The sequence below is a fragment of the Sciurus carolinensis genome, chromosome 18 (assembly GCF_902686445.1).
Source record: "Sciurus carolinensis chromosome 18, mSciCar1.2, whole genome shotgun sequence".
NCBI lineage: Eukaryota > Metazoa > Chordata > Mammalia > Rodentia > Sciuridae > Sciurus > Sciurus carolinensis.
In genome coordinates this window covers 21518853-21588172 of record NC_062230.1, presented here as the reverse complement: position 1 = coordinate 21588172, position 69320 = coordinate 21518853, and the positions used below count along the sequence as shown (strand labels likewise).

Sequence of the window (69320 nt, the reverse complement as noted above, 5' to 3'; positions counted from 1 at the left end):
GACACGTCAGGGAGACCTGTCACAGCAGGAACTCGTTTACTGAGGAAATCGCACAGCTTTTATGTAGGGTGGGGGCTAGGCGGGAACCAATCAGCTTAAAGGTCAGCAAGGCAGGAGGGTTCACGCAGGCGAGAGTCCCATTGGACTATATGGCAAGCACGAGCTGATCACGTTCGCGGAACTGTTGTTAACCAATCCCTGATGGTGGTCCAGTTTATCGTCATGAACCTTTGAAACCACCTTTGAGCCTTGATTTTGCTCACTCGCCAGGGAGTAAGGAGTCAACCTGAGTTAGTTAACGTGTCATCAGTCCCAACACTTCCTGCTCCTAGAGACTCCTGGCTGCCGCATGGCCTTCTGGGTGGTTACTCAGAACCAGCGCCTGTCTTCATTGCACACTTAACACTACAAAGATTCGGACAGTAAATGCTTTTGCCCTTGTGGTCTCTGTTGCGGTTGTTTAACTCTGTGTTGTTTGACAACCCAGAGGCAGCAGGGCCATACGTAATGACCACGTGTATATGTTCCAGTGAGACTTTACTAACAAACACAAGTGGCGGGCAGGGTCCAGCTCAGGGGCCACAGTTTCCCCACCCGTCCAGGGTATCAAAGCCTCATGAGGGATCCTCACATGCAGCCAGCAGACAGGATGAGGAGGAGAATCTTGCTTGGTGACTTACAAGAAGTTATGGAATCACTCATGCCCACAATCCACTGGCCAAGTCCAGTAACAAGGCCACACGTAACAGCAGAGGGAGAGGCTGAACCTAGCAGCCATCTCCTGCCCAGTACAGCTCCTAGATCCAGGCGAGTGGGGCTTGCCCCTTAGAGGATGCTGCCCGGTTCCCTCTGCCCACCACGTCCCAGCACGGAAGCCCTGATGCAAACTTGGCCTTCCAGGTCACACAAAGAGAGAGCTCCCAGGTCGGTAGGACAGAACGTGTTTCTTTTAGCAGCATCGCTAGCTTGAATTATGACTTCTCAGTATTGGTATGTTTTAGGCAGCTTTTTCCCTGCTGTGACTAAAGGACCTGACCAGAACACCTGTAGGAGGAAAGGCTTATTTGAGGCTCACAGGTTCAAAGGTCTCAGTCCATAGAAGGCCGGCTCCATTCCTCGGGGCTCGAGGTGAGGCTGACATCATGGCGGGAGAGGGTGGTGGAGGGAAGCAGTTCACACATGGTGATCAGAAAGCCGAGAGACTCCACCCGCCAGATACAAACACAAACCCCAAAGCCACACACCCAACCCCACCTCCTCCAGTCACACCCCACCTGCCTCCAGTCACCACTCACTTAAAGCCATCAGGGATTAATTCACTGATTGGGTTAAGACTCACAACCCAATCACTTCTCCTCTGAACCTTCTAGCACTGTCCCACATGTGAGTTTTTGGGGGACACCTCACCCCCAAACCATATTTATGAACCTCCATTTTTGCTCATCACCCTGAACCAACCAAGAGTGCAGACAGGGGACTGGTGGTCTCCCTAGGCATAGGGCAGTGACCCTAAAGCCAGATCACCTGGATCTGAATCCAGCTCTGCCACACACCAACTGTGGGACCTTGAGTATTTGGTATCACCTACTTGCCTCAGTTTCCCCATCTGTGAATGGACATAAGACTAGGATCAACCTTATAGAGTTGTGGCAGGGATTTAATTGAATTTAAATCTGTAAAACATTTAGAACTGCCTGGCACATAGTAAATGTCCTGCTAAACAAATAGATAACCCCTGGCCCCATCCTGCTGCTGCAAAGCCCAGTCTCCCCCTCCCTCGAGAAACACCACATGAATAACCAAAGTCCTGAGCTTGTATCTTTTCTTCTCTCTCCGTAAGTAATAGCCCGAGGTGGCAGTTACGGTCTCTTGCCGTTCCTGTAAAGCGACCTGTTCAAATGCCAACTGCCATGTGTCACCGTCGCTGGCAGAACGTTGTTCCCCCTGGTAATCACTCAGGAATCACCATGCTTCCCTGTTCTGCATGGAGGTACAGGCCAGGGCTATTTGTCAGCTTTGGCCCCCGCGACTCTTGGCAGAGCAGATGGTGGAGACAAGAGTCCAGGACCCGGCAGGCTGATGAAGAGCTGGCCTCTGTTACACGGGCTGTTCTCTCCGAGACGCACCCGAAATGCAGCGAGCCTTCCCTGCCACTGACCCACGGAGGGCTTGGCTGAGAAGGGGCCTGAAGGAGGGGGCAGTTCTCTCCTCTTGTGTGGCTCAGCTACTGAGGGCTGAAATTGGAGGGAAAGGTGACCTAGGAAGGGGCTCAAGGTCAACCTCAGTCCTAGCCCAACCCTTCAAGCTTCCTCCCACATTAGAGACCCTGGATCCCTTCTGTCAAAATAAAGGAGAAGCTATTCATTGGTCCATTCTTTTTTTTTTTTTTTTGGTACTGGGGATTGAATCCCAGATGCTTGCCCACTCCCCAGCATTTTTTTTTTCCTTTTGAGACAGGGTCTCACTAAGTTGCTTTGGGCCTCATGAGGTTGCTGAGGCTGACTTTGAACTCCCAGTCCTCCTGCCTCAGCCTCCCCATTCTGAGTGGAAGCCGATGTCACAGACAGTGGATCTCAAGCTTGCCAGCATGTTAGAGTGACCTAGCGGTTTGTATAAAGCACCTACCTGTGTCCTGACTTCACCTCAATCAAATGAATCAGCACCTCTGAGGACGGAGACGGGCCACCGATCATTTTTAAAGCTCTGGGTACTTCAATGTGCACTGGGGGGTAAGATCCGGGACTCGGGTGCTAATTCAGACTGAATTTGCACCTACCAAGCACCATATCGGGCGGGCTGGGGTGGAACCTCGTCCCACAACCACCCTGGCAAGACAGATCTCACATCTTGGTATCAGAAGAAACCAAGGCTCCAAGAAAAGGGGCTTCCAGGGGTCGTGCAGCGGAAGTGGACGCCAGGGCCTCAGAACCCCGTCTGGGGGCTGCAGGGCCAGCTGTCCTCTAAAGCAGGCCTGGCTGCGCACCCCGCCGACAGCATCCGCCTTCCTGCTCCTGTCTCCCCGCCGCCTTTCCCGGCGAGGCTGGGAAGCACGGCGCTTCGGGGCCGGGGGGCCGGGCGCCGAGTCCTCCTGGAGCTTCGACCACGTCGCCACACCAGAACAGCCCAAGCAGACGCCGCGTGTGGCCCGCAAACCCCACTTCCGGTTCCCACTGGTACATCTCCCGGCATCCCTTGCGGTGAGCTGTGAGCACGTGACTGAGTCCTGGCCAGTGAACGTGAGCAGAGGTGATGTCGTCACTTCCTGGCCCCGCCCCCTGAAGCCTCCCCATGAGGCAGCTCCTGCTTTCCATCTGGAAGGAATGGTGCCGTTTTTTCCAGCAGTAAAACAGGGCGGTCGTGTGAGGGTGGCACACATCCAGTGAGGACCTAGAACAGTGCCTGCCACCTCGTGGCTGCTAAAACAATCCAGACGTGACCACTGTCGCCCCTGCTCAGACCTGTGAGGTCAAGGATGGGCTCATGGCTGGGCTGGACCTCGCCAGAAAGGCACAGGGAGCGGGCAGCGGTTAGGATCTGGGGTGGACACACCCACGTCCAAACCAGCCCTGCCACTCAGGCACTGCGACCCTGAGCAAGTTCACCCTTTGGCTTTCTTCTTTTTTTTTTTTTTTTTTTTTTTGGCTTTTTTCTTCTAAAAAAAAATTCTGCATAATAAGAGTAGAAAAACTAAGAGGATCCTCTAAAAGAGTGTTTCTCAAAGTGTGGTCCGCAGGTCAGCAGCAGCAGCCTTCTGGAAACTTGTGAGAAATGCAGATTCTTGGGCGCATCCAGGCCTGGGGTTGGGCCTTGCGATCTGCACCCTAGTGAAAGGCCTTCTGGGAGAAGCGCCGTGCAGGCCCTGTGCCAGTTACATGATAAGCCCTCCTGGAAGGGCATGTTTGACTATGAGGTGGGTACACTGACCCTGATGAGTGAGTAATAATTGGCATGGTCAGCTTTTATGCTCCTGTGACTGAAAGACCCGACCAGAACAACTATAGAGGAGGAAGATTTTATTTGGGGGCTCACGGTTTCAGAGGTCTCAATCCATAGACAGCCGGCTCCATTCCTTGTGGCTCGAGGTGAGGCTGAACATCATGGTGGGAGAGGGTGGTGCAGGGAAGCAGCTCACATGGTGATCAGAAAGCAGACAGATCTGCACTTGTCAGACACAAAATATATATCCCAAAGCCACACCCCAGGGGACCCATCTCCTCCAGCCACACCCTACCACTTCATTTACTCGGTTAATCCCTATCAGGGGATTAAATCACCAACTGGGTTAAGACTCTCACAACCCGATCATTTCTCCTCTGAACCTTCTTGCATGGTCTCACACATGAGCTTTTGGAGGACACTTCACCTCCAGACCATAACACACCTCATCCACAAGCTGGAAGTGCTCAGGAAATAAATGACATCTTTAACGCTTCCTGGGGGCTGGGGTGCGGCTCACTGGTACAGCACTTGCACGCCACATGCATGGCCCCGGGTTCAATCCCAGCACTGAAAAGAAAAATTCCGTAACTCACTCTGACTTTACCTTCCCTCCTGCTATGCTGGTATAAAAATAAAGGTCCATCTTTTTTGACCTTTCCACTCCTTGGCCGGCCCAGGCCTTGGTTCTGGGGTTGTGCACAGTACTGAGATGGCATTTGGATTGGGCAGGGTATGGGTCCATTGTGCACCCGAGTGACCACCAAGATCCCGCCCTTCCTGCTCAGGTGGTGCCTTGTGAAAGAGGCCTTCTGCAGCTCACAGAGCACACCGGGGACCCCAAAACCTTTACTGAAGCTCTCTGGCACCAGCGCCCAGATCCCAAGGTTGTTGATGTCCCAAGAGACCAGGTTAACCAAGACAGCAGTGACATGGACTGACTGTGACCCAGCAGCAAGAAGTGGGAGTTGTGGAGACGCGAGTTCATGCCAGGCCCCAGGGGACCCTCAAACAAGCCCAGTGCTATCAAATCTCTTTTTCCAGACAAACTGCACATTTGGATCTGACTTTTCAAGAGCTATTTGAATTATCCAATCTTTTATGGCAACAAATTTTTAAAAATTAAAATATTGCATGGACCAAAGTGAGCCTCCCCTGGGAGGTGGCAGGAAGTAGAGCCCAGGGCCCCTGCCCAGGCCCCTGTCGCGCCCTCTCCTCCCTCACCAGCCAGGGAACGCTCTTTGTGATCTGGGGAAGGGAGTCCTGTCCACCTTGATGTTGCCCCAAGACCTTCCTGGTGCCTCAGATCCCGCTTAGCTTTTCTGGGAAGTCTTCCACTCCTGGAGAAGAAGGGAGGCCCGGAGGGTGCACGGGCACTTTCTTCCACCCCCCACACGTATCCTTCCCCCAAGGCAGCAGCTGCCCACTTTGATGAGGAGGAACAACTAGAACCAGAGGACAACAGGTAAAGGAATTTCTCAAAATATTCTGCAGCTTTGTATACAAAAGCAGAAAGGAGGAGGTGAGGAAGTTCAGGCACAGGACCCAATGGATTCAAGCCATTGTTCCCCAGTCCATCCCTCTCTGTGGAGTTGGGGCTGGAGGGAGAAGTGAGTCACTGGTTTCAATGGACTGGTCAGGGGAGGCTTCTGAGGTGGTCACATTGGATCCAAACCCTGAAGGATAAAGGACTTAGTCTGAACTGTTGACTAAAGGCATTCTAGGAAGAGGGAGCAGCATATGCAAAGGTCCTGGGGTATGCTCAGAGGAAACAAGGAGGCTGCATAGCTGAGCCCAGCAAGTGAGAGGATAGGGCAGTCAGATGAGGTAGGTGTCAGCCGTGCTGAGTTTGGCTTTTTGTATTAAGTGCCATTTGGAGGATGGTGGGCAGGTGAATGGCTTGATCCAATTGATAGTTTGAGATCGCTCTGGCTGCTGTGTGGAGAACAAACTGCAGGGGGTGCCAGAGGGGCACCTGGGAACCCCTCCGGAGCTGCACTAGTCCCCTGGAGGGAGGCGATGGAGGCTCCCTCAGGGTGAGAAGGAACCGCAGACCCGTGGTTGGATGCCAGACGTAGTTTGGGTGCCGCTGGTTGGAACTGCTGGTGTTGGGCATGGGGATTAAAGGATTCAGGGATGACTCCTAGTTTTTAGCCTTGAACACTGACGAGTGTCAACTTGGGTCATTCAGTCATCTCTTTGTTGAACACCTGCTGTGTGCCAGGCACTGGGATAACTCCTGGGGAGCTACAGTGATCAGGAAATGGGGTTGGTTGGTGTCCAGGGAGCTACCCTCAAGGACCAGGGCTTTCTGCAATCCCCAAATTTCAGAGGGGGGAGCAAAAATGGGACAGTGTGTTCCCTCCAAAAAGAAAATCCACGCACTGATTCAGGAAGTCGCGAAGCACCTACTGCGGGCCAAGGAAGGTTCTGCAGTGAACCAAACAGATGAGATCCCCCCACCATGAAGCTTCCGCGGGACATAAAATCAACATGAAAAAACTGTCTATCTTTAGAAAGGCGGCACGTGCACTTGAGCATCGCTTCGAAGGGGGTGAGAGGGTAAGCAGCACGGGGACAGGAAGTGAGGACACAGGAAAGAGACAGGGGTGGCACCAAGGCCCTGAGGGGGGCCTGCCCGGCCTGTCCAGGGAGCCGCGGGCACCATGGCCCGGAACAGAGCGGGCAGGCAGGGCGCAGAGAAGAGCGTGGCCCGGGGCAGGGCCCGTGCGTCACGCTGAGGACTTTGGCTTTCAGCCTGAGTGACGCTGGGACTCATCAGAGGGCCACCTCGCCACGGCCCACTCTCCTGGGCCACCACTCTCCTGCGCTTTGGGGGCAGCCGGCTCCTCTCATCTCTCTGGGCTGGCGGCGCCTGTGGTTTACAAGTCTCTCCCGGGGACCGTGCGTCTGGGGGCATCTGCCCCACGTCCACTGCTGCTGGCCAGGGCTTTGGTGCTCCCTCACCGACCACTTCGCTGCCCGCTTCCCCGCTGAGTCCAACAGCTGGTTCCCGCTCCGACGCCCCGGCTGCAATTGCCAAGGGAAGAATTATAAATAACTGTGTACAAGCAAGCAGATGCTGTCATTTAAAACCTCGATTCATCTAGCAGAAATGCCCCACTCAGGACTGAAGTGGCACGCTGCAGAGCATGTGTCTTGGTGGCATTTTAATGAAATCAGGAAAACAGTGGCAGAGCTGGCTAATGGATTCCACGGGAGCAAAGCAACAAGGACGAAGAGGGCCCCAGAGCTCGGGGCGCCGCTCTCTCCTTCCAGCCCTCCCCGTCCCTTCCACTCTCTGCGACTCCCCGTCGCGTGAGCCCTGGGTGTGCTGTTGCCTCCTTTGTGATTTCTAGACAACTTGGTCCAGGGTACAGTGCAGCTGGGCCTCCCTGCCTCCCAAGCACACAGCTGGACACCTCTTCCTCCTTCCTCATGGTCAGGGACACACTGAGGGGTCAACAGAATGGGAACAGCAGTGTCTCTTACCAGCTGAGTGCCTGGCGCACGCCTGTCATCTCAGAGACTCCGGAGGCTGAGGCAGGAGGATCACAAATTCAAGGCCAGCCTTGGCCATTAAGTGAGACCCTGTCTCAAAAATTTTTTTTATTTTTTTTGGGGGGGGCGGGTAGGGTACTGGAGATTGAAATCAGGGGTTCTCGACCTCTGAGCCACGTCCCCAGCCCTATTTCGTATTTTATTTAGAGACAGGGTCTCACTGAGTGGCTTAGAGCCTCACTTTTGCTGAGGCTGGCTTTGAACTCTCCATCCTCCTGCCTCAGCCTCCTGAGCTCCTGGTGTACTACCACTGTACCCGGTGCAAAAACAAATTTTTTTAAAAAAAAGGGGTAGGGCTGTAGCTCAGTGGTAGATCACCCCTGGGTCCAATCCCTAGTACCACAGAAATCAACTAACTAAATACTAAATAATAAATAAATTGAGCTGAGAAACTAGAAAGTTTGGACTACCTGTTCTTGCAATCCCAGGAAAGAGTCTAATAATAAGCTGATCACATTGCATCTTAAAATACCAGCTCATCTCAAATCAGGCCAGCCTTAGAGAACCCAAAAACTACACACAACACACACACACACACGCACGTACACGCCATAAAGGTTAAAACCATTCCATCAAAATAAAGCATATGGTCACCCACATCTGCATTTATTACATCTAATTGGAAGAGACAGTCAAGTGTATGAATATTTTAGCAGCTTCCAACATGCAAATCACCGAGCCAGGATCCAATTACTCACTAATGGGCACATGCCCAGCTTTGCTGCGTCGGGCTGGAAGGACACCCCGGCCGCTCCCTCCTGGTTGCGGCGTTGGGTGGGCTTTCACCCTGAGTCACTTGTCATTTGCTGCTGCCTTTCAAGAGCACCCCATGATCACAGAGACCTGAAAAGGCCCTTCTCACCAGGTGTGTCCCCTTGCGTGGTGTCTGGGGAACACTCTGGGCACACCAGCAAGTTGTTGGGCAATAAAATCAAAGAGAAAACCTGAATCTTTGAATGGAAACTCTGACCGACCAGCTTTAATAAATGAAGAGATTTCAGCGACTGTCTTTAAGCCACTGAATGTACAGTGACCACATGGGAATGAACAGAGATTTATTTTCTGGTCAATGTCAATGAAGTCCAGAGTTCTTAAACAGAGAGCAAATGAGAACCGGTATTTTCCAAAATAATGGTCACTGGTTTTTTTTTTCCCCCTCAGTATTTTTGAAAGAAGCGCATGAAGCCGCAGTCAAAGCAAATCACCAGAGAAGTTCCGTTTTATTTTAAAAATGCACACACTTATATAGGGCTGGGAAGAGGCTGATTGGTTGGGGCATGAAACGGAGTGAGAGTTGATTGGGAGAGCCTTGTTGCTGGGGGGCGGGGCAATGGTTGATTGGGTGAGCCTTGTTGCTGGGGGGCGGGGTGATGGTTGATTGGGTGAGCTTGTTGCTAGGGGTCTGGGCTGGGTATTGAGTGCTGATTGGGTGCGTGTTTGCGCTGCGGGAAGAAGTTATGAGGAGTAAAATCAGGAAGAGAAGCTCGGCCAGTGCCATGTTGGCACCTAAGGTGGGGAGTGACCTTATAATTTCCATCATGACTGAATATCACCTACCCAAGTATGCACCTTGTATTTTTCTTTGAATCAATTCACTTTTCAATTTTTTGGCCAATTTTGCATCATTACGTAAATGAACATCCAGTACCACTCGCCCTATTTAGAAGATGTGTTAGTCAGGAGAAGCTAAGCAATGCTGCAATAACCATCATGTTCAAGACATGCGTAGCACCAAGCTGAAACTTTCTCCTCAACCCCCACGAAAGGATTTAGGAAAGAATCAAAACGGAGATGACTTTCTCACAGTGTGACTCAGTGTGACTTAATTGTCCCTGAATCAACTGAAAACTATCTTCAAGAAAACCCAAACCATGGAAAGAGTGTCTCTGCAGCAAAACAGAAACCAGACAGGGACGAAAGATGTGTCAAGAGTGGACTCCTTGGGTGGATTTGCTGTGCTGCGGTGGGAAGAGGGCTTCCCTCTCTGTGCTCTTCCTCCCCAAGCCCATCGTTCCAGGCTAATCTTGAGACAAATGTCCACAAATTCCCAACTGAGGCACATTCTACAAAACAAGGGGTGTCTGAGAGATTGTCCCAGCCAAGAGGATGAAGGAGACGGGAGGACTAAATGCAGCAGGAGATCCCGGAACAGAACAGGGACAGCAGGTAAAAAACTAAGAATGAAGCAAGGCCTTTAGTGTAAATGCCTGTCCACGTCGGTGTGTTAGCTGTGATCCTGGGGACAAAGCAGAGGCTGAATGTCCTTCCATGATCCAGCTTCAGAGGTCCCACACATCACCTCTGCCAGGTTCTATTGGCCAAAGCAGCCACAGACCTGCCAAGCTCAGGGAGGAGCAGACGGCTCCTCTCTCGGGGAGGGATCGCAACGGTTCCTGGACATTTTTAAAACTGCCTCACTCCTCCCGGCCTCGGCTCTGATCTGATGACGGGAGCTTGTGGTTCCTGCTACATGAAAATCACAGGAGGCCACCGCTCCCGACTGAGGGCTTCCCCAGGCAGCCGCTGACCAGGCTGGACGTCAAAATGGAGTCGCTCATGCTCAGGTCCCACCTCTCCAGGCCGAAACTAAGCTGCGGATCTGATCTCGTGAGAAATCGAGACTAGAGGGGTGACAGCCAGGTTTCCCAACAGCCCCCGTGTCACGGGCATGAACATGAAGTCCCCTCGGCTTCGATCCCTAGAAGAGGAGTGCCCGGGTCCCCCTGGGCTGCCGCCCCGGTCTCCCCTCCCACCTGGCCAGAGAGCGCCTTTGAGCTGAAAGGACCCTCGCTCTTACTCGTGGCTTCTGCTGTTTCCAGCCGCTCTCTGTAACCAAACTGCTCCTGGGGTCACGTGTTCCGCCTTAAGGAAGCGTGGACGGTTCCAGACGGGCAGGTGAAGCGATGAACATCCCTAAACGACACGTGTCCTGATTTGCCCTCAGGCAGTCCCCGGAGTCGCCCACCGCTCCCAGGAGCTGCTCTGCATTACTCTCACTAAATCTTCCTCACCTGGCTTCTCCTCACTGCGAACTCGCACACCTGAGATGAGGTCACTCTTCTCTCCCAAACCGCCCCCCAGGACTGCGTCTTCGTCATGCGACCCCGGGGCTCTCTCCAACCTTGCTGCTCCCACGCCCTCATCCGGGCCTCTGCTCCAACCTTGGCAGCCTCCCTGCTGTGCCTTCGATGCCCAGTGAATGTCCTTCTGTTCCCTCTGCCTGAATCTCCGTTCCCACAGATGACCACCTTCTTAGCGTCCCCCTGTCTCAGTCTCTGCCCAGGTGTCACCTTATCAGGGAGGTTTTCAGCCTCCTGTGAGCCCCACACACACCTGGCACGATTGGCCCCACTTCATTCACAATACAGCTGCCTCCCTTATCTACCGGGTCTGGGTTTTTTTGTTTTGGTACCGGGGATTAAACTCAGGGGCACTCGACCACTGAGCCACATCCCCAGCCCTTTTTAGTATTTTATTTAGAGACAGGGTCTCACTGAGTTGCTTAGCACCTCGCTTTGGCTGAGGGTGGCTTTGAACTCGCGATCCTCCTGCCTCAGCCTCCCAAACCACTGGAATTACAGGCGTGCGCCACTGCGCCCAGCCCCCTACATACCGGTTCTGCATCCACAGATTCAACCAACCTCCAGTGGAAGATCTGAGGGGGTTTTCCGGGGGAAAAAAACTGCATCTATAACGAACATGTACAAATGTTTTTCTTGTTGTTATTCCCTAAGCAATGCAGAATAATAACTATTTGCATAGCATTTACACTGTCTTGGGTATTTTAAGTAATCTGGAAATGATTTAAAGTATGCTGGAGGGTGTGTATAAGTTGCATGCAAACCCTACACCATTTCATAGAAAGACCTTGGGCAACATGGATTTTGGTATCTGGGGGAAGGGTTCCTGGATCCAATCTCCAGCAGCTACCCAGGGATGACTGTGTAGATAATTATACGTATAATTATAACTTAAAAATCTCTTTTTCTGTTGTGGCTCAGTGGTGGAGCACTTGCCTAGCTTGTGTGAGGCACTGGGTTCCAAGCTCAGCAACACCTGTGAATAAATAAATAAAATAAAGGTCCATCGACAACTAAAAAGTATTTTTTTAATTTTTTTTCCCCATTACCAGAACATGGGCAGGGATGTGTTGCTGGCTTACTGCACTGATCCCAAGATTAGTCACAATGCTTCAACTTCTCCGGAGCTAAGTTTCCTGCACTGTGACTTAGAGTCTCTACTGTTGAGCAGTGAATTCTATTTAATATTGGGCTAGAGTTTGGATCTTGAATATTCCCGAGTGGCCCATGTGTTAAAGGCTTAGTCCCCAGGTTGGGCCACTGAGAGGTGGTGGAACCTTTAAGAGGTGGGGCCTAGAGGGACATCCTTGAGTTACCGGGGGTTCGTCCTCAGAGGGAATGGGGGCTTTCCAGGTCCCACGTGGACGAGGGGCAGAGTCTCTCTCGGAGGACGACGGTGCCAGCAATAGATCAGATAATTACTAATAAACTTATCTAATCCATGAACACAAGAGCCAATCATCTTTTCGATTGGAAGGGGGCGTGGCGGGTTGGGCCATATCAGATCTGTCCTCCAACAACCTGGAGGAACCACCTGACCTTTACTTAGAGTCACACAGGTAAAGGGGCCTGGACCAGGAGGGACAGGGTGGGGTGGAGCTAGGGGAGCCATTTGCTTAGGGAATTAGCACTTCCTCAGCGGGTGAGCCATGCCCTACAGGACCATGTCCGCCAGTTCCTGGGAGCCAGACCTGTGTGTCCACGGCTCAGCCAAGCCTGACTCTGCTAGACACGGGTGGCTCCCCACAAGAGGGGATGTTGGGACCCCAGCTCCTCCTCTTTCTTCCTGGCTGCCATGGTGTAAGCATTGTCGCCCCACCAAGTGCTCCCCACCATAACGTGCTGCCTCACCACAGGCCCCAAAGCAACAGGGCGAGCTGACCTTGGACTTGAGCCACTGAAACTAGAAACCAGAATAAACCTTTTCTCTCTATAAGTTGATTCCTTTCAGGGATTTGTTACAGGGATGGAAAGCTGGCTAACACACCTTGTGACTTGCTTTTCCCATAGAATGGGATTCCGTTAGCCAACAGAAGTAGCTCAAGTTGCTGACGAGTGAAGAGGCCTACAGCACCTGTTCCTTCTTTGAAATCCTGCACTCTCATGTGAGCACGCCTGTTGAGTGATAACAGACTCATGGCCCAGTTTTCTCATTGCCTTAGCCAACAACTTGCTGACCACCAGACATGTGAGCAAGGCCACTCATGTGAGCAAGCCCCACTAAGATCAGCCAAGCCTGGCCGCCAAGGCGATCTGTAGATTCCTGGTTTTAAGGCGTTGAGGCTGGGGATGGTTTGTTATGCAGCGTTATTCGTGGTCCTAGATAACTCATACAAACACAGCCCGGTGCCTGGTATAGAATCAAGCTCAACAAAAATCTGCAACACAGATGAATCAGTGAGTGAGGAAAGGAATACACTCTACTGGTCATTATTACTCCAACGCCACACGCAGTCTTTGATAAATATCTGTTGAATGGATGAGTGCAGAGTGATTATGGGGTTCTGCTGCGGGGTGGGATGGGGAGGAGAGAGAGCAAAAGAGATCTTTGGAGGGCTTAAAATAGTATCTGATGGGGAAGCAGCATCCTTCACCTATCAGGGAGCTAATGCTCGTCTTGAACAGGAGCTTCAGGCGGGCTGTGGCCTACGTAGCAGCTCTATGTGCAAACACAAATACCACCTGAGAACGTCTTGAAACAGCCAGAGCTAGAAGCCAGCTCTGGCCACGAGGCTCCAGGCCTGAACCTCAGGTCAGTTTGATACAGTTGCCAGAACCTGCTAGCACCTCTGACTCCACCTCTCTGGACAGCCAAGAGCCCCTGGACCCTGTGTCTCAAATATGGTTGCCATCCATCTCTGAGCTTCCTAGAAAGTTAGTGAAAATTTAGAATCCCGGGCCCGACTTTAGAGCTCCTGAATCAAAATCTCCAGAGGAGGTGCCCAAGAACCTGCATGTTAGGAAGTTCCGAACTTCCCTGGGGGATCCTTGAACTCAGAACAGGGTGGACTACCCCTACCAACAGGTGAACAGGTTGGACCAGGTGTGGATTCTGGACAGGAAGGACAGGAAAATAGCTTATTAGATGGTTAGGTGTCTTATCTAATCCTCACGATGTCCTTGGGAGGCAGGTGGTCATACCCATTTCATGGATGAGAACACTGAGCCCCAGAGACATAGCAAGGGTCCCAGTCGGCACGTCTTGCTCGCACCCTTGAGGAATCCACCCAATGCGACACCTTGTACTGTTAATGACAAAGATCATCTTAGGTCTCCAGGTCCCTTCTCAGGCCGGGATGGTCATGTGCCACAGAGGAATTAAGGCACAGAATAGGTGAGAGTGACCGCCCTACCTTGTGCAGTGGAAGGTCGGTGGCTTTGGTGGACGGGCTGGGACGTGGGAGGTCACTCTCCTCCTTCAGCAATTGGAACAAACTCAATGTCTCTCCTGTGGCAAGCTAAATGTTGTTTTCGAGTTTGGAGCTTTGTTTGTATGTGTATATTTTAAATAAATTTGATAATTAAGCTGCACGCACTCCCAGCACACTTGGATATATTTAAATTACAGGCTTCTGATCTAATGGAGAAAAATCACAAACACGGGCCAAAGCGATGGCTCTGTGTTCGGTGCCTTTCAGGCCCTCCCATGGGTCTGTCAGCTTAATGGCCAATTCCAAAGCTACCGGGAATGAGGGGAAGGGGCGGGAGGGGGTGGCGATGAGATTACGGGAAGTGAAACCCCACAGTGAAAAACTGCGGTTCTTTTCTATTAAGAGAACATTTCGTTTGTGCCCATAACTCATCTCACCAAGCCACTCCTGAACATATAAACAAGGCTGGGGTGTAGCTCGGTGGTAGCACAGGTGTAGCCTGCCTGAGGTCCTGGGTTCAATCCCCGGCACCAGAAAAACAAAACAAAAAGACAAAGAAATCAGCACGGGAGGGGGTCGGGGTGGTTTCTGGGGGGCTGGAGCTGTCCAGGGCCAGGGAACAGCCACAATTCCGTTCCCGACCTCTGTGGGAGAAGGCTGCGGGAAGCGGGGGTCCCGGTTCCAAGCTCCCCTGGCCCCTGTTGTGGGGGTCGGTGTGCACCCTACTGGGTAGCTCCGTGTAGTGAATGCCCGTGAACCTTCAAAGTCCTACTTAGTAAAGACAGACTTTTATTTGGGAGGATTATTACAAGGAGGGAAGGCCATGCTTTGGGGGGAAGTGAACTTGTAATAGTGACACTATTATGGTCATTGGACCTGCAAGCGCCCTGAGCATTAGGCAGAAAGAGCTTTTCTTTTATGGGGAGAAAAAAATAAGGCTAGTGGGATTGAGAAAAAAACAAACAGGACTAGGGATGGAAGGGGAGCAGAATGGGCAGCAGCGGGCGTCACTATTTTGTCCTGAGGCGGACACACCTGGGCGGTGTGCAGGCTCAGGCTGAGCGAGGCCGACACCCAGGGGCCTGGAGCAAGGAGGAGCTTAACCAGAGTTTGGGTCATAAGCACTTTGTTCTGATCTGTGGGGACGAGTAGTTCTGTTCATTACTTGTGAGATAAAGGGACATGGTTTGGATGTGAGGTGTCCCCCAAAAGCTCATGTGTGAGACCATGCCTAAAGGTTCAGAGGAGAAATGATCGGGTTACGGGAGCTGTAACCTAATCACTGGGTTAATCCACCCATATGGATTAACTGGGTGGTAACTAGGCCGGTAGGGTGTGGCTGGAGGAAGTAGGTCACGGGGCATATACTTAAATATATTGTCCCTGGCCAGCTGAGCTCTCTCTGCTCTCTGGCTGTCCTGTCCTGAGCTGCTTCCCAACATCACACCCTTCCGCCAAGATGTTCTGGCCCACTTTGGGCCCAGAGCTATGGAGTTGGCCAACTATGGACCCCACTTTTTTTTTTTTTTTGGCGGTGCTGGGGATTGAACCCAGGGCCTTGTGCTTGCGAGGCAAGCACTCTACCCACTGAGCTATATCCCCAGCCCTGGACCCCACTTCTAAAAACCCATGAGCCAAGATGAATTTTTCCTCCTCCACACTGTTCTTGTCTTGTTCTTTTGCTCACAGTGACCACAAAGCTAACTCAAAACAAAGCATGGCAATTTGAAGGGTGTGTGTCTGCTCTTGACACAGGCAGGTAAGCCTAGAAGGCGGCTTTCCTGAGTCCTAACAAAATCCTGTAAGAACGTGTTTTCACTAAGCTGTTTTCTGGAACACAAAAGAATGAGGGCACATCCTTTTTGCCTTCACTGTTTTCCAGGGGCACAGCGCTGGGGTAAATTCCACATCGTCACCACTCAATGAGGTGCCATCGGCAGGTGGGCTCTGGATGCATGACCACTGGGACCAGTCGACAGCTCCTAGTGAGCCTGGCAGGTTATGAGAACTTACTTTCTGAGCCTTACTTCCTCCCTTACGGGGTGATGATCATTATGATAACCAGCTCGACATATAAACATAAATATGAATCCATGTGTGTGTATATATACCACTTAACCACTTCCCAGCCCATTTTTTTTATTTTTTGACACAGGGTCTTGCTAAGTTGCTGAGTCTGGCCTTGAACTTGGAATCCTCCTGCCTCAGCCGCTGGGATTACAGGCCTGCACTACCACGCCAGGCTGATTTTAATATTTTTCAAGTGTTTTTGTTGTTGCTTTGGTGCTAGCACAGGACCTAGAATACACTGGTTGCACTGGCCTTGAGGAAGCCTCGGTTTCCCCATTTGTAAATAAGACACGCATCTCACCAGGTTGTGGGAAAGAGTAAGCAAGGCTGTAGTTAAAGGGGCCCAGACGACGCCGGGCGCACCCCGGTGACTCGTCTTCCACCCGGGGTGCGCGGCTCGGAGCCGCCTTTTCCACGCTGCCAGCGCCGCGCTCCTGGGGAGCCCGCAGGGAGGGCGCTCAACACACGCAACTGCCAGGACCGTGAGCATCAAGACCGGGGGGCAGCGCGCCCGTGGCCATCGGCCTAGCGCGCCGCATGGGCACCAGCTCCTGGTCCCGGAACCGCCGCGGCTGCAGCTTTCTTTCGCTGACCGCTCAAATTCTGGGGCAGTGATATTTTTCCAGAAGTGCGTGGCCACTTTATTTCACCCAACCTGTTTATTTTCTGTAAAGTTGAGAATACTACTAACTGCAGGCGTTAGAGGAAGTGGTGGGTGTGAAACTGCCCGGTACCAAGCTCGAACCCTGCAGACCGAGGCCGAGGGTAAAGCCCCGCCCGGCACCTCCGCGCTCGCGCCTCTGCAGGGAGGGGCGGGGCCGCCGCATCCGTCGCTCGGCGCTCCCCTAGGCACTCGGTCGTGACCAGATGAGCCGCGAGTGATCGATAGTCCGTAGGCCAGTCTGACGACTGGGAGAGGGGCCGTAGTGCCCGGGCCAACCGGAACAAGCCGTGGCCAACCTTGGGGCGACTGGACATCGTCCACACGCGGGAGAGGTTAGTTTGAGCAATTCGAAAGCGCCGGCAGCTCTGTTTTCTTAGAAATGCGGAGGTCACGCTGGACGGGAAAGACTGCGCAGGCGTCCTGATAAGGAACCGAAAATGGGGGGGAGGGGAGGTGCGGTATTGCGCATGCGCTTCGAGAATCCCCCGCAACGCATGCGCCCTGAGAACGCAGTTTAGCTTGCCGAACGCAGTTTCAGCTCTCCCTCGCTGTGCGGTAGGATTGGGGGAAAGCCAGGCGTGCGCAGTGTGCGTCGTCTTGTGCATGCGCCAGTCCGATCTCGCGAGTGAGTTGTGCGCCTGCGCTCTTCTCGGGTCGGGGGAGGGGATCGCGTCGGTGGAACGCCAGTGCGCCTGCGCGACTGTTTGTTAACGTGGTATCTATGGCAACGGTTCTTCCCGATACTGGGCCACGGTTGTCCGCGTGCAGATAGACCCGCTGAAAACGCCTGCGCTGGGCCCCGAGTAGGAGCCTCGAGCAGCGTAGCCCCGGGGAAGGCGCGGGGGAGGGGGAGGCGGACGGTGGGTGTGGGGTCCGTAGAGCCCGGCGGGTAACGCGACCCGAGCGGCGCGCAACCCCGGGAGGAAAGGCGGTGTCTGCTGCTTGGTAGGGTTCACTCATCGAACTCACTCAAGATCCGGCCAAGGGAGGTCCCCGTCCTCGAGTGCCAGGTGGCAAGGGCAAGGCCGGAGTTAGGACCACAGCGACTCCCAAAGCCAGACATCTGTGCGGCCCTTGGAGAGCCCGAGGTGCCTGTGCGGTTCAGACCTCCCAGCAAGTGTCAGGAGCGATGCTGCCCGATGGACGGAAGTTACCACCCTGACCGGCAGCCTGTGCCTGGAAAGCCAGAAGGAGGCTGCGATATTGGGATGTCCACTTTGGGAGGCTTCCTCCTGACCTGCGTGGTGCCGCCTATTGCATAAGGCCGCTGAGGCCCCCTGGAATCTTGGGCTGCTCCCAGAGGCTGTCTGGCCAGCCTGCTTCCAGGCTGCTCTGGGGGTGCGCTAGAGGAGCGGATTTTAAAAATAAGAGAATGGCCCCGAGGCTTCCTAGAAGGCTGCATCCTACAACCAGCAGGAACTTGCTTTGAGGTGTTCCAGCAGCACACCAAAGGCCACTTTGCAGGGTGAACTCTGTGAAGCCAGAATTGGGGGCAGGCAGTTGGTGTAGAAATAGGGCATCAGTCAAATCAAGGAAATGAAGTCCATGAAAGCCATCTGCCTCTGGGCGTCTGGACGTTGGAGACTGCCCCTGGGAGAATGGACTCTACATCTCACCTGCAAAACCAGGCCTAGTCACGTAGGCAGGAAGGAGAGATAAGCAGGGAGAGAACTGGAGAACAAAAGATCTTACAAAACCAGAATCGGGGGAATGTAGTATAATATAAAGCTGCTCTCCCGCCCTTTACGCTGCAGTCATTTCCCTGCCTCCCAACTACCTGTCAGTCTGTGAACATGCTAGCTATTGGTTCATCAGTCAGCTTGCAAGTATCCTCCGTTATTGGTCCCGTTAACCCTCGGAATTCAACTGCTTAAGGGTAGATCCCCGCCATTTTCTCTCTCTTTCCTCTCCTCACTTTCATGCTCTCTCCTCCTCACTTTCACTCTCTCTCTTTTCCTCTCATTTTCTCTCTTATCCTGCAGGGAGACACTCTGCCTGTTTGCTTAATAAACCCTCTTATGTGAGTTCCGCGTCCGGAGTGGTTTCTGGGTTCTTACACTCTGGATGGTGGATTTAGCAAGCCCAGCCCTGCACGTGGCTCCGTGGTTTATACACCAACAGGAAGTCCCTCTGTAAGGCACAGGCTGATTTATAAAGCCAGGTAAAATCACTCAAAGGCTAGTGCATGCAATCTTTGTCTGGCCCACTTTCTAAAAAGGTTCATTTTGTATGTCAACAAGCCTTTATTTAAGGCACTTTTAGGGACTGAATTATTGTTTACTGAGAAAAATTGTTTATGCCTGACCTTTCTGTATTTATGTGGCACCTGAAGGCCAGTTTGCAAAGCCAGGACACAAGGCCACACAGGTTATTTCTATGTCAGACACCACCACTGCTTAAAAAAAAAAAAAGGCAAGAGGTATTAAGGCCACTTACCTATTGAATTCTGGGAGAGCAGCTTGTCCAGTGAGGACATGGGATCATTCAGGCTATTTTGTATAACCTGGTCTCGGATGATGGAGGTATCAGTTTGCCTGGAGTAACCTCAACTTCTCTTTGTTCAGACACTTAAATTAATAGCGTTCTGATTTTGATGATAAATTGTGTAGTGAACGTTTGTACCTGGCTGTGAGAAGGCACTTTATACAACTCACAATAAACCCTTATATGTGGGACTCTGGGAAGCCAATTAAAAGGTCAGTTTATGCCTCTGCTCTAAAAAAATACTTTCCACATCTTGTCTCCCTCCTGGGGAGCTGTTCGGTTAATATGACCTTTTCTAAAAGGAACTCACTGAAAAGGTCCTGGGAGCCAAGCCACAAGGCCATACCAAGGCTATTCCAGCTGGTGCCTTCAGGAAAACCCGAAACCTTTTGATCAGTCCCACATGCCTAGACATGAGGCCACTCAGAAAGGAGGCTCCGCAGAGCCTGGACCTGGCCTGCCCTGCCCACGGGGCCAGCCCAAGCAGCTGCCTGTGTGAAGTTTGCTGCTTCTGGCCTACATGGGCCCAGGTCCTCCGGGAGACTCTCCTAGAGCCAGCAAGAAAGTGCAGCACCCTGCAGTCTAACCTCCGCCTCCTGAAGGCCGTTCACCTGGCTGGCTGAGCCAACGTGAGGCCGCTTCCTGGAGAGTCAATGGATAAATCAAATGGAATATTTCTGGTGCTTGCTTACAAAGAAACCATGAAAGATTGATTTGCAAAGCTTAGACAAAATCCAATTTCACCTGACCCTCAAGCCTTCGTCCACAGGGGTCTAGTTTTAAAAACAGGTCACCAAGCCACTTTGGAAGACTTCCAGCGACTAGGATCTGACTCTTCAGCTGTGAGAGGTTCTGGGAGTGCCGTGGACGCAGGCTGTCAGGATGGTAAGAGCAGATGTCCCTTCACTGTGGACTGTCCTGTGCTGCCAGCGTAAGGCTCTTACGGAAGCCTGTCATGAAGCCTGTCGGGAGACCATGTCAGGTGGCCACAGAGGCAGTTCGAAAGCCATTTTGGAAACGAACTCACCTGGCCTGAAGCTCCCGCCTCTGGAATGCCGAACAGTGTCGACTGTTGGTGGCATCAACTGCAGAGTCCACGTAGAAAAAGAGGACACTGAGACTATCTCATGCGGTCCAGAGCAGACCTGTCCAGCCAGCCCGGGACCCTGTGTCCCAGAGGCTGAGTGCAGAGGAGCACGGAGGCTACCTTGGGAGGACAGAGGACAACACACACGAGGCCCCTGGGACGCTGGCTTTGTAAGGCCCATGTGACCCTGTCAGGGGCCATTTCACAAAGCCACCCTGTGACTCCAGTACATAAAGCCCATGGTCTGCACCCAGGGGACTAGCTCCCAGCCCATTTGAAACCCTCTGGGAGACGAGTTTACAAAGTCCCAGGGGAAGCCTTTTCTGCAATACGACAGGTGGTCTCTGGGGGACCTTTCAGACCTGTGTGAGAAGCCAGCATACGAGCCCCTGAAATCTTTTGGGTGCCAAGACTTATGAGAGCCACGAGGCCATCGGGGAGGCCAGCTGGTGGGTCCCCTTGTTCACGCCAGGAGAGACCACATTGGAGGGTTGGGCTGTGACACTCCCCAAGAAGCCAAAGGAGGCCATTGCTGGACCCTTGGGAACCCTCTAGGGGACTGGAAATGAGACCCGTCCAGGCAGGGTGGCCAGGCCAGCGGGGCTCTCCGAGTTCCTCACCAGCCAAGCAAACTAGAAGCACATGCACTAGGAGCCCAGTGGCGAGAGGCCACCGTAGCAGGTCCCGAAAGCTGACAGCATCACCTCTGAGGCCGAAGGGTGTTCAGGGCCGGCACTGTGCTTCCTAGTCGTGGACCTCTCAGACCTCACCTTGCTCTGGGAATCCCCACCTCAGGGCTGTGAGGGCCGGGTCAGACCATGACCTCGACCATGACCACAAAGCCCACGGTGCTGATACGGCGCACAGGAGGCCCTGAACTGGACCCGAGGTCAGGCCCTGTTTCGGCACACCATTGACCATGGGCTTTGGGCAAGGCACTTCATGTCTTGCTGGCTTTGGTTTCCTCCTTAGCAAAGTGAGGGGATGGAAGTGACCACAGCCCCATCCAGCTCCCAGCATCCCACAGAGCTAGATGAGAGGGAAAGGCTGGCCAAGGAACCACGGTCCCGGCTGCGGAACAGAACAGCTCTGAAGCTACCCCTGTGAGTGGACAGGCCCGGAAGTGGGATGCAGAACAAGCAGTCCTTGAGGCGAAGCCGGGGGCGTGCCCAGCTCCCTCACACGGCTGCCTCCAGCTCCCGTGGCTCCGTCTCCTCGTCTGGAAGGTGTGGGTCACGCTGCTCTGCCTCAGGTTATCTGCACAGGGGTCCATAATACTCCTCAGAGCTTCAGCAGATTTAAAGTGCTCAGAGAGTTCCTGGCCTCGCGGAAATGCTTGGTGACATGTCATCAGCTTGGGGTCACGGTGAGGGCTGAATGAGGACATCTGGACACACTCAGTAGCCTGCCTGCTGCGGCTGCCCCTCCTGAGCTGGGGGCGGGTCATGAGCTGAAGCGGAGCCCAGCTTAGGGCTGGGGTGTGCGGCCCACCCTCATGGACCGCGGCAGTGCCCTCCCCACGCCCTCGCTCCCTGGCCTGCCGCTGGCCCCGCCACACCCACGGCGCCCAGGAAGCCATGCTTTCTCCTGAGCTGTCAGTCACCAGTCCCAGGCTGCTGCGGTTTCACGTGTGTCTGGGGGGGGCTCTAGCTCAGTGGGTGCAGCGCTTGCCTAGCACGTGCAGGGCCTGGGTTCAATCCCCAGCACCACCAGAAAAAACTAAAAACCGTGTCTCTGAAAGTCCCCGCGCCGGAAATGTGGTCCCCAGTGCAGCCTTGTGGAGCTGTGGGCCTCTGACGGGACTGGCTCTCGAGGGCCCTGCGCTTGTGGATGCAGGGGTGGCGGCTGTAGAGGGAGAGGGCCGTTCTCTGCAGGTGGCCTCGCTGTTGTGAAAGCCAGCTGGCTGTGCTGGTGGTTCGCCTGCCCCGGGCTGTGCAGGAAAGCCCTCAGCCACGCTGGGCCGAGCTCCTGGACTGGCCGCCGGAGCCCTGGCCTGCATATTCAGCGATGGCAGAACAGCCACCAGAAGCCCAGAGCGGCTCTGTTCTCGCACAGCAGGCCATAAATGTAATGGCCTGGGTCAACACCCATGGTGTCCCCAGTTTCTCTGGGTCGGGACTGTGGCGTGGTCACAAGGTCCTCTGCATCAGCAGCTCTGGTTACAGCCATGTGCTGGTCAGGGACAAGGGCTGGCTGGACAGGGATCCAAGCTCCCCGATCCGTTCAGTTCCCTGAGGGCTTCTGGGCAGAGGGCCTTGGGGCCACCATGGGCTGCAGGTCTCCCCGAGCTCTGTGCCCCGCAGGCCCTTCCAGCGTGGCCTCTGGTGCCACCGTGTGCAAGCCCAGTAGGCAGGAGAGTCTGGTGACAGATGCCAGTCGGCCTCATGTCACCTAATCACAGAAGTGGTGTCCCCACCGTCACCCATCCTGTTGGTTAAAGGAGTCAGACTCTGTTACTGCTGAACGAATCGCCACAGCCCGGTGGCTGTCAGCAGCACACATGTATCACCCTTCACCCCTGCGGGTTAGACGTGGACGTGGCCTCGCTGGGCCGAGCACGGCTGGGCAGGGCTCCTTTCTGCAGACCCCACGGAGAATCCATTTCTTGATTTTCTCAGCATCTAAAATTGCTCACATTCCCGAGGTACGTGACCCTCTTCCTTCGTCTTCAAAGCTAGCGCTGTTAGGTGCCTCTGTGACAAAGAAACAATTCTTTAAGGCCTCGTGTGTTAGGATGGTCTCATCCGAATAATCCAGAATAATCGCCGCATCTCAAGGTTCTTGTTCTTACTCACCTACAGGGTCCACGCTATGTGACGTCAGGGGTTCTGGGGAGTAGGATGTGGCATCTGGAGGGGCTGTTTTAGAAGTAGGAATAGAAGTTCCTGTATCAGTGCAGGCTAGCTCTTGTCACAAGCATCACCAGCACTTAGGGCCTAAACACGTTTATTTTTTGCTCCAGAACTGTTCCTGGTTGGTGGCCTTCTCAGGCCTCCTCTCAGAGTGGCAGCTCCCTGCCATCCTGTGGCTCTCTGAGGCCTTCACTTGCAGCCAGAGGGTAGGTGCAGTGTGGAGGATCCGGCAGGAGCTGTTCCTGGGCCCGGCCTGGGAGCGGCACATCACCGCATCCACAGTCACTGGACCAGCAGGTGACAACTCATTGCAGGTGAACCTGGGAGACCGTTTAACTGTGAAGGACTTTGGTGACCATACAGGAGGGGTCGACAAGCCTCATCTGGCCCACCATCTGCTTTTGCACACGAAGTTTTATTGGAACACAGCCATACCTGTTAGTTTGAACATGGCATATGGCCACTTACATGCTGCAGTGGCAGAGGAGTAGCAACAGCATGTGGCCCCCAAAGTCTAAAATAGTTCATGTCAAAAACACTTGCTGACCCCTAGCCTAAAACAGTCTCCACAAAAAGCCTCTTGGTCCCTGTCACTTAGCCTCAGTGAGATGAGGACTGCGTCTCGTTCTGTTTCATGTGGCTGTAACAGAGCGCCTGACACCAGGGAATGTATGAAGAAAAGGAGGCAAAATCACGTTATATTCACATATAAAGACACCAAAGGGCATTTCACCTTCATGTATATATAGAAGAAAGGAAGTTTAATAGAGTAGAGGAGGGAAAATAGGGGGAGGGAGGAGGGTGGAAAAGGGGGGAGGGGGTGGTGACCGAAATCAAATTCCTTGTATGTGTGATTTTCTCAAAATGTACCCAAATACTATGCATAATTATAACGCTCTAATAAAAAATCTTTAAAAAAAAAAAAAAAGAAAAGAAAAGGAGTTTTATCCGGCTCACAGCTCTGGTGGCTGTAAAGCACAAACAGCATGGCGCCAGCGTCTGGTGAGGGTCCCCTGGCTGCATCACAGCATGGCGGAGAGGTGAGAGGGAAGCAGTCGCCGAGCAAAGGCAGGGCGGCCTCCCTCAACCTGCCCCGTGGCGACAGGGGCCCCAGTGACCTTATCACCTCCCACGGAGCCTCGCCTCTTAGAGGTCCCACCACCCAGCTTCCAGCAGGGAACCACGTGCAGACCACGCAGATGAGCCTGCTGTTGGGTGAGGCCGCACGCGGCCCCCCGAGAGACGGCCACAATGACATGGGGGCGCGTTAGCGCCCAGCCGAGCACCAGCGGCACCAGCGCGTCCCCTCCTGTGGGTTTAGGTATCTGCAGCTTCTTCCTGAGGCGCTGAGGGGCCCGCCTCTCTCGGGGGCCGTGTGAGCGTCCGCTCTGAGCTTCCAGGGGACAGGGAGACACGTGCTGGCTCGCTGCCGGGCACCGAGAGGTGGCGTGGAAGCAGGTGCTGGGAGTCGTGGCGCCAAGGGAGGGGACGCTGGCCCTGGAGCGCCTCGCAGCTTCACACGGGGTCATGGACGGTCCCTTCCTGAGCGTGCATTTATGCAGTGCTGACTGAGTACCAGGCCTTGGAGATGGCGGTGGCCCCAGAGGGCGGGTCTGGCAAGCCAGAGAAGGCGCTTTGCCGAGTGTGGGGGTGAGCGTGGATCAGGCCCCTCTTGTCCCTGACTCTCGTTTGGTCCCGCCAGGCGCTGGTCCGACTCCGTGGTGGGCCCAGATGACAGAAGGTGCCGAGTGTCCTGGGGACCGCGGGGCTGGAGCCGGCGCCCTCTGGGACGCCCTCAGGGCGCTCCTGCCGAGCACCAAGGAGGAGCTGGAGCTGGAGCTCGGGGCCGGGGTGCAGGGGGCCGTGCGGCTGCTGCTGCGGCAGGCCACCGAGCTCTTCTACGGGGACAGGCCGAGCGAGTGTCTGCAGGCCAGCGAGGCCATCCTGGACTACGCCTGGGAGCGGCTCAACACCGGGCCCTGGCGGGACGTGGACAAGGACTGGCGGCGGGTCTACGCCTTCGGCTGCCTCCTGAAAGCCCTGTGCCTGTGCCGGGCGCCCTGCGAGGCCAGCGCAGCTGCCAAGGCCCTGCGGGTGTGTGACCTGGGCCTGCTGATGGGCGCGGCCATCCTCGGGGACATCCTTGCTCGGGCCGCCGCGGTGCTCCAGGCTCACCTTCCCTCCGCACAGAGGCCGACCTGGGACCCCAGCCAGCAGCCGCCCAGCCCAAAGGTACCAGGACGCATCCCCGTCCCCGCCCCACTCTCCGCTGTCCCGCTTTCTGGAGGCGCCTCCAGATGTGAGGACCGAGCTGCCCGGTCTGTGCTGTCCAAACAACCCCTTTTCCTGTTTCTGCAAAAGCAGCGCCTTTTAGAGAGGGAGGGTGGAAACCTGGCGGCTGGGGACAAACGGCTGACGGGATCCAGTGGGCAGCGCTGCGCCCACGTCCCCCAGGCCCAGAGTGCGTCCCCCAGACCCAAAGGGCGTCCCCCAGGCCCAGAGGGCGTCCCCCAGACCCAGAGTGCGTCCCCCAGACCCAGAGAGCGTCCCCCGGGCCCCGAGTGTGTCCCCCAGACCCAGAGAGCGTCCCCCGGGCCCAGAGAGCGTCCCCCAGACCCAGAGAGCGTCCCCCAGGCCCCGAGTGTGTCCCCCAGGCCCAGAGAGCGTCCCCCAGGCCCAGAGAGCGTCCCCCAGGCCCCGAGTGTGTCCCCCAGGCCCAGAGTGCGTCCCCCAGACCCAGAGAGCGTCCCCCAGACCCAGAGAGCGTCCCCCGGGCCCAGAGAGCGTCCCCCAGACCCAGAGAGCGTCCCCCAGGCCCCAAGTGTGTCCCCCAGGCCCAGAGAGCGTCCCCCAGGCCCAGAGAGCGTCCCCCGGGCCCCAAGTGTGTCCCCCAGGCCCAGAGAGCGTCCCCCGGGCCCCAAGTGTGTCCCCCAGACCCAGAGAGCGTCCCCCGGGCCCCAAGTGTGTCCCCCAGACCCAGAGAGCGTCCCCCGGGCCCCAAGTGTGTCCCCCAGGCCCAGAGAGCGTCCCCCAGACCCAGAGAGCGTCCCCCAGGCCCCAAGTGTGTCCCCCAGACCCAGAGAGCGTCCCCCAGACCCAGAGAGCGTCCCCCAGGCCCCAAGTGTGTCCCCCAGACCCAGAGAGCGTCCCCCAGACCCAGAGAGCGTCCCCCAGACCCAGAGAGCGTCCCCCAGACCCAGAGAGCGTCCCCCAGGCCCCAGGTGTGTCCCCCAGGCCCCAGGTGTGTCCCCCAGACCCAGAGAGCGTCCCCCAGACCCAGAGAGCGTCCCCCAGGCCCCAGGTGTGTCCCCCAGACCCAGAGAGCGTCCCCCGGGCCCAGAGTGTGTCCCCCAGACCCAGAGAGCATCCCCCAGACCCAGAGAGCGTCCCCCAGACCCAGAGAGCGTCCCCCAGACCCAGAGAGCGTCCCCCAGGCCCCAGGTGTGTCCCCCAGACCCAGAGAGCGTCCCCCGGGCCCAGAGTGTGTCCCCCAGACCCAGAGAGCGTCCCCCAGACCCAGAGAGCGTCCCCCAGGCCCCAGGTGTGTCCCCCAGACCCAGAGAGCGTCCCCCGGGCCCAGAGAGCGTCCCCCGGGCCCCAAGTGTGTCCCCCAGGCCCCAAGTGTGTCCCCCAGACCCAGAGAGCGTCCCCCAGACCCAGAGAGCGTCCCCCAGGCCCCAAGTGTGTCCCCCAGACCCAGAGAGCGTCCCCCAGACCCAGAGAGCGTCCCCCAGACCCAGAGAGCGTCCCCCAGACCCAGAGAGCGTCCCCCAGGCCCCAGGTGTGTCCCCCAGACCCAGAGAGCGTCCCCCAGACCCAGAGAGCGTCCCCCAGGCCCCAAGTGTGTCCCCCAGACCCAGAGAGCGTCCCCCAGACCCAGAGAGCGTCCCCCAGACCCAGAGAGCGTCCCCCAGACCCAGAGAGCGTCCCCCAGGCCCCAGGTGTGTCCCCCAGACCCAGAGTGCGTCCCCCAGACCCAGAGGGCGTCCCCCAGGCCCCAAGTGTGTCCCCCAGACCCAGAGAGCGTCCCCCAGACCCAGAGAGCGTCCCCCAGGCCCCAGGTGTGTCCCCCAGACCCCGAGTGCGTCCCCCAGACCCAGAAGGCGTCCCCCAGGCCCCAAGTGTGTCCCCCAGACCCAGAGAGCGTCCCCCAGACCCAGAGAGCGTCCCCCAGACCCAGAGAGCGTCCCCCAGACCCAGAGAGCGTCCCCCAGGCCCCAGGTGTGTCCCCCAGACCCAGAGAGCGTCCCCCAGACCCAGAGAGCGTCCCCCAGGCCCCAGGTGTGTCCCCCAGACCCAGAGAGCGTCCCCCGGGCCCAGAGTGTGTCCCCCAGACCCAGAGAGCGTCCCCCAGACCCAGAGAGCGTCCCCCAGACCCAGAGAGCGTCCCCCAGGCCCCAGGTGTGTCCCCCAGACCCAGAGAGCGTCCCCCGGGCCCAGAGAGCGTCCCCCGGGCCCAGAGTGTGTCCCCCAGACCCAGAGAGCGTCCCCCAGACCCAGAGAGCGTCCCCCAGACCCAGAGAGCGTCCCCCAGGCCCCAGGTGTGTCCCCCAGACCCAGAGAGCGTCCCCCGGGCCCAGAGAGCGTCCCCCGGGCCCCAAGTGTGTCCCCCAGGCCCCAAGTGTGTCCCCCAGACCCAGAGAGCGTCCCCCAGACCCAGAGAGCGTCCCCCAGGCCCCAAGTGTGTCCCCCAGACCCAGAGAGCGTCCCCCAGACCCAGAGAGCGTCCCCCAGGCCCCAAGTGTGTCCCCCAGACCCAGAGAGCGTCCCCCAGACCCAGAGAGCGTCCCCCAGGCCCCAAGTGTGTCCCCCAGACCCAGAGAGCGTCCCCCAGACCCAGAGAGCATCCCCCAGGCCCCAGGTGTGTCCCCCAGACCCAGAGAGCGTCCCCCAGACCCAGAGAGCGTCCCCCAGGCCCCAAGTGTGTCCCCCAGACCCAGAGAGCGTCCCCCAGGCCCCAGGTGTGTCCCCCGGGCCCAGAGAGCGTCCCCCAGGCCCAGAGAGCATCCCCCAGGCCCCGAGTGTGTCCCCCAGACCCAGAGAGCGTCCCCCAGACCCAGAGAGCGTCCCCCGGGCCCCAAGTGTGTCCCCCAGACCCAGAGAGCGTCCCCCAGGCCCCAGGTGTGTCCCCCGGGCCCAGAGAGCGTCCCCCAGGCCCAGAGAGCATCCCCCAGGCCCCGAGTGTGTCCCCCAGACCCAGAGAGCGTCCCCCAGACCCAGAGAGCGTCCCCCGGGCCCAGAGAGCGTCCCCCAGGCCCCAAGTGTGTCCCCCAGGCCCAGAGTGCGTCCCCCAGGCCCAGAGAGCGTCCCCCAGACCCAGAGAGCGTCCCCCAGACCCAGAGAGCGTCCCCCGGGCCCAGAGAGCATCCCCCAGGCCCCGAGTGCGTCCCCCAGGCCCAGAGTGCGTCCCCCAGGCCCAGAGAGCGTCCCCCAGACCCAGAGAGCGTCCCCCAGACCCAGAGAGCATCCCCCAGGCCCCGAGTGCGTCCCCCAGGCCCAGAGTGCGTCCCCCGGGCACAGAGAGCATCCCCCGGGCACAGAGAGCGTCCCCCGGGCCCAGAGAGCATCCCCCAGGCCCCGAGTGCGTCCCCCAGGCCCAGAGTGCGTCCCCCGGGCACAGAGAGCATCCCCCGGGCACAGAGAGCGTCCCCCAGACCCAGAGAGCGTCCCCCAGGCCCCGAGTGTGTCCCCCAGGCCCAGAGAGCGTCCCCCAGGCCCAGAGAGCGTCCCCCAGGCCCCGAGTGTGTCCCCCAGGCCCAGAGTGCGTCCCCCAGACCCAGAGAGCGTCCCCCAGACCCAGAGAGCGTCCCCCGGGCCCCGAGTGTGTCCCCCAGACCCAGAGAGCGTCCCCCGGGCCCAGAGAGCGTCCCCCAGACCCAGAGAGCGTCCCCCAGGCCCCAAGTGTGTCCCCCAGGCCCAGAGAGCGTCCCCCAGGCCCCAGGTGTGTCCCCCAGACCCCGAGTGCGTCCCCCAGACCCAGAGGGCGTCCCCCAGGCCCCAAGTGTGTCCCCCAGACCCAGAGAGCGGCCCCCAGACCCAGAGAGCGTCCCCCAGACCCAGAGAGCGTCCCCCAGACCCAGAGAGCGTCCCCCAGACCCAGAGAGCGTCCCCCAGGCCCCAGGTGTGTCCCCCAGACCCAGAGAGCGTCCCCCAGACCCAGAGAGCGTCCCCCAGGCCCCAGGTGTGTCCCCCAGACCCAGAGAGCGTCCCCCGGGCCCAGAGTGTGTCCCCCAGACCCAGAGAGCGTCCCCCAGACCCAGAGAGCGTCCCCCAGACCCAGAGAGCGTCCCCCAGGCCCCAGGTGTGTCCCCCAGACCCAGAGAGCGTCCCCCGGGCCCAGAGAGCGTCCCCCGGGCCCAGAGTGTGTCCCCCAGACCCAGAGAGCGTCCCCCAGACCCAGAGAGCGTCCCCCAGACCCAGAGAGCGTCCCCCAGGCCCCAGGTGTGTCCCCCAGACCCAGAGAGCGTCCCCCGGGCCCAGAGAGCGTCCCCCGGGCCCCAAGTGTGTCCCCCAGGCCCCAAGTGTGTCCCCCAGACCCAGAGAGCGTCCCCCAGACCCAGAGAGCGTCCCCCAGGCCCCAAGTGTGTCCCCCAGACCCAGAGAGCGTCCCCCAGACCCAGAGAGCGTCCCCCAGGCCCCAGGTGTGTCCCCCAGACCCAGAGAGCGTCCCCCAGACCCAGAGAGCGTCCCCCAGGCCCCAAGTGTGTCCCCCAGACCCAGAGAGCGTCCCCCAGGCCCCAGGTGTGTCCCCCAGGCCCAGAGAGCGTCCCCCAGGCCCAGAGAGCATCCCCCAGGCCCCGAGTGTGTCCCCCAGACCCAGAGAGCGTCCCCCAGACCCAGAGAGCGTCCCCCGGGCCCAGAGAGCGTCCCCCAGGCCCCAAGTGTGTCCCCCAGGCCCAGAGTGCGTCCCCCAGGCCCAGAGAGCGTCCCCCAGACCCAGAGAGCGTCCCCCAGACCCAGAGAGCGTCCCCCGGGCACAGAGAGCATCCCCCGGGCACAGAGAGCATCCCCCGGGCACAGAGAGCATCCCCCGGGCCCAGAGAGCATCCCCCAGGCCCCGAGTGTGTCCCCCAGGCCCAGAGTGCGTCCCCCAGGCCCAGAGAGCGTCCCCCAGACCCAGAGAGTGTCCCCCGGGCACAGAGAGCATCCCCCGGGCACAGAGAGCGTCCCCCGGGCCCGGAGCACAGATTACACGGAAGGCTTGGGAGCCCGGGGGACCAGGACCACTCGAGCTTCGGTCTCCTCCTCTGTAAAATGGCATTTAGAGTCCCAGCCCCAAGAGGAAAGGCTGCCGGCCTCGGACACTGGGGTGGGTCATGGGTGTGCCTCTCGGCACTGCCCCGGGCTCAGCTTCCCACAGTGAGCGTGACTGGAGGGCACAGGGTGCCGTCAGCAGCAGGCACACTAACGGAGTCCCACAGGGCAGAGGGACCCCCGGCCACGTGCGAGTCAGTCAGGTCAGCAGGACGTGGGAGCCTGCGGGTCACCAGGCGGGCGGCAGCTGCAGACGCAGGACCAGAGCCGGGAACCGCGTGGACTGGTGCATTTTGTCTTGGTTTTCCAGAGAGCCAGGCGCAAGCACGCTTCCGTCCCGAACGCGGAGCAGGAGAGGGCAGTGCCCCGGCTGCACCGCCCGTCCCTCCAGCACTTCAGGGAGCAGTTTCTGGTTCCCGAGAGGCCGGTGGTCTTGGAGGGCGTGGCCGACCACTGGCCGTGCATGAAGAAGTGGAGGTGGGTGGTCACTGCGCACCGTGAGGACACCCTCCCACCCCGCTGGCCCCAGGCCTCCCTGGAGTCCCCGCAGACGCTCCACTAGGACGGAGGGCCAGGAGGCTGGGGAGCAGGTCCCTCCCGCTGCAGCGGGCTTGGCCGAGGCAGAGTCTGTTTGGGTGTTTCCTAGTCGTCAGTGGACACAACAGCTTCTATGTGTTTATGTATTTTTACGTGGTGCTGAGGTGGAGTCCAGGCCTCCCACGTGCAAGGCAAGCGCGCTGCACTGAGCCACCGTCCCCGCCCGGAGCAGGTCTTTGACCAGCAAGCGCCCGAGTGGTGGCCTCAGGTTCAGTCCACGTGCACTCCTGGGGCTCCTAGGAGTCCTGAGCACCTTCTCAGGGACCTGAGGCCAAGCCCAGAAATAATGCAGGACACAGCCCCACCAGATTCAGGGAGGCGGTAGGAGCAGGCAGCTGGACAGTGGCCACAGCAGCCCCTCGATGGCCTGGGTTTCCTGGCCCCAGAGTCCACCAGTCAAGGTCAGAAACGGAAGCAGGGCTGCTGTGTCGCGTCTGTGCCGATGCGTACAGACTTATTTTCTTGTCTCTGTTCCCTAAGCCACGCCGTGTGACCACTATCGCCGCAGCAGCAACTCTGCAGGAAGCGTTTGGAGTAGTGAGGAAATGACTTCCGGTGCCAAGTCATTGCCGTTTTTGTTTTTTGTTTTTTGTTTTAAATAGGGAACTTGAGCATCCTTGGATTTTGGCATCTGCGGGGGACCTGGAACAAATCCCCTGTGGATGGGGAGTGGATTGGGTCAGCCAGTGCCTTAGAGTTCCGTCACTGTGACAGAACAGCTGAGAAAATCAACTTAAAGGAGAAAAAAGTTATTATATTTTTAGGGTTCCAGTCCGTGGTCCCTTGGCTCCGTTGTTCCTGGACTGTTGGGGGCAGGACATCGTGCAGGGAGCCAGAAGCGGACAGGGCGGGGCTGGGGACAAAGTGCTCTTCACGCCCCCGTGCCCTGCTTCCTCCGACCGGGCCTCCCCTCCTGGTGTCCACCACCTCCACCTCCGGGCACCCACCAAAGCTGTGCCTCCACCATGGGGTCACCTTGGTCCAGCTGCCAGGGCTGCCTTGGGGACCAGGCCTCCAGCACCGTGAGCTTTGAGATCCAAGCCAGAAGGGCCAGTGTTGGGGGAGTCCTGTGGGGACGGTCCCACGAGGTGTGGCCAGGGGACCAGGCTGCAGGAGCATGGTCACAGCAAGCCTCCAGAACGCAGCCCCCGTGCCCGTGTCAGGAAGGCACGTGGCGCGTTTCACCTCCCCTCATCCGCGTGGCACAGGCACTGTGGTCACCTGCACTTTACACAGGGAACAGGGACTCAGAAGGAAACAGCAGCCAGCAAACCAGATTGGTGGGGTCTCTCCATAGCGCTGTGCATTGGCTGTGTGACCTTGGGCAAGTAACCTCACCTCTCTGTGCCCGAGTAGTGAGTAGGTTTTGTGGGAACTAAAGGAAACCACAGGTAAAGCTCACTGGGCACGGTGCCCAGCAGGCGGTGGTGATGGTGACGAGGACGATGCGTGTGTTTCTGATAGTTTGGAGTACATCCAGAAGGTCGCTGGCTGCCGGACCGTCCCCGTGGAGGTTGGTTCCCGGTACACAGACGAGGCGTGGTCCCAGACGCTCATGACGGTGGACGACTTCATCGGCAGGCACATCGCGAGCCAGGTGCGGCCCCGGCGCTCTGCCAGGCTTCCCGGGAGGCGGGGCGGTCGGGGCGGTGCTCCCAGCCGCGGGAGGCGGAGGAGCCAGGCCCCCCTGCTCCAGGGTGCTGATCCCACCAGGGAAGCGGCCCGCAGGACGCTGGGCTCGCGGGCGGGTCGGGCCTTGGGAGGAGCCTGGCGGTGCTGCTCACAGCGCTCTCGCCCTTTCCCGCGGCCCAGGCGAGCGGCGTGGGGTACCTTGCTCAGCACCAGCTCTTCGACCAGGTGAGTAAGGCCGCGCTCGCCCCGCCCTCCTCCCCAGGGCCAGCTGCAGGCAGGTGACCACAGGCCTGAGTCCAGGGACCCCTGATGGGGAGGGCTCCAGCTTGCAGCCCCCAGGGGTGGGGACACTGCCAGTGTGGTGAGAGCCAAGGAGGGGACCCCAGAGGGTGTCTGACTGTGGCCTCGCCCACACCTGGCCTGCTGCTTCTGGGTCCAGCCCTGGCGGGCCAGATAGACCCCGAGCACAGACTTGCTGAAGCCTGAGGGGTGGGACATTCCAGGGACAGGCGCCCCACGCAGGAGGCAGCGGGCAGAGCGCCAGCAGCAGCGCAGCAACGGGGTCCTGGGAAGGGCAGCGTGGCGTGGACTGTTCTGGAACCTCCGCCTCCAGGGGCTCAGCGGCTCCCCACAGTTTCCCGCCCCAGAACCTCTTACTGGTTTCCTCCCGGACTGTCTTCTAAGCACTGGCCACCACCGCGGGCCGGTCCTTGTTGCTTGTCACCTCGTGAAATCTCTGTTCTCCTGGGACGTCAGTGATTCTGATCGCAGGACCTGTTCAACCAGTCGCCTTTCACAACGATGTCATCGGGAACAGTCAGAGTTCTGCCGAGCATCCCACAGGGCCAGGCCTGGTGCCACCCCAGCCAGAAGCCAGTGTGAGGTGACAGGAGCCCGAGGTCCCAGAAGACCTTCTGGAATCTTGCGAATGGCCCGAGAACCCCCTGTGGCACTGGGGCCTCCGCCTGGGACCCTGTGCCTTAGCCCACAGCATGGGACATCACTGTTGGACGTTTCGCGCTGGCCGTGCGTGGCTCTTGCAGGACAGCGGGCAGGGGGACATTCCCGCCTTCCCGGGTGGCCTTTGGTGTTCCGAGCAGTGGCCAGCAGTGATGGGTGCCACGGAAGAGGCGGCAGGTGGAAGCCTTGCTCTCTGGAGAGGCCTGAGGCCCAGCCGCTCGGTTCCTCTCAAGTCGGAAAGGCTGGGAGCGGAGCCACCCGGCCCGGCTCAGCCCTGGCGCTGGCCCCTGCTGCTGCGGGGGGTCAGGGAGCGCTTTCCTCGGAGGAGCGGCTTTTCCACGCCGAGGCCCTGCCCCCCGGGCCTGCAAGGTGGCCCCTGTGCTGGCGACGTCCTGTGGGGCCTCACTGCCCAAGAGGGCGCAGAGGCTGGGAGGGAAGGAGGGTCAGGAGGAAACACCATAGGGACTGCGTGGCGGCCCTTTCCAGGATCGCTGTCCCTCCTGAGGGTGGCCAAGGCCCGTGAGCCCACCACAGCCTCCTCCAGGACCCTCGGGCCCCTCAGAGTCCCACTGGTCAGGCACAGACGCTCTGGAGCCCTGGTCAGGAGCCTGTGGGTGTCTGGCTGGTTGGCCCGTCAGTGCCTGCGTCCTGCCTGATGGCCCGTAGGCCGCATCCCTGCCACAACTGGATGATCGTAGTCTTAATCTTTCTCATTTGATTAATGGGAAACGATGACTCATTCTGGGTCTAATCTGGACTCATTTGCTGAGACTGAAACCTTTCTGATTCATTTTTGTGTCTGTCTGGTTCTGTCCTTTGGCGATTTGTGTTGTTTACCTATTGAGATTTTAGTGCTTTCCGCATTGATCGGTGTGAAACGGAGTCTGCATTAACCTCTTCTCAGCAAAGGAAGTTTTCTAGTGTTTCCATCTTCAGAGTGGCTAATTTATTTAAACTGTGACAATTGTGATTTCTTTTTTTGTACTGGAATGGAACCTAGGGGTGCTTTACCAATGAGCTACATCCCCAGCCCTTTTTATTATTTTTGTTTTGAGACAGGGTCTCACTAAATTGCTGAGGCTAGCCTCAAAATTGTAATCCTCCTGCCTCGGCCTCCCGAGTAGCTGAGATTACAGGCATACACCGCTGCACCTGGCCAACGGTGATTTCTTTACCATTAGTGAATTTTGGAAAAATCCTCCTAACTGGAGATTTGACAGATACCCAATACCATTTTCTTTTTGTTTTCCTTTCATTTGCTTAAAAAATTTTAATGCTAGACTATAACAAGCTAGGTTTTTTTAGTATAAAGCATTAATATCAGGTTTTTAAAAAGGAAATAAGAAATCCATGACATGGCAAAAGACATGAAAACGAGATTACAACCGTTACCTGCTAATTGCTATTTGTTTGTTTTTATTGTCTTCAAATTCTCTTCCATTACAATTGGGCCCCAGTAGTGGGCGCTTGCTGTCACTCACTCGGCCACCTCCGTGTGGCTGGGTCCCCCGTCTCTGCTGGGACACTGCTGTCCTAGGCTCCAGGGGCTGGCCCTGAGGTTCCACGCTCCACAGGAACACCTGCCTCTGCACCCCGGTGGCTTGGCACGGCACGTTCGGCCATTCTTACACAGCGTGGACTTTTCCCTCTTTGGTTTCCGTTGCTCTTGGGCAGGGGACCCTAACCACAGGGAAGGTTAGCAGCCATTCTTTAAACCGTACTCAGCGAGGGTCCCTTTGCCCCACTTCCCCTCTGCTTGTGACTAGATCTCAGGGCGTTCATGGCTTTGAATCGCAGGGACAGCCACTGACGAGTAACGCACTGACGTGGCCCAGGGGTCGAGGGTGCAGACCGCAGCCTGCGCCTCCGCCCGCCGGCTGGGGAATGGAGTGGTTCCGCTCCTGCTTGAAGAGCGACTCGCTGACTGATTGCAACACCCACAGATCCCGGAGCTGAAGCGGGACATCGGCATCCCCGATTACTGCTGCCTGGGTGACGGGGAGGAGGACGAGATCACCGTCAACGCCTGGTTTGGTCCCCAGGGAACTGTCTCCCCACTCCACCAGGACCCGCAGCAGAACTTCCTGGTCCAGGTAGGAGCTGCCACCACACCAGTGACTCCACGGGGCTGACCTCAGAGTCCACCCTCAAACCCCGGCTCTGAAGCAAGAACCCCGGGGAGGGCTGTGGGCCTGAAGCAGCGGGCAGCCGCCGGCCTGCGAGGGCCTGCTCCCCAGTGAGGCTTGCTTCCGGGGTTCTCTGGAGGGGCTCATCCTGGGGGGCCCCTGCCCCCGGCCTCCACTCTGCCCTCCAGCCGCCCCATCTGCCTCATGCACCAGGCCAGCTTCTGAGTGAGGCCGAGGCGGGTGGGGCAGAGGTTCCCGTCCACAGCTGGGTTTTGTTTCTGGTTTTCGTCACTGCTGAGACCCGGGCAGAGGAACGGGTTTCTTGCAAGGGGAGGTGACACAGACGCCCCTCAAGAGACCCTTGTCTCTGACGGCCTGGTAAGTGGGACACACTTTTTGCCCTGGGGCCGGTTCCGAGAGGCGGGTCAGTGAGAGGTGGAGAGCCAGCCGGCTCAGCAGGCCCTCCGGGCACGGCCACCAGCTCCGTCCCAGGCAGCTTTATGAACTTGGGCTGTTCATGTAACTCTCAGTGCTTCATTTTCCTCACCTGGAAAACGGGGTGCAGAGAGCCCCCCGAGGCTTGTGAGGACTAGCCCAAGTGAGGCTTGGTGTTCAGCGGGCAGGTTATTAGCCACAGCGACAAGGCTGCCGCTCCGTCACGTGCTTGGCGGACAAGGCGCACTTGGACTCTGAGCATCTAGGCGCATGTGCGGCGGGAGGGGCAGCTGAGGCCCAGGACGTGTGTGCAGGCGTCAGGAAGACGGGGACGAGGGCCTGCGCGGGAGGCCAGGCCACCAAGCAGCGGGTGGTCTCTTCCAGGTGATGGGGAGGAAGTACATCCGGCTCTACTCCCCACGGGACTCGGAGGCTCTGTACCCGCACCAGACGCACCTTCTTCACAACACCAGCCAGGTGGGCCCGCGGGAACGCGGGATGATGTGGCTCGTCCCCTCCTGCTGTCCCCGGACTCCAGCAAGATCACCTTTGCTCTTTCCAGGTTGACGTGGAGCAGCCCGACCTAGAGAAGTTCCCCAGGTTCGCCGAGGCGCCCTTCCTGTCCTGCGTCCTGTCTCCTGGGGAGACGCTGTTCATCCCGGCCAAGTACTGGCACTACGTGCGGGCGCTGGATCTGAGCTTCTCTGTCAGCTTCTGGTGGTCGTAGCGGGAGGACGTGTGGAAGGGCCTGCATGCTGACAGCGCTCACTACCCCGCTCACTCCTGCCCTGGCTCCAGGCCCCGGGCTCTGAGCTGGGCCCTGAACCACAGGGGAGGCCCGGCTCCGGGCACCCAGGCCCAGCTGGCAGAGGAGCCCGGGGACACTCCAGGCGGACCACCCACACGCAGCTCCTGACACGTTTGGGGGTCCGGCGGCGTGCCTAGTGAGAGCGTGGGCTCCAAGAGGGCTGCTGGGCCCCGGGCTGGCCCCACCGCTGAACCTCGTCCAGGAAACAGGGCGGGGCCTACCCAGAGTCTCGAGGCACCTGTGGTGGCAGAGCGCCGTCACCCACGTCGGTTCCCGGGATCACGCTGGACTTCATCATGGCCAGGCCTGGGGGCACCACAGCCTGCAGACTCTGGAGAGGCGGGCGAGGCCCTGGTTACAGGGAAGGGCCCTAAACCCAGTGGGAGACTCGCCCTCCTTACTGAGGCACAGTGCCAGGTGGACGGGTTTTCCACTGAGCACACGCCTGGAAACAGGCTCCCCGGAAGGACCAGGACCATCCCAGCACCGGAGGTGCCTCGGGAGACCTGCTCTCCAGGGAGGCCGTCCGGTCCGCAGAGCAGCCTCCAGCCAATGTGCACAGACGGGGAGAACAGCGCGTGGTCATGTTCCCACAGGCGCGTCTGGGTCTGCACTGCATTCTCCACCAAGACCATGAGGCAAAGAGCATCCGCTCCAAATCAACCACAAGAGGAAACTGAAAAGCTGATGAACCTTTACGTAAAATGTCTCATTTCTTTAATTAAAAAACTTCCAAGTATTATGCCGAAACAGTAACTGTATTCAGTTCTTGGTGGAGTACATGGGTGTTTGTGGTGAATAAACCCAACTTACTAACAATCAGCTGTGCAGGCTCCTCCTGCTCAGTGTCAGGAGGGGACAGCGCCCGCCGGTGGGCTTAGCGGCTCAGCAGAAAGCCACGCACCTCGCTCACGTCCACCTGTGTGCCCACCCCACGCTGGAAACCCTCCCTGAGGAGGTGGCAGGAGGAGGAGGACGTGCATCCTGCAATGAGATCGTGGCGGCTGTTGTAACGGCATGAGCGACACCCACTGGTGGGGGTGGGAGTGGCCCCCGTGCAGTGAGGGCAGCCAGCCCTGGACACCTGGCACACGGTTCTCCTCTTTAATATTGTTGGTTTGGTCTTTTTGTTCTGTGGCATTTTTCTGAACATTTAGAATTTTTCATACACATCTTTAGTTGTAGGTGACACAACACCTTTACTGATTTTTAGGTGGTGCTGAGGAGGAAACCCGGGGCCTCAGGTGGCTCGGCGGGCACTCTACCACTGAGCCCCAGCCCGGCCCTGAGTGTTGAGAATTTCTAAGGTCACAATAAACGCTGTCCTGTTAAGTGAAGTGCAGTGTTCTTGATTTTTAGCTGGTGTTGTTTACATGTGTACAGCCCGGGGCGGGGAGGAGAGCCGGGCAGGTGGCAGCCCAGGGAAGGGCGAATGGCGGGCAGGGGTGGGGCGGTGGGAGGGCCCAGCAGGGAAGCACCAGTGCTAGCTGGGCGCCGCGGCAGGGAACCGGGACGTGTGGGTCACCGTGGTCCAGTCAGGAGTTCCTGGAGTGAGTCAGGGCACCGTGAGGTGCAGAGGGCAGTGGAGACGGGCGGGGCGGGCCAGGTCAGGGCCTGGGATGCCGGACAGGAGCTGAAGTCAACAAGGTCCTGCTGGGGACGCGCATCCTGGGGAGGGCTGCAGGCATGGACCGGCTGGAGGGTCAGTGCACCCAGGCCGAGGTGCTCAGAGGACCTTGGCCTGCAGGTGGCCTGCAGGAACGTGACCACGCGAGAGGCTGGCAGGGAGCTGGCTGCCTCACGCTGCCCTTGGCACGGTGCTCCCGTCCTCCAGGGCACCAGGCCTCCCGGGCACCTTGCGGGAGCAGCTCAGGGACAAGCAGGGCTCCCCCCCGGGGCCCCAGGCCAAGGCCCTTGCTAGACTGGCTCTCCCTCCTGCAAGCTCCCTCGTGCCCTTCCAGGAGACCCCTCTGCTAGTTAAGTGGCCAGGACAGTCCCGTGCCCACCTGCCAGGCTGCCTGAAGGCACCAAGTAGCTTCCTCCTGACGGGAGGCCCAGGGCTCAGGAGGCAGGACCTGGGCTTCCCACACCACGAGTCCTTTGCCCACCACGTCCAGGTGCCTGCTCCACGCGGGGCCGGCAGAGGGAACAAGGCGGAGCCCCTGCCTGCCTGGGGGAGGTGCCCCGTAAGCTGTGGCCACAGTCCACAGCCCTGTGCTGGCAAAGCCCCTCCCCCTCGGCCCCAGGGGACTGCGCCACCCGTGGCTCCAGGGTGAACCTGGGTTTTCCGATGCCAGTCGGCTGGATCTCCTTCCCACTCGGCAGCCTCCACACTGGAGCTGAGCCAGGAGACATGTGCGGGTGGGGAGCCACTGCGTGAGACCCGCCCTCCTCCTGCTGGCACTGGGGCACCAGGGTGTGAGGTCCAGTGCGGCTCCACTTTGCTACCAGGAAGTGGCCGGGTCTTCTGGGAAAGCCCCTTGTAGGCCCTCGGCATGAGGCCAGCGCGGAGAGCAGAGGTAGACGTGGGTGCCTGGTGATGGCGCTAGGCCACCGAGCAAGCCTCCTGAGGGACGCTGCGGCCAAGTCCTTCCCTGTTAGAGCCAGTCTGAGATGACTTCTCGGTCAACACTAAAGGGTCGTGACCTGCTGGGCCAAAAAACAGGCAGGTAGACAGGAAGTCACAGCAGCACGGCGAGTGTGGTGACCAAGGAAGGGCAGGGAAGGGGACAGAGCACCACAGTGGTGAGAAGCCCTGAGACCCACAGGGAGGCAGGCATGGCGGGCAGAGAGAGCAGAGGGGAGCCCTCCAGAAGCAGAAAGGCTCCCAGGCTCCATGAGAACGCCACACCCGAACGGCGGGCAAGGGAGAGGCGGAGCCGGGTGTGCTGGGCCACGTCAGGGTGTCCGCCTGCACAGCTGCCATGCGGGATGACCACGTCTGGTGCAAGAGACGGGAGCAGAGGCCACCGTGGAGCTGGGGGCGGGGAGAGCAGGTGGGGCGAGGGGCCAGGGGCTGGGAAGGGCCGGTGCAGGAGAGCCAGGGAGGCAGAGGCATGTGGACCACGCCCTAAGTGCCAGAGTGGGCAGCCTTCCAGCCACTAGGAGGGACGAGTCAGCCCAGCACAGCCCGCAGGCCTCACACCCAGCCCGACAGGGGTCCAGACTGTGGGGAGCAGGGACGTCAAGGCTCAAGTCCAGGCCAGGGGCTGGCCCAGCCCTGAGGGCTGAAGGCAAAGCCCCCCTGAGCAAGGCCAGAGCTGCCCGGCGGGGGCGGCCCTGGAACAGTGCACGCCAGGTAGGGAGCCAGCTGGCTTCACTGGCTGGAATACAAACCAAGGGCTCAGCGTCAGGCGAGCGCTCTGGGGACAGGCCGGACACTGAGGCCGCAGGCAAGGCGGCAGCAACTCCTTAGAACACTTTTATTCCAAACCTGTCAACAACGAACATAGGAAACAGAGGAGCTGGTCTGCGTGTGGCGGGAAACACCGAGGTCTCCATGGAACGAGGCCTCGACGCTCAGGCCACGTAGGCAAGGGACCTCCAGCAGGCGCGCCGGCTAATGCTGCCTGGACCGCAAGGACTTTTTGCTGGATTTGGAGACGCCAGCTTCCCTCTCCTTCTCAGGGTTGAAGACCTCTAGACAGAGAAGACCAGGAGGCACAGTGAGTGGCAGGGCTGGTCACGGTTGGCACCAGCTGGCCTGTGCCAAGGGCACCGTCCTGTTCGTGCAGCACTTCTCGCTGACCTCCACCCCTGCCCAGGCGCAGGCCGGCACTAGCCCGGTTCACAGGGCAACGACTCAGGGAGCTGCAGATGCCGTTTTCACGCGCCCGAGGTGGCTGCAGAGAGCAAGCCTGGTCCTGTGCTCTGGGGCTCCTGGGCAGCAGGGCAGCCTCCACCCGCTGCCCCAGCCAGGCCTGCACACCCCCCGGCCTCCCAAGCACACCCAGCTCCCAGCGCTCCCTTGGTGCCAGGTCCACAGGGCCAGCCAGTCCTGCCTGCCCAGCCTCCCCCGGGCACCACAGCGGCCACGAACCTGGTATCTCATGGGGCCAGTAGTCATTACAGTGGGGACAGCGCGGCTCAGGGTTGGACTGGAAGTACTTAGCCACGCAAGGCAAGTGCATCCTGATGCCACAGGTCTCACAGCTCTGACCCTGGAACAGGAAAGGCCACCACCTGAGCCCACACGCCTCCCCGTCTCCCCACCCTCCAGGGAAGCTGCGGAAAGGGCCTAGGCAGCCGAATTAATGCTGAAAATCACCCCAAAGCCCTCAGCGCAGGGGTCTTATTCTGGACAGATGATCACAGGCAGAAGGAGCTGGGCTCTGGGGACCACCCACAGCACTCAGGCTTCCTGCGCAGGTCCCACAGGGGAGGCGGGCGTGTCCCCCTCAGCTCTGCAAATGGCACTGTGCATCCACAGCTTAAAAAAAAAAGTGCTCTGACCCAGAAATGACAGTCCCAGGAATCAGAACTCCGAAAGCCCCCAGTGCCAGGAACAGGTGTGCAGAGGTCCGTCACGGGGACCGTAATGGACACGATACTGAAGGAAAGGGAGGGAACGCCAATGTGCAGCACCGGCTTGATGGCTGCAAAGCCTGCAAGTACGCAGTGTCACGTGGATGGCTCAGAAGTGACGCTGACGCAGGAAGACATTTGTCAAAAACCTGCCGAGAGTGGGCTGGGGAGATAGATCAGTTGGTAGAGTGCTTGCGCTGCAAGCACAAGTCCCTGAGTTCAATCCCCAGCACCACAAAAAAAAAAAAAAAAAAAAAAAACCCTGCCAAGACAGCACCTGTCACACAAGAATCATGAGAGCCTTTCTGAGGACATAACACCCGTGAGAGCCCCTGGATTAGACGGAGGAGCAGGAGAGTGAGGAGCCCTCACGGGGGCACGAGCCCCGCCCAGGAGGTGGCCTGCAGCGCCCCGGGCCACCCTGGAGCCTGGAGGTACCTGGATGAGGAGGCCGTGGCAGATGTTGCAGACCTTCACGGCATCGGGGTAGGTCTCCCGGATGTACTGCTCCATCTCCAGGATGGCCCGGCCGTGCAGAGTGAACTCCCCTTCTTTCTGCGGGGACAGAACGGGTGGCGGCCATCCTCAGACAGGCCGTGTGGCTCAGTGCCTCTGTCCCTCTGCAGTCCCACCGCCTACAGCCCAGGAAGACACAAAGGTCAGAGGCTCCCGCCACTGCAGGTTTTCACCACTCCACCAGCGTCAGAGGTGTCTCCCGGAACAGGAAGGGCACTAAAGACAGCGGGAGTGAGGAGCCCCTGCTGCGCCCGGCCCCCCCAATTTTCTCAGCAGCTGTCTTGGCCCTCACAGACACAGAGCTCCGTCCGCACAGTTGCCCCTGACAAGATGCTCGGGGGCCTCTGGACAGGAGCTGGGCAGGCGGAAGCGGTCTCCCAAGGGTGGACCCAGACCACGCCTGCCACGGCCCTGCTGCCCCCACCCTCCCCCCGGAGCCCGGCCTCGCTCGGGGACCGCAGCACCACTACAGGGACCATCTGGGCTCCCTCCCGGCCCCGTCACTCTACAAATGAAGCTGGAAGGAATCCAGGCCCCCAGTCAAAGCACGGGTGGCAGCATCTCCCAAGGCAGGGCACGGGGCACATGCCACAGCCTGAAAACCTCGGGACGGCCAGAAGCGGCCAGAAGCACCCAGCACCAGGAAGAGGCAGGGCTAAGGGAGCCCCGCAGGTGCCAATGTCACAGCCGAGCTGGGAGATGGGCACTGCAGGGACCTGGCGCTTCAGCCTGAGAATGGAGGGCAGCCCCAGGTGTGGGCAGAGCTTCAGGCAGGACGGTGCCACAGAGGCGGGCTGCTGCAGACGGCAGGAGGGGCCGCAGAGGGTGGTGCCGTGCAGGTGGGGGTTTGGGAAGGGAAGCGCGAGTGACTGAGGATGGCCTGGCAAGGGCCCGCTGCCCCAGCACACCTGAGCCTTCCAGGGCTGCCCTCCACTCCCAGGCTGGACGGCCCGTCCCTGCTGCGCCCACCTCCCCGGCTCACCTCGTCAGCTTCCCGGTCTTTGGGCTCAGGCCTGGCTGCTCGGGCTGCCCCCCAACTCCAGGGAGCTCACAGCCTCCACCCTGGTGCCACCTCCTCAGTCAAGGGCTGGAATCCCACTTCCCTTCCACCTCAACTGCCTCAGTGAGATGCCTGGCGACGCTCTCTGGCGTCCTCATCAGACAGCCTGGGAGCGCGGCCAGGTCTGGTTCTGCTCCCTCCTGGTGCCTGGCACCTGGCCGGGCAGCACTGGGCATCCCGTGAGGAACAGCTGCAGAAAGGTAAGTGAACCTCGCCCAGGCCCCGGGAAACGAGCGGAGCGCATGGGGAAGCTCAGGAGCACTTATTAGCCACCTGGCACTCACTGTTCACCACTCCACGCAGTCCTCGGGGGCCAGTCGGGGAGGGAAGCGGGTTACCCAGCCCTCCGGAGAAGACCAGACCCAGGTGACCGCCAGCCCTCAGGATGCCTCGAGGCCGGGCTCCGGGCCCTCAGAGACGCAGCTGGGGAGTGTGCCCAGCTCGCCACCCAGGCCTCCTCCGGGGCCTCCCCCTGCACAGCCCGCACAGGAGCAGCCCTCTCCCCCTGGACGGAGCCTCCCCTCACAAGGACAAAGTGCCCTTGGAGGGACAGCCCACGGGAGACCTCAGTCAGTGGGTGCCAGGCCACCTCTGTGGGAAGTCCCATTTAAGAGGCTGAGGACCAGGCTCTGATCCACAGGGCCCAGGAGGGCTCCTCGGGGACCAGCCGGCACCCCACCACCCGCCCCTCAGCCGCCTCCACTGAACCCCGGCATCTGACCAGGCCGTGCAAGGCAGCAGGCCCTTGCCAGAGGTGGCAGAGGGACCTGGAGGTGTCTCGCCCTGGCACAGCCCCGTCCCTGGCGTGTGCACCTTTCTTCATGGCCAGGCAGTGAACACACGGAGTCCTACAAGGACTGTCCAGGGCCACCGCTGGGAGGGCACGAGGGCCGAGGCACTGCCAGGGCTGAGGGCACGTGGGCCACGGCGGCAGATTTCTGCAGTGCTCCCTCGGGGAGGCTCAGGAACTCCCCGCCTGCCCTCTCCCAGCCCAGAGCCACCCCGACAAAGGCAGTACCAGCCTCTCCATTTAACTGAGGAAGGCAGAAAGGACAGGCGCCTGATCCAAAGCTCAGGCCCAGAGTCTCTCCTCTCTGCCGCCAGTCAGCCTGGGCAGCAGAGGACCCAAGGGAGACCTGCCCTTAACGCGCAAGGACCTCGTCCACCAGGTTTTGTCAGGGTCAAATAAGCCCTGTTCTCTGGAACTGCACCCCCTTGTCCCGTCACCCGTTCCACAAGCATATATTGAGCACCTACAGGTGCTCTCTGCAGGGCAGGAACAATGAAGCCATAACCCTGCCCCTGAAATTCTCGACTGGAAAAGAAGGCAGACCACAAGACAAAGCATCATAACCCGAGCCGCCTGAGAACATTCCAGATTGCCAACGCCACACAGAGGAAGGAAGACTGAGATGAAGCAACTGTGGGGACTGCAGATGCCAAGCCAGGGCCTGAACGAGGGCTCTGCTGTCCGCAGTGCGCCAGCGCCAGCAGTCCAGAGCTGCAGTCAGCTGACGCTGAGCCCACGCGGCCTGTGGTGGGGCAGCAGGACTCCTGAATGCACGCCTGGGACGTGCCCAGTAGGTCCCTTCCAGCAACTGTCGGCCCTGCCCCCACTCCCTGTGACCTCTCCTGCCCTTTCCTCCAGCAGGCACCCCAGAAATGGAATCCGATCAGACTGTAAGGGACGCTGCCCCCACGGAGGAGCGAGTCACTCAGAGCCCGGAGACCTCCAGGCAGGCCCCCGGAAGGAAGTGAAGGACCGCCGAGGCCGGCAGCGGCCTCCAGCCACACCAAGAGGACGCCGGGGCTGCGGGAGCTCGTCCTGCCCAGACACGGGACAGGCCTCGTGGGGCAGAGCTGCGGCAACTGGGCCACACTAAGCTCATCAGCTGCGCTTCTTGGAAACGGTGCTGCCTTTCAGAGAAAAAGAACGGAGACATCTGTCCATCTCTTCAGGCCCAGTCACACCCACCTCCAAAAGCGTGCCCGCCACCTCTGCTCCTTCAGAGCCACTGTCTGAAATGGAAGTGACACGCAGCTCACGCACGCACACACGCTCCGGGGCGAGGACGGCCGCCCGAGCCCGCTCCCAACCTCAGCACTTCGCCCCCCGCCTCGCTCTGCTTCTCCCTCCCCAGGAGGGGTTCCATGCTCCCTGGTCACAGGTGGGAAGTCAGTCCCCTGGACCAGAGGTCAGACCAGGTCAGACACTACTACAACTGTGCTCACAGCTGCTGACCGACCCCACTTCACTCAGAGGCTCAGCTGAGCCAGGGGGCCCCAAACCCAGGTGCAGTCCCCAGCTCTGCCACTTCTGGCCGGGGCGCCCTGGAGATGAGAAAACAGGGTCCACACCCTCCTCACAAGGCCTCTGAGGGCTTTAGAGCAGACAAGGCACCCAAGGGCCTGGCTCAACTGACATCAGTTGGACACAAATATGGTTTTGAAGAAAAAACTGTCATTTAGTCTCAAAAGCGAGCGAGGCCGGGGAGGCCCTCAGGCCGTACCTCGATCAGCCACTTGCTCTGAACAAACTTCTGCAGCACATGCTCGGCTTCCTTCTTCCTCATCTTCTTGCCTTTCAGTTGATCAACCAGGTTCAAAATGTTTGTGGAAGATGCAAAACCAGTTTCCGAGTCAATAATCAGTTCCAACTGGAAGAGACGCCAGTACCACAGTCATCTATTAAACTGGCAAAAACAACTTTTAACCACCAGCCCAAACCTGGCAGGGACGTGGTAACCACCCGTGGCCCTGGCAAACTTGTACGCGGCCCTCCAGGAAAGCAATTTCATAACGAGCATCAAAAGCCAGAAGCAAGCTCAGTCCTGCGGCCTCTGGTCACTCCCATAACACCATCCCAGGTCCACCATCTCAATGTCCAGGTGGGCTGCCTCCCCTCCACACCACACCCCCACCTCCTGGAAGTGAAAAGGTGAGGAGGAAGGAGCGAGCCAATGAGGCGGCGCCTCTCCTCACTCAAGGGGCGGGCAGGAAAGGCGGGGACCTGCAGGAGCCCAGAGGCCAGGCGGACTCAGGCCAGGCAAGTCCCTGGAACTCCTGCACGGGGCAGGGCAGAGGCCGCCGGGAAGGGGGATTCCCGGGCACGGGCACGCAGCCGTGGACCACTGGTCCTAGAGCTCGGCCCACACCCCAGCTGCCAGCAAACCCCGGCGTCTTTAGAGGGAGGCTCTCAGAGACTGGGACTCGACAGAGCTGGAGCCGGTACTCTCTTCACCTCCCAGGGCCGAGAACCAGTCTCAGCAGGTGCCCAGCCACATGTGACAAGAGGGCTGAGCCAAGGGCTACGCAGCCTGGAGAGCAGTGCCTCCCGAGTGTGGGCGTGCAGACGGCTTGGTGGGCACCTGGTTACCAGGCAAATTCAGATTCAGCAGTGCAGCGGGCAGGGGGGCCTAGCTCGCTACCAAGCCCCTGGTCGCAGTGCTGCTGCCGCCATCCCTGGACAGCGCTCAGATGGTGGCACCTGTCACTCCCAGGAGGCCCTGCGCATCCGGGCGGGCTCAGCCCTGGACGAGTGCTTCTCCCCCAGCAGCTGTAACATGCCCCAGCGCCCCTCAGACTGCGGTTTCCATGTCTAATGGTGGAGAGTGCCCCATAAGAAGCAGTCCGTGGAGTTACTCTACTTACGGCCTTTCTAAACAGATCTAGTTCATTCTCTGCAAAATCTGTGGCCATTTTCGAAATCGAAGTTGTAGCAAGATTGACCTAAAAAATAAGGCAGCACAACAATCAGGCTGTGCCTCCCATGAGGGGCGACTTACTGCTGGCTCTCCCCGCCTCCCTCCAGCCGTCAAGCAGGGAGCTCTTCACTAGAGGCTGATGAGTCGTTTGCTGGGCTCCCACAGCTCCACTAGAGGGCACTGCCGCGCACTTACCAGCGCATAAATGGGCCGCCCGTCATCTTCCGTGACTCCTTTCTTGATCTCGATGTACAAGGACTCCAAGACGCTGTTAATGTTGTTGATGAAGTCCTCCAACTTCTCTACGGTAGCATTGCCTGGAAGTTAACGGGCAAGAAGAGGAGGGCTTCATCAAAATGTGTGGCTAGTTTCCGTCATTCCATGGCACCTGAGCACACAAGGGCGGCCCACCAGAAGCCAGCCGAGGCCCCGCCTGCTGGGTCAATGCCACCCTGCGCGGTCTCTCTCTTCCTGGAGTGGTAAAGATATGCAGAGGCTGGATGGAGGGTGGTACCTGAGAACGAGGCGACTGCTCACAGTCCACAGCTGTGTCCCCTTCATAGTCCCCTGATGCCAATTACTATCCCCCAGCGCGCACCTTCAAGACACTGCCGGTGGGCTCCGAGCCCCGTGAGCTCCCACGGCAGGCAGCCTCAGGGGCAGATCCCCACCATGTCCCCTCACAAAGCCTCTGTCCTGCACATTCTCACAGGCGGGCAGGCGGACACTGTGCTTCCTCCCCTCACTCAACATCCAAAGATGGACTGGGCGCCTGAGGCCAGGCCTGAACTGGGTGCTGGGGTGCAACAGTAAAGCTCAACCGCCAGCTGAGGAGGCTCGTTGGAGCCCCTGCTCCGAGCACCTTCCTGCAGTGACGGATCGGGCTCCCCCGGCCCTTCCAGGTAGGTCTGGGCACCCTCCTGAGTACAGTGCTGAGGCTGAGATGCAGACACGCGTCCAGTCACACCCCGGTCAGGCAGAGCCTGGCTCCAGCACTGACCTGCCCACCCGCCTGCCAGCTGCTGTCAGGGCCAGAGAGAAGGGGCTTCCAGCGTCCAGTACTAGCTGGAGGAGGACGGGCAGCGAGGCTGCAGTGGGCAAGAGGACAGGGGCCTTTTTCCTGCAGGCGGAAGGCCTCCGCAACACTGGCAGCGGAGGAGGGCACGTCAGCTCTGTCCCGAAATTGCCCTTTGGCACAGTACCTACCTCTTAAACTGAAAGCATGTACTACTGTTTTCATGTATTAAAATCATTTGAGAAGATTTGTGAGCAAAAAAAAAATCACTCTGAAAAAAACTGCAGGAAAAAACAGCAATATGCTCCTGTTTAGTTAAAACTGTAACAAACCAACAAGACAACACCGCAGGGGAAACGCCGGGGAGGTGGCCCCAGCCCCGGCTGATGGCTAAGGCCTCTGGGAAGGGCCTAAGAGAGGGGGTGGTCGCAGGGACCCTGGGTTGCATCTGCACTGGCTTCCTACACAGAGGTGTTTCCAAGCTACCTGTATACCCAAAGTGAATTAAGTTTAGAAAAGAAAAGACCATGTTGGTGGCAAAGGACATGGCCACGTAAAGGAGGTGGTAACAGCCCAGACCAGGGGTCCAGCCAAGGGGCAGACCATGGGCTCATCACAAAGATGGCGGCAGCAGTGGGACTAGGCAACTCGTCACAGGAGTCTCGTCCTCCCTGCTAAGTACAGTCATTCAGGCCTTGGTTTATTTTTTTGTAAAGCCACCAGGTAGTCATAAACAGGTGGGGTTGTGGAGGTGGCAAAACTGAGCAGGAAGCGCGAGGGTGCGATCCACCCAGCAGCTGGAAAGCTGACGGGAACGCAGCACCCGGGCTCCGCCTCCTTCCCGCTCCCACTCCTGCCTCTTCATCAGAGGCCACTCGGATGGCTTCCTCCGGAAGTGTCTCCTCTGCCTGGTACCAAGCGCTCGGGCACGGTCCTCACGGGGCAGTGTTCCACATGGCCTCCAGCCTCCGCTCTGCAGAACCCTTGCTGACCCCACAAAGCTCCCAACTGGGAAGCTCAGGTGCAAGGCCGTCAGGCGCTCAAGAACCACCTCTACTGGGCACGAGACAGGTCCCTCGTGGGCAGGAAGCACCCGTCCATTCAGTGTGACAGTGGCAAACCCTACCTGAGGGACAATTCACATTTTCCACCCAAGAGGTCCCTCCTGGTGTCACTCAGAAAACTGCTCTGTGGGCAGATCAATGGCATCTCACACATCGAACTCTGCGAACCCCGAGTCTGTGGCAGAAGAGCCAACGGCCTCGCCGCCCCGCCCTCCACCCTGGCTCTCGGCAGCCCTGGAACCACATCAGCCTGAGCCAGGGACAAAGCACAGCCTGCAGCGGCTTCCAGCCCCAAAGTTACAGAGGAAAGAGGTGTCCCTGTGCTTCCTGCCCATGCCCAAGCCTCTCACCCAGGTGCCGATCAGCCCTGTGTCCTTTGTCCCCAGCAAAACCCTTTCTAAGTTGGCCAGAACTGGGGCCTCTTGCTTGTGACCCAGATCCCTGACATGCTCACAAGGTGTCAGGGTCACACCAGGTCAGCAATGCCCAAATCCAGTCCCTAGACCAGTGACTGTTCCCTGCTCAGCCCCCACTCCTTCCCTGTTCCTGGAGGCCATGGTGGAGAAGCTACAGGTTGCAGACCTGCAAGGACACGCAGGGCTAAGGGCATCTGGCCCCGACATGCTGAGTCCACGGGCATGTCAAGTGCACGAGACAAAGACCGCCAGTGATCTGGAGGCAACTGTTCCCAGGTGTAGAAATGCCACTTTGAGGGACTTAAGAGAATTAATTAGTAACACTGCTCCTCTCTTCAGAATCCCAAATCAAAACACGTGCGCATGCGCACACACACACCGGACTTCAGGAAGTACCAAACACCTAGTGTGGTGCAGGTAGAGGTAGATCAGAGGCTGGTTCCCTGCAACCCACCAGCTTCGGGCAGCACCTGGAGTGTCCAGCTGAGGAGAGGAACAGGCCTGACCCTTCACCACTCGCCGTATCTTCTCAGGAGCAGATACCAACTAGGACAATCGGCACCATGTCTGAACCAAGCAAGCGTGTCTGTGGGGCTTGGCTGCCGCCCATGTTTCCCCTGCTGGTAGCTGTGGGACAGCAGCAGCAACGCCAGGCTGGCAACCGCAGGCCCGCAAGTACGTGACCGTGACTCGCCCGCTGCGTGCCAGGCGTTACCAGCCCGGCGCACTTCATCAGCCAGTTACAGCACCTGCAGCAGGGCAGACGGAAAGCATGTGGGCAGCACAGAGGTAAAGACGGCAGAGGTGCCGCTGGAGGAGCCAGAGACTTGCAGAAACCAGGCCCGGTGATGTCCTCATCCCCCGGGGCCAGCCTGGACCACTGGGCCAGATCCCCGAGTAGTCAGCACACGCCAGGGGACAGGCCAGGACCCAGGCGGACAGCATCGTTCGCTGTGCTGGGAAACGCGACACTGGGGCAGTCAAACATGGACAACAGGCAGTTGATTGGGGGCATGGAACCCACAGCACCCTTCTCCTCCAGGGAGGGCTGGCTCTGACAGGCTGCTTTTTCCGGCTATAAACGTATTTTCTCCTTTTTTTTTAATTGTTGTACTTTAACTTTACCAGTGACCCTCTTGTTACATCAGGTCCCTGCTTCCCAGAGGCTACAGCAACCGAAGGCAATCAGGAAGTCTGCTGCCTGAACCTCTGACCCACACAGAGTTCTGTTCTAAACCAGGCGCCAAAAATAGAAAACGCTATTTTTAGGCAGAGAAAATAAGAGCAAAGAATAAGCCCCAGGGGCCCAAACCACTTGCAGGCCAACTTGGCACTGGGACAGCCCTCTCATCTGATGGGACGGGCAGGTGGCCCTGCTGAGTTCCAAGCTAAGGATGGAGCAAGCCAGATCCTACATCAGACACGGTGCTGGGCAGACTGGCCCCACGAGAGCAGGCCCCTGGGCTGTGAAGAAAGAAAGCCTGGCGGGGGGCCTCCGAGCCAGCGGAGCCAGCAAGGGTCCTGCCCGCGGGCACGTCAGAGCACAGCAAGTGCACGGTGACGGGCAGGGCTGGAAGGAGGGCCGTTTCCTAGGTGGCGAGCCGTCCGTGCATTAGACCACTCTCGACGATGCACACCAACTCACCACGTGCGACCACCACCCCTCTTCTCTCAGCAAATCCCCAGGAACCGCCACCAAACCAAGTCGGGAGAATCGGCCTCTTTCTCAAGCAGACAAGATTCAGAGAGGTGAAGGACTTACCCAAGATCACAAGGCCACAAAGTAACAGGGTCTAGACCAGACGCCTGGCCACTGGTCTAACGTAATGACAGAGACTTGGGCACACATTAAAAAAGAAAAAAAGGAAAAACATTCTTACTTAGATGTGCAATTAAGTCTGAATTACTTCAGAACGGTGAATCACTTCCCAGGCGCACGCAGGAGCAGAGAAAATGAGGCCAGCCACGGGCTGCCACCACGCAGGCTGGGTGACGGAAGTGGGGGCGTCGTCGCACTGTCCTCTGCTCTTCTCCAGTTGACTCTTCCATAGTACGACGTTAAAAAATTCCTGGTACTCGCCAGCCATATAACTTGAGTCCCGAGCCCTCAGGAATCTGAGTCGAAGGAGAGAAAAGCGAGCGCGCGGCCCCAGGCGGACTCACGTGGGCCGCCGCTCGGGAGGGAGGGCCGCGCAGGCGCTCTGCTGGCGGAGTCGGTGTGCTGGGTTCCATCCAAGCTCACAGGCCATCCTTTGAAAAACGACGCGATCACTTCAGTGGAAAGCTTACTCTGTGCCACTTTCAAGAGTTCCTGTGTCCTGGCTGCCTACTTTAAGTGCTCTAAGCCTGAAACCACTGGCTTGGTGACAGGGACATACTGCTGTCCCCTGCCCACCTGGGGGCCTTCCCCTGAGAGGTCTGTGGTCAAGTACCGCTGACTGGTTCTCAAACCAACACTCGCTGGTCGTGGTGTAGTTCCAAATTACAACTTGAATCGGCACAGAAAACGTAAGTCACTCAGCGGAATTTTACTGTTGACATTGCTAACACGCATTTCGCTTGACTCACACACTCTGAGGGCAGCAGGGCCAATATCCTTGAGAGGAGTAGCAACTTTGACACCCTCTGTGAGGCTCTGTCCCATCCCCACCCACCTGAGCCAACGAGGGGACCTCACAGGTGAAGGACAGAAGCTTCCGGCTGCCCAGCCAGCTGTGCGCAGAGCAGCGCAGCTTACTGTGGTGTGAGCTCCCTCCACCTCAGACTCCAGGGGAGCCAAACCTGCTCAAACTGACGAACCCCCTGCCGTGGCACCAGGCAGGAAGCACAGCGCAGGCAGCACAGATCCCAGCAAAAAGGCAGGGTCACTCTGCCCGCCAAGTTCTCCGGGGGGCTTTTATGAACACCTGATGACTGCGGTTTTTAACACGGCAATTAGTTTTTTTTAAAAATTAGAAACAGCCTAGGGCAAACAAGCCACGCCCACAAGCTAGACACCAGTGACACCCACCCTCCACCAGTTTCCCAGTTCTGAGGTGGGCTGGAACCCTGCTCCAGGATGAGGAGATTGAAGTCACTCTGGTCCCTGGCTCCAGATAAGCAGTGCCACTTCTCCGTCAGGCTTGACAGTAAGCAACTCAAAAGGACAGAAGCACCACACGCATTCTTCGGAGAGGTGGAACACACAGGCAGATGACGTTCGGTCAGGTCCTCTGTAAACAGAACTCTGACCCACCACCCACAGCAGCCAGCCTAGGAAGCACCGTGGCTGCAGGGCCTGCTGGGAAGCCAGCTGACCACCTCTGAGCCAGGCTTACAGAAGTCAGACCGCCATCTCCAGTGACCAGTCCAGGAAGCCAAGAGCCCCGACAATGATCTGATGAAGAATGGACAGCTTCCCTGTTCCCAACTCCGGACCACCAAAGGCAATTACCCACCCTGACCAGTGCCAGGGGACAGCCACTTGTCACCCACCTGCCTCCAGCTTCCCGGGCCAGCAGCCTCGTCGGGGCCTCCCCGAGAGGCCTTCCCCTCTACTGCCTGGCCGTGCTGGCTGCACTGCTGGGACCGCTCAGAAGGGGTGGCCTCTGCATCTCCTCAGTGGGTCTTTGGAGACAGTTCACCTTGTCTCCAAATACCACCCTGCAAAATACCGACTAGTCACCCAGAAACAAGAACCAGTGAAGGGCCTGGCGGGCAGCGCTTACTCAGCACGCCCCTGTGACACGACGCAGGGAAAACACACCAGTTCTGCAAACTCACAGGGCAAAGCCTGGATCTAATCAGGAGGCTTCAGACAAACTAAGCTGAGGAACATTCTGGAACTATCTCATGTGGCTACTGGGCACTTAACATGTGCCCAGTCTAAATTAGGATATGGCCTAGAGTATAAAATACACACTGGATTCCAAAGACATTATTTTAAATGTAAAATAATTCATCAATAACTTTTTATGTTGATAATATTCTGAAACAGTATTGTTTTGGAAATTAATTTCACCCATTTCTTTTTATCAGAAACTTTTACTTACTACATGATTGACAAGATATTTCTATCAGTGTTGTATACAACATAACTATCCAGTGATCTCCAAGTCTGGAGACACTAAAGTCAAGGATAGATTAAGGAATATTCTGGCTTTAAAAGTCCAATAAAATATAACAAAAGATAACACACGATCCTAGGGTGGGTCTTTTGCTTAAAAAGTCAACATTAGGACAATTGGAAAAAACTTACATGAGAATCTATTTAATTAGATGGTAGTAATATATCAGTGGATTTTTGATTGTTTGTTTGTTTTGTTTTGTTTTTCCAGTGCTAGGGACTGAATCTGGGGCCTTGGGCATGCTAGGCAAGCACTCACACTGAGCTACACCCCCAGCCCTAATTTTCTAATTTTAATCGTAGTACTGTGGTTATTTAGGAGAAAGCCCTTCCTAGAAGGAAATAGGCCCTACAGAATTTAGGGGTGAGAGAATCGATTAAATCAGTAACTTAAATTCTAACTTACTATTCTAAGAAAACCGGTTAACTTACTCTCCAATAACTTGGCAGCAAAGAGAGTGGTGTGTATCGTTCTTGCAACTTTGGAATCATTTCAAAATAAAAAATAAATTCAAAAAGCAACCCTAGGGTCTTTAGGCAAGGAGGCCACCCCAAGAACCGGGCCAGGACACAGAAATCAACACTGCGGTAAGCCTGGCGTCTGTGTAGCACTGGCCGGGCACACCGCGCCCTTAAAACCTCTGAGGGGACTGGCCTACAGCCATTCCGCTAACCACGCTGTTCGTTCAAAGATCAGCGAGACCAGCTCCCACACATCCTGAGGCAAGTAACCGAGGGAGTCGTCACCAGGCAACTCTGGGCCACGACGACTTTCTGCTTCTGCCCCTCGGTAAACCCACATGATAAATGAGAGACTCCAATTGAGAGTGGGACTCAGGCTGGCGGGCACGCTCAAACCCATGCAGGGGCACCACACAACTCACGACAGCAACCACATTCCACAACAGAACGGCAGGCGTGAGCACCTGCTCCCCGAGGGGCTTCGGCCGGTTATTCTTAGAAAACAGAACAGAAGGCACTTCCCGGAACTGCTGTATTCACTGGCTCTTGTGAGCAGACTTCAAGGAAGGCGCTTCTGCAGGCGGTCTGGTCAGGGCCGCGCGAAGCCTTCCCTGATGACGCACCTGGCCTCCTGCAGCCCCACGCAGACAGCACAGGGCTTTACCAAACCAAGAAAATACTGTGCCTCATAAGCCTGAATGATCTCCGTGTGTCACCATTTGGGGGTACTTACAATCCACTAAGCATGTGCCACATATTACATTTGTCATCTTTACAAATAACCTGAGTGGCAGATGTCCCTGCCTGCTTTACAGTTGGGGAGCTGAAGTGTCCAGGTTTCGGGGCTTGATCAAGATTATACAGACACCAATAGCAGAGCGGGTTTAAGCTCAGATTTTTCAGCTTTGTTGAGGTATAACTGACACTTAATAAACTGTCCATATTTAAAATATACAATATTAATAAAGTTTGACATACATACATGAAACCATACCACGTTCAAGAAAATGAACATACCTATCACCATCCAAGTTTCCTTGGGCCTCTACAATCCCTCCCCCACCTCCCTCCACCCTCCCTTACACCACCCCAGGCAACCACTGAACTATTTTTTGTTCTGTAGCCAATTATGCATTGCCTAGAATTTTACGTAATGGTTTCATACAGTATATATAGTGCTTCTTTGGGGCCATTACAAGTAAACCTATTCTGAATACTTCTGTATAAGGTTTTCCATGGGTTGGACGTGGTGGCACACACCTATAATCCCAGCAGCTCAGGAGGCTGAGACAGCAAGGTCCTAAGAACTCAGCGAGACTGTTTCTAAATAAAATATTAAAAGGGGCTGGGAATGTGGCACGGTGGTTAAACGCCCTTGGGTTCAATCCCGATACCAAAAAAATAAAAAAGGACTTTGCGTGGACACGCATCTTCCCTTTCTTTTTGAGTAGATTCCTAAGAGAAGATCGGCTGGAGCCCAGGACAGTCAGCTTCCCTGAGCGGCTGCCAAGCAGTCCCTTCCTAACAGTGGAATGCGTCAAGTCCCAGTCCTTCCATGCCTTGCAAGGCTTGGTAGGAGCACCTCTTCAATTCAGCCCTTCTCCGGGAGCAGTGGCATCTCCGGGTGGGTCTGCATCACCAATGCCCATTGTGCAGCACCTTCTCCTGTGCTCACGCGCCACCTGGACAACTTACTCCAGGTGTCTCTTCAAATCTCCTGCCCGTTTTTCACTGGGTTGCATGTTTTCTTCTTGAGTTTTGAGAGTTCTCTGTATGTTCTACATAAAGTCATTTATCAAATACATGATTTGTAAAGATTTTCTCCCAGGATTTTGCTTCTCTTTTCATTTGCTACACAGTATATTTTAAAGAGCATAGGTTTTGGGGTTTTTAACATCAAAATCCAATTTGTTCTTTATGGGTCTTACTCTGGTGCTGAGTCCAAGAAATCTCTGCCTAACTGCATGTCCTAAAGGTTTTCTCCTATGCTTTTTTCTAGAAGTTTTAGTTTTAGGTTTTACTTTAGGCCTATAATTCCTTTTGAGTTAATTTTTGTGGGGTTAAGTATGGCTCAATTCATTTTTTTAATATGGTGCCCAATATTCCAGCACCATCTGTGGAAAAGACTATTTCCCCTGAATTGCCTTTGCCCTTCTATAAAAAGTTAGTGTCCGCCTGTGTGAGACTTGATCTGCCGCCTTGCGGCCTGTCTGTACGTATCCCGGGGTTCCCACAGTGGCTGCGTGTCCTGAACTCAGTAATGCTGGTCCTCCAAGCTTGACCATCTTTTTCAAAGTACCATTGGCTCTTTGAGGTTCTCTACATATATGTGTGAATTTCGGAATCAGTGTGCCATCTTCTAAAAAACTGCCCAGCGTTGACTGGGGTTGATGGCCAAAGGTTTGATAAGTGACGCCTACGTAAAGACCTTCGGCAACACCCCTGAGTGATGGCCAGAACTTCCAGGAGCTCCCACCTCCCCCACCCCCCCCACGCTTGTCTTCTATTTGGCTATCTCTGAATCATATCCTTTATAATAAACCAATAAATAGACATTAACTGTCTTCCTGAGTTCTGAGTCATTCTAGCAAATTATCAAACATGAGGGGTGGGGCTGATGGAAACTGGAGCCCCACAGCCCATCAGTCACTCGAATCTGCAGCTGCGACAGTCTACAGGACTGAGCCCTTTAACCTGGGGAGTCTGGTGCTGACTCTAGGTCGACAGCAAAATGAACTGCTGGACACTCAGTATCTGGAGAACAGGAGAAGTGGTGTTAGAAAAGGTCTCATGTATTTAGCGTCAAGAGAGAAAAACAGCTGCCTCTAAGAGAACACTGCCCTTCACTGACTAACGTCCAGAATTTCAGACATGTGCCATTTTGGATTGTTTCAGGAAGGAAAGTATACTGGGCCGTTATTCCATCTCGGCCCAAAGTGGAAATTCTCAAGCTGAGTCATCCTCAACACTGCTCTCCACTTCCTGTGCCTACCACCACCAAGGGCTTCAGCTGGAATCCTCTGACTCCTTATCTGCATGACCCTGAGACCCAAGACAAAGCAAGAACTAGCAGATCTAGGAGGCTCTCCAGAAGCTCTGCCGGAGGAGTGGACACGTGCACGATGCTGCTCTGGGTCGATCAAGTCTCTAGGAACATGGGGCCCCAGCACCATTCCAAAAGGCCAAAGTTTTGCATTGGGACTTAAAAAAATCAAAACTCTTCTCTGGCCAGAAGAATCTGGAAATGTTTTCCCCAAAGGCCAGGAAGAAGAGAGTCCAAACAAAACCCCAGGATAAGAAGTGCTTTGATAGTGGACAAACGCTGGGAAAGGGCCATCAGACGCCTGCAATTTCAATCACTCCTTTGTCTCACGGCTCTCTGAGAAGTGAAATATTTCCCAATTGGCACAAGGGGATTGTCCTGGGTGTTTCTTCAAAATACAGGAGAGTCTTGTAATAGTATTGAGTCAAATACTGACTTAACTTTAAATAATTTCTGGTCATCATTACTTGTTTTAAACTCTAAGTAACAAAAACACATGGGAATAAAGCTTTTTTTTTTTTTTTAAATGATGTACAGGAGGAAACAGTCTATTGCTATGTCCTGTTCACTCTAGCCATAACTATACCTAGGGGCAAAGAAACAGTACATAAAGTGGGAAAAATACAGCCCAGGCCTCGCCTCCAATCCATGGTTTCACTTTCCACAATTTCAGTCATCTGAGGTAAACCAGATGGTTTACCAGCGAGGGTCAGTAAAATGCAACAGATACATGACAAGAGAGAGACACCACAGTGACATAACTTTATTGGTATGTATTGTTAAAGTTTTTCTACTTATCATCAGTTACTGTCAAGCTCTTATTAATTTATAAATTAAATTTTATCACAGGTATATATGCATGTCAGTACAGGAAAAACCATCTCACACACACACACACACACACACACACACACACACACACGGTTCAATACGATGCACAGTTTCGGGCATCCACTGGGGATCATGGAACATATCTATCCCCTATGGATAAGGGGGAGACAAATCATAAATTCCTAGATACAGTCTATAGGACTTTCCTAAATTAGATCATAACTATTTTAAAGGTCAAGTTAAGGCAAAAACACTTTCATTCTGAGTGCTCAGACATCATGTGTCTCCTTGCACTGAAATATGAAACTTCCCCGTTGACATTAAAGCTCACAATCGGGCTTGTATAAGAAACTAAAAGGGAGAGGAATGAACTGTTGAGTCAGTCTTATGACACCTCTGGAGGACCCTGAGAGGCAACTTTAAAGTCCTATTGTGCTTTTAAAGAACAAGTAAAGCTAGATTGACAAGTATCATATTCCCTTTCAGTAAAGAAGTCTCTCCCTAAAAATCCCTATCCACTAGTTCAGGCAAAATACAGCATACAGATTCTCACTGGGACATTCTCAAACCAGCACAAATTAAACCACCTTCCTCCTTCGAACTCTTCAAGAGGTCTGCGCCCCCCAAGGGATTAAGCAAAGCCCACTGCCAGAGCTCCAGGCGCTTCAGGTCCGTAACCTCAGCAGCAGAAGAACGCATTCCCACCCCACTTGTCACCATCGCTGTGTAGGTGCCAGGGCCTGTGGTTAGTGGGTCAATGACGTTGGGGGCACACAGTAGACACAGGTAAGCAGGGTACCTCTCTGCAGGGCCCCTCCAGGTCTCTCACCTGTTCCTGTGCCCACCACATTCCAGGAGTCCAGCGTGGCTTGGCAGGACAGTGCTCTGGGGAACGTTTCACGCCACCTTCTTGGATTTCCTCATCCTTTGGCACACTTGCAGGCCGACCCGCCGCCCACCCTCTCCCTCTCCCTCCCACTCACTGACCAGCAATCTGGGATCCCCTGCTAAGTCCATCCTGCTCTCCAGCGTGGCTCCTGTCCCCAGGTCCAGGCGCCGGTGGGCCATGCGTCTCCCACCGCAGCCCCTCTCTCACTCCTCTTGCCTTGACTCACCTCTACACTATTTTTTCCATTTTTCTCTTGAAAAGTAAAGATACAGAAAGACAAAAATGCAGAACAAAGAACACTTAAATTCTTACGAACCAGAGGCAGCAGCATTAGACTAGCTATGTCTTCCACAAGTGTCCTTATTAATAAGACAAACAGGATGAGGACGGCGTATCCTTCCACTTCCACTGCCCACTCACTGCCATTCCTCCCCAACAGCGAGCAGCTCCCGAGCCCTGCAGACCCTCCAAGCCACTGTCACACTTTCACCTGTAGATGTGTTTGTTCCTAAGCAACAAAAAAAGTGACAAGCTGACAGCATACGACCAGTGTAACTTACCAACTTCCTCTTCAACAAGATCCACCCACACTGACACCCAACCAGCTCTTCCATGTTGATGCTGTTACTCTTCTGTTTTGTTTTGGTCCTGGGGACTGAACCCAGGGGCCCCTTCCCACTGAGCTACATCCCAGCCCTTTGTTTTTAACTGTTCAAGACAGGATCTCACTAAGGTGCTTAGCGTCTCACTAAGTTGCCAAGGCTGGCCTTGAACTTGTGACCCTCCTGTCTCAGTCTTCCAAATAGCTGAGATTATAGGTGTGGACCACCGCATCTGGCTGAGATTCGCCAATACTGATTCTACTGATCCATCAGGATGGATTCTACCGCTCTGACAGCTCTCTCCAGTTACTGAGAGCACGCACCACGCCCTGTCTCCAACGGTCACGTTACCCACTGACCCCACCCAGCGGGCAGGGCAAGGCTGCACTCCCTGCAGGTCTCGCTGTGTCCAGGCTGGGTCTGACGCCTGTGCTAAGCTGCCCTCTTACTCAAGAGCGCTGACATCTGTCCTGTGCCGGATGTCCTGTGTGCATCACCTCGCCTGACGCCCTGAACACTGTGTGTTACATGAGTCCAGGAAACGAGGCCGGAACACAGGCTGGAGCCCGGGTGTGAACCATGACTTTACAGCTTCAGAGTCCACAAGTTCTTCTCTGTTGGGCTAAATGTCAGATTTACTTGGGGGGCTGGGGAGAAGTGGAAGATGAGATTAGAAAGAGCTGATGTGAGACTGTAAAGAGACTCAAATGCTCGGGTCAGAATTATTGGCAACCTGTCACATGGTATCATACCAGGTTATCAGTCCCCGATCAACACCAGAACACGCTGGGACAGGGAAATGACACTTACTGTCATGGACCTTGTAGCAGTGCTTCTGCAAGCGCTTAACATCCCATTCCTCTAGCACGCCATGAGTCATAAGCAACTGGAGGAACCGTCGATGGACATCAGTCATGATGCCCATTCTTTTCGTGCTTCCCTGCATGTGTGGAGGAGCTGGAAAATAAATAAATGAAATTCAGTCATCTCTGAGCTCACCAAAAGCAATGTCCCAGGATTTGTATTAATTTGTGTTCATATAAATTAACTATGATTTTAAAAATTAAGTTTCACACGCCAACAACTACACAAGTGAAAAGAACACAAGTCGGGGGCTGGGTACTAATGTGCAGGGTGGGAAGTACGGATCCTGGGGCCAGAAGGCCTAGATTCACAGCCGGCTCCATCTCTCAGTAGGTGTGTGAAATTAGGCAACTTAAGTCTCCCATGCTTCAGTTTCCAATCTATAAAGTTGGAATGATGAAAGAAACAGTCGCTAAAGAACTGCTACAAGGATTAAATGAGTTAATACACATAACAGTCTGGTAAGCACTAAATCAGTGCTAGCTATTTTTACTATTAGATAATTCTGAATCTGAACCTTGGCTCAGCCACTTACCAGACTTTATAGCCTTGGAGAAACTTAGTTGAGGTCTTGTTTTCTTCCTATAAAATTATAATAACATTCATTGCTTAGAAAACTGCTAGTAAACACTTAATAAATGTTAAGTTTCCTTCTCTTCTCCACAGACCTCCAATAAATCAACTGTCACGGTAGGACCGTGGGCTATTCTTAACATCCCCTGCTCTCCAATAAAATGTGCTTTCCACAAACCACAAAGAACAAACGACACAAGGCCTGATCCAAACACCTGCTCCCACCACAGTGCAGGGACCAAGAGCAAGGACTTGAAACCAGACAAGCGGGGCAGGGACCAGCGTTTGCCAGGCCTGCCTGATCTCAAGAATCAGCTAACTTGTGTACTGAAAAGCAGATTCCAGGGCCCCTTTCCTGGAAGGTGCAATGGCAGCTGACCTCAAAATTCTGAGATGCTAACACTCACTTTGAGTGATACCATGATCTGACAAGAGATCCACTGTTACTTGAGGCAAGTGAAGCACGAAGACATTTTCAGCTAACGTGCCCAGTGTCTCTAAGGCTCAGTCTGGTCAGCTACAAAGCTGAAAGAACAGTAAGCACCTTCGAGGCACAACATGAAGTTCAACAGGGAGATGACTAGCAGAGCCTTGCCAAGAATCTGACACATAGTGGAAACACACGAATGCTGTACCATCAGCTGAACTTCCACACTGTGAAGACGCACATCCCAGGGCCAGGGTCTCTGACTGACTGCTGGACACCTTCCAGGGTATCTTACCAGCATCTCTGCCTCCTCACATCCTGACCTGGACTCAGCCTCTCCTCGTGGCCCCCTCACCCTTCTCTTCCCTGCAGTGCTTTTCTTTGCAAATATTTTGATCTGGGTGGTCCCAGCCACACAGTCCTATGAACCATGACTTGAAATCAAACTCCAGTCCCACTAGTCATGGAGTTTATTACCTGTCAACAGGGCCAGGAACCGTCATCCATCCGTTCTGTTTTATGAACTCAGCACCTCCCTGTTTGCCAGGGTACACAGGGATACAATGTGCCAGGCTAGGGAACTTGGGCTTTTGCCCTAGAAACTGTGGAACGAAGGTTTTCCAAACTAAGGGTCTTAGAGCAGGAAGATGACAGAGCCACACTGTGTTTCAGAAACTAAACCTGCTTTGGCACTTGGACGTGAACTAGCAGAGAAAACACACGGAAGACACAGGGTGTATGAGCAATCTTCTGAACACGTATCCAGCAAATGGGGATGAGTGTATTAATGAAGTTTGACTCTGGGGACAAAGGAGAAGAATCATGATCACGACCTTGACAATAACCAACAAATCCAAACAGATGAATTTTTAAATATCTAGCTAGACACATCGTAAGTACAGAACAACAAAGACCAAAAACAACCAAAGAACAGGCAAGGTTACTTCCAAAAGAGCAACAAGGAGACTTGACAGCTGACTTCACAACAGTAACAGTGGAAGTGTGTCACAGTGGGAAAACATCTTCAATGTGCTGGGAGGGTATGACCTTTAACAGATCATCTGATACCCAGCTAAAGACTGAGGGTGAAATAAAAACATCTCCAAATTACAAAAAAAAGGAAAGAGTAAGTGACCAACAGATCCTCGCTAAAGAAAATTCCAAAGTACAAATTCCAGGAAGAAGGATACCAGCTGTTAGGTTTAAATGCAGGACAAATCAAAGTGGTAAACTTTTGGTTAAGTTCAAACTGATTTATAAGTGTATAAAACAGTAAAAAGAATATTTGAGATCTTTTTAAATTCAGATAAATGAAAATAGTATCATATCAATTGGAAGGTGAGTAGCCACTAGAATTAGTGTTCTAACTTCCATACAATAGTTGTGAGAAGAATCAAAACACTTATGAATTGTATACTTGCATTTTACAATTTCTAACATAACTACTTTTAAAAAACAGAAGTAGCATTGATTTTCCAAATTAGTAAGGCAAATAATAGGAGAAAAATATAATTAATCCTAAAGAATACAACAAAGGAGTAAAAGAGACTAGGTATGCATAACAACCATAAAAAAAATAGAAAAAATAAATCCAACTAGATTAGCAATCACAATGAACAAAAATCAACTACATATATTCCAATTTCAAGAAAAGGACCATCAAACCAGATTTTAAAACTTTTCAAGTCAGTAATACACAAAATCTACCTTATACTACAAGTTACTTCTAAAACATAAGAACATTGAAAAACCAAAAGCAAAAAGGAAGAAAAAGATCTTAGTTAGTTAGAAAATTAGTTTGTACTCTGCAAACTAATGGAGAGTTGGTGTGGTTTTTAAGGTGAAACAAAATCGACTTTAAAGGTAAAAAAGGATAAAGATACTGAATGATAGAGATAAAGGTCATCGCAAAACTATAAAAAGTTTCAACACTCAAAAAGATATGACAATCGAAAATGTTTAGGCAGTTAATAACAGTCTAAAAACATTTAAGATAAAATTGTTGAACTACAAAGCTAAACACAGAAATGCACAGCCACAGTGGGAGATTTCAAGACAGCCCTCTGGTTAAAGTGAACAAAACAACGAGTATAGTGAGAGAAGACCTGTACAACACAAGTGAAGCTAAATCTCATGGGCATGCATAGAACACGGTCCCCAGGAGCTACAGAATACACTCTTCAGGCACACTCAAAATAATTATGCCAACTGCTAAATACGAGGTCAGAAAGCAGGTCTTCGCCCAACTTAAATGGGCCTCATACTGACCAGGGGCTTTGACTATAAGGCAAAGAAACTGAAACCCAAAACCAGAGATGGAACTACAAAAATCCCCATGTTTGGAATTTAAGAAACACACTCTAAATGATCCCTTACCAAAAAGGAATTATTAGTGGAAATCAGAAAATATTTTGAACTGAACAATCACAAAACATTACCCAATAAAAAGTGGGGGAAAACAAATCAAGTAGTAGAAAATAAACAGCCTTAAGCATTTGTTATTTTTAAAAAGAGGAAATGAAATAAAGCAAATTATGTTTGTGCATACACAAATGTCACTATGAACACCACTACTGTGTATAATGCACTAATTAAAAAGGGGGCTGAAAATTTATGACTTAGGAATCCATCTAAAGAAGATATAAAAACAACAGCAAAAAGGAAAATAACGCAGAACAAAAATTAATAAAATAGAGAAAATAAATCTATACCTTAAGAGAACAAAACCAAAAATATTCTTTAAAAAAACAAAAGTGAATCAACTCTGATGAGATTTTCCAAGAGAATAAATAGTACCTGGCATGAAAGAAGAAAAACTGATTGCAGATGACACAAATATTTTAAAAGAAAAAAGATTTAAAACAACCTGAAAATTTTAAATAAGCAAAAAGTCATAGGAAACTCATTCAAAAGTGATGAAAAAAATATTTGAAAACATAAATAGACCAATATTTTTCAGGACCACAGCTGCTATAGTCCTAAGCAAAATGTTAAGCCAAATCCAAATTTCAATATGAAAGTGAAACATTATTTATTTGGGTTTATCCCAGCAATGATTATCATTTGGAAATCAATCATTGAGTCACCACATTATAAGGGGAAAAGCATACAGTTATCTTAACAGATGCAGAAATAACTGACAAATTTCAACATTTATTCATACTAAAAACAACTAATTTGGAATAGAAGGAAACTTCTCTTATTTACCAAATGATATCTACAAAAAACCTACAGTAAACATAAAGATAAAATGTTGACAATACTTTAAAATCCAAACTAATCTGATGCAATACAATCAAAGCAATTTCAATCAAAATTCCAGCAGGCTTTGTGTATGTCAGTATACGATTTGACAAGATGATTCTACAGTGTACATAGAACACCTAAAGGCAAAACAGCAGACATTCTTGGGGAAGAAAAGGTGGGAGGACATATCTTAGTAGATATCAAGACTTCTTGTAAAGCTGGAGTAATGAGTAGATGTGGCACTGGTACAAGGACTGACGAGACCAAGGGACCAGAACAGAGGATTCACACAGTGTGCAGTGCACGTGTATGGACACTTGATGTGCTGGAGAAAGGAAATGCAGATCAAGGTACACTTCTCAATAAAAGATGGCAGGACAACTGATCATTCACATGTGAAAAGAAATTAAATATGATCTCACACTATATAAAAAAATCAATTCCGGAGGATTAAGGAAAAGCTATAAAATTTCTTAGCTGACAATATAGGAGAATACCTTTTATGTCTCAAGAGTAGAAAAGAATTTCTTTAAAAATTTTCTTTGAGGGGCTGAGGTTTAGCTCAGTGGTAGAGCACATGTTTACCATGCCCAAGGCTCTGGGTTCAATCCTCAGCACTAAAAAATAAAAAGAAGAATTCTGAAAAATTTTCTTTGAAAAGGAGAACCACGAACAAATAGGGTGATAAATCTGGATGTTTTCTCTGATGTGTAGGTGCTAACCCGTAACAAGGGAGGGTGGGGAGGGGGAAGTACAGAAGTCCGGAAGTAAGTTCGTTGGATTAGACAAAGGGGAACAAAGGGAAGGGAGGGGCATGCGGCTAGGAAAGTCAGTAGAATGAACTGGACATGACTTTCCTGTGCTCATGCATTAATACACAACCAGTGTGACCTCATGTTCAACCACAAGAATGGGATCAAAATTGTAATGGGTCGCACTCCATGTATGTATAATATGTCAAAATAGGGCTGGGGATGGAGCTCAGTTGGCAGAGTGCTTGCCTTGCAAGCACAAGGCCCTGGGTTCAATCCCCAGCACCACAAAAAAAAAAAAAAAAAAAAAAAGAAAAGAAAAAATACACCCTACTGTCATATGTATCTAAAAACAAACAAAATTTTTTTGATTTTGTTAAAATTAAGAACCTCTGTTCACCAAAATAACCAAAGGGTAGGAGAGGGAGGAAGGGATGGGGCAGGGGAAGGTCACAAACTAGAAGATATAAAAAATACATATAATCCACAAAAGACTTATATTCAGCATATATAAAGGACTCCCACAAATCAGAATGGGAAAATCATAAGAGAAAAATGAGTAACAAAAATTTTACAGAAATAGGACGCACAGGTGATACATAAGCACATTAAAAGATGCCCCTTCTCCTTGTTATCGTGCCAATGAGCACTAAAACCAGAGAAGAATAACATCTCACCCACCACCAAGCGGGTAAACATTTTAAAGAATGGTTAAGGCTGAAACTTTCATCCATTACTGGTTGAGTACAAATTCTTATAACCACTTCAAATAAAAATGGCATATTCTTATTCATATAAAAAACTAGCATATTTGCATATCCCCAGAAATCCACTATTAGGTACACACCTTAAAGAAACTCCCACATGTGCCCCAGGAAATTCGGTCACAGAAGCACTATGTAGTAACAGAAGTCTGACAACAGTACGGATGCTATCAACTGCAGAATGGCACATAAAGTAATCATGATGACACCAGGAAAGCAAAACGGGCACTGAAGGTGAAGGAGGAGGACCTCCCACACCAATATGGACCCATCTCAAGATACAAGCAAAAACAAAATCACACAAAATATTAGAATCCCATTTTATATAAAATCCCCAGACCAGCACAACCAGATATTGCATTCATTAGAGAAACACAGTTAAGGACAAGAAAAACAAAAGAATGAGTAACAAAGTATTTAGGGCAGTGGCTTTCTCTGGGGGCGGGGAGAAAAGGATGGCACTGGGTTTTGGGGGATATGATATCATACTTCTTAATTTGGTATATGAGTGTTCATTTCATTTTTGTTCTTCAAGCTTACATTTCCACGTGCTTTTATGGGTATGTTACATATACTAATAAAAAGAGGTGAATATGTTAACAGCCAACATAAATGTTAATGAGAGGAATGAAGCAAAGAACAGGATCGAATGCTATTAATTTGGAGGGAGAGGGGTGGGAAAGTGGGAGTGGAAGAGACACCTACTATTGACAAGCTTGTTTATGCGTGTCAGTCGCCTCTACGAAGGGCTGTGACAGGGGGATTAACCAAGGACATATATTAAGGACCCAAAAAATGTAAAAACAGAAATGCTGGTGTCATAGGTAGCTCGGTCACACCATTTGTGCCAGACTAGCCTTATTTAATTCTCACCAGAAGCTTATGAGGAAAGCATTACTGACCCCCTCTGACAGGTAAGGACACTGAGGCTAAGCACGCACAGGTGACAGAGCGAGTGAGGGAGTGGAGGAGGCCATACAAAACCACAGCTCTGTTTTCAGCGCACTTCAAGTCCAGTTGAAATGAACTAGTTGAAATGAACTAGTGAACAATAAAATCATGATCCCTTATCTGCAGGTTCCATTAGCTAACAATAAAATCGTGACCCCTCAGCTAGGTCCCTTATCTGCAAGTCTCTAACCTCAGCAACCGAACTTCCTTGAACTTTCTGACGTCTGAAATCTGAGCTGACCCGAGGGGCTATTTGCGACTGTCTCCCCGCAGGCAGGCAGGCGCAACCCGGGCTCTGAGATGCTGCTGCGTCCCCGCCGAGGGTGTGACATGACGTGGAAACACACAGGCGCCACTGCACGCTGCCAGAGCCCGGGGGATTCTGGATTCTGAGCACAGCAGCCTCCAAAACGGGGCTGCGCACCCCGCCAAGGAAGCAGCCGTGCACGCCGGCGCGGGGCCCTGGGGCGGGCTTTCCACAGGTGGGTCGGCCGGACGGGCAGCCGGCTCCGCGGCGTCCGCCCAGCGGCGACAGCAGGAGGACTTCCTCCACCTGTCACTGCGATTTAGCGTGGGCAGCGCGTCGCGGGGCCAGGTCCGGCCTCCCCGCGTCTGCGGCCCCGCTGGGCTGTTCCTCAGCCGGACCGAAGCCCCACGCCCCGCAGCCCCGCGCTTCGTCCGGGCAAGCCGGGCCCGACCCAGCTGCCTGACTCGCCCAGCCCCACCTTCCGTCCTCCCCTCTTCCTTCCCCGCGGGCCGCCCGCTCGCGCGCCCCGAATTACCCGCCACAGCACCCAAAGCAGCCCAGACTCTGCCGGCGACTCTGGCCGGAAGGCGGGCTCGGGAACGCCTACGAGGCGGGGCCAACGCGAACGCCGCGCTCCCATTGGTGGACTCCGGCAAACGCGCCCCGCCCGTTCGGTGACGCACTTCCGGATTCGCGCCCGCGCCGTTGCCATGGCTTTGGAGATCTGTGGGTCGGGTCGCGAGTTACGCGGTTTCCCGCGCGGCTCTCTGTACTTACAGGAATCGGCTTCCGCTTATTGCCCTCCGGCACTGGAGAGGCATGCCCGACCGAAAGCCGGGAAGAGCCCTCTTGCTGCCTGTGCTTCCCTTCAAGGGCCGTGATTCCGCAGCTGAACGTAGGGTGGGTCCCAGACCTCGGTTTCCGCATCTGGGAACTAACTGTGGCCTCGAGGTCAAGCTTGAGGGCTCTATTGTCGTACAGCCTGAATGAATCCTGGTCCTTGAACTCAAAATCTCTGAGCTCCAGGGCAAAGTACTCAAGCCCAGGGCTGATTAGGGTGTTATGAACCCTAACTCTGCCGCTTACCGGTTGCCCAGTCACTGAGCGACTCTGAACCTCAGTTTCTTCTTCTGTCGAATGGCATAACAGTCCCTATTGAAGAGTGCCCCTGAGATTTAAGAGTTACTGCGTGGCAAGTGGTTAGCGCAGCACTTGGAAAGGGTTGTCTGGAAGTACTGATTAAGCATCAGCGATTACCTAATCCAGGGGTTGTTGCAATAAGTAAACAAGGTTATTAACGGAAGAGAATGAACTGCTTTGAGTTTCCAAGGCATCGGTTTCACAAATGTATTCCAGACCCTAGTCTGAGAACTGGGAATGCAGGGGATCCAGATGACTAATCGCGGATTAGTACTAAGTGCAGGAGCTATCTCATTGAGGACGGCTCAACAAATTGGCACTTAACGCCCCAGTGATGGTGAACAACACAGGTAGTGAGAAGGAACTGGAGTTCATGATGCAGGCGGCTCCGGCAGGGACAGTCCTGCCTCCCTGTGACTCAGAAAACAGCACATCCTCTTGTGGGCCCTGTGAGTATGTGGAGGACCTTTGACATGCCAGGCTTGAGATTGTCCACCTGCTCCTGGACATCTCTTTTTTTGTTTGTTTGTTTGTTTGTATCACGGGTTGAACCCAGGGGCACTTAACCACCCAGCTACATCCCTGGCCCTTTTGTTATTTTTTATTTTGAGACAGGGTTTCACTAAGTTGCTCAAAGTCTCACTAAATTGCTGAGGCTGGCCTCAAACTTGCAATCCTCCTGTGTCAGCCTCCCAAGCTGCTGGGATTACAGGTGTGCACTACCCCACCTGTCTCCTAGACAACTCTAGATAATTCAAATGTTCTTCTGGAAGTTGGCCCTAAAATATATGAGAGACACATGCATATAAATTTGCTGTACATTAGGGAAGTGGCTGAGGTTCTGGCCATAGAGGAAGGTCAGGGTCATATAATATGCTAAGAGGGTTCTTCTTTCACCTGAGACCATAGAAACTATCCTCTCAGAGAGGAAATAATGAAATCAAGTTTTGCTTTAGAGAAAGAACTTGGTATATCTATTCTTTTCAAACATGCTTGGGCCAGGCACAGTGGTGCACGCCTGTAATCCCAGTGGGTCGGGAGGCTGAGGCAGGAGGATCATGAGTTCAAAGCCAGCCTCTGCGAAAGTGAGGCCCTAAGCAACTTAGTGAGACCCTGTCTCTAAATAAAATATGAAATCTGGCTGGGGATGTGACTCAGTGGTTGAGTGCCCCTGAGTTCAATCTCCAGTCCCCCCCCCCAAAAAAAAA

The 69320-nt window shown here is 55.2% G+C and overlaps 2 protein-coding genes across 4 annotated transcripts; one reads left to right on the top strand and one right to left on the bottom strand.

Annotated features, from left to right (window-relative positions):
• The first annotated feature begins 16832 nt into the window (after positions 1–16832).
• On the top strand, positions 16833–38248 carry Kdm8 (lysine demethylase 8). Of its 3 annotated transcripts, none has more exons than XM_047532908.1 (8): positions 16833–17014; positions 24808–25337; positions 30670–30836; positions 32421–32553; positions 32769–32813; positions 35492–35641; positions 36494–36586; positions 36672–38248. In XM_047532908.1, the coding sequence occupies exons 2-8, from the start codon at positions 24837–24839 to the stop codon at positions 36834–36836; spliced, it is 1254 nt and encodes a 417-aa protein (XP_047388864.1). In that variant the 5' UTR covers positions 16833–17014; positions 24808–24836; the 3' UTR covers positions 36837–38248. The 3 variants fall into 3 exon arrangements, with proteins under 3 accessions (XP_047388864.1, XP_047388863.1, XP_047388865.1); XM_047532907.1 differs by lacking the exon at positions 16833–17014 and adding an exon at positions 17184–17307; XM_047532909.1 differs by lacking the exon at positions 16833–17014 and adding an exon at positions 18633–18843.
• A 2077-nt stretch (positions 38249–40325) lies between these two features.
• Positions 40326–67563, bottom strand: Nsmce1 (NSE1 homolog, SMC5-SMC6 complex component). Its single transcript, XM_047532910.1, has 8 exons — positions 67508–67563; positions 59959–60105; positions 46917–47038; positions 46669–46746; positions 45528–45674; positions 41880–41996; positions 40957–41077; positions 40326–40556 (listed from the first exon to the last, which is right to left on the bottom strand). The coding sequence occupies exons 2-8, from the start codon at positions 60092–60094 to the stop codon at positions 40477–40479; spliced, it is 801 nt and encodes a 266-aa protein (XP_047388866.1). The 5' UTR covers positions 60095–60105; positions 67508–67563; the 3' UTR covers positions 40326–40476.
• Between the last annotated feature and the right edge of the window lie 1757 nt (positions 67564–69320).

What these genes read in the sequence shown, in the direction of transcription:
- Nsmce1 (XM_047532910.1), bottom strand. Translation starts at nt 60,094, where the DNA reads ATGCAGGGAAGCACGAAAAGAATGGGCATCATGACTGATGTCCATCGA. An exon ending in CTGCTACAAGGTCCATGACA is followed by an intron (nt 47,039 to 59,958) that starts GTAAGTGTCATT and finishes GTTAACTTCCAG; the next exon opens with GCAATGCTACCGTAGAGAAG. An exon ending in GGCGGCCCATTTATGCGCTG is followed by an intron (nt 46,747 to 46,916) that starts GTAAGTGCGCGG and finishes CTTATTTTTTAG; the next exon opens with GTCAATCTTGCTACAACTTC.
- Kdm8 (XM_047532907.1), top strand. Translation starts at nt 17,286, where the DNA reads ATGCGCCAGTCCGATCTCGCGA. An exon ending in GCAGGCACATCGCGAGCCAG is followed by an intron (nt 32,554 to 32,768) that starts GTGCGGCCCCGG and finishes CCCGCGGCCCAG; the next exon opens with GCGAGCGGCGTGGGGTACCT. An exon ending in TTCTTCACAACACCAGCCAG is followed by an intron (nt 36,587 to 36,671) that starts GTGGGCCCGCGG and finishes TGCTCTTTCCAG; the next exon opens with GTTGACGTGGAGCAGCCCGA.